The sequence below is a fragment of the Amblyomma mixtum genome, chromosome 10 (genome assembly GCF_055824585.1).
Source record: "Amblyomma mixtum isolate Tamu chromosome 10, ASM5582458v1, whole genome shotgun sequence".
Classification (NCBI taxonomy): Eukaryota; Metazoa; Arthropoda; class Arachnida; order Ixodida; family Ixodidae; genus Amblyomma; species Amblyomma mixtum.
Window position 1 is genome coordinate 70,150,951 of NC_143021.1, and position 72,089 is coordinate 70,223,039.

At 49.2% G+C, this 72,089-nt stretch overlaps 1 long non-coding RNA gene and 1 pseudogene across 1 annotated transcript; both read right to left on the reverse strand.

Annotated features, from left to right (window-relative positions):
• Positions 1 to 5,914: 5,914 nt before the first annotated feature.
• Positions 5,915 to 8,104, reverse strand: LOC149326071 (uncharacterized). The gene is made up of 5 exons (XR_016286148.1): positions 7,943 to 8,104; positions 7,185 to 7,241; positions 6,922 to 7,072; positions 6,642 to 6,807; positions 5,915 to 6,267 (listed from the first exon to the last, which is right to left on the reverse strand). It is a non-coding gene; the product is annotated as an uncharacterized LOC149326071 (long non-coding RNA).
• A 5,977-nt stretch (positions 8,105 to 14,081) lies between these two features.
• Positions 14,082 to 40,447, reverse strand: LOC149326072 (uncharacterized; annotated as a pseudogene).
• Between the last annotated feature and the right edge of the window lie 31,642 nt (positions 40,448 to 72,089).

Below are 72,089 nucleotides of genomic sequence, written 5' to 3' on the forward strand. Positions count from 1 at the left end.
CCCTACTCCCCGTCTCCGGCCCACGTTCCTTCCTCCTTCTGCACTGCGGCGGTGCTCCTGGACCCGATGCCTGGTGGGACACGCTACTAGAACGGCAAAACATATCAACTGGTTGGCAGCGGTGGGATCGTCCACGCTTGGTCCTGGCTTCAGCAGTGGTGAGCGCTTGACTTTCTTTGGGAATCTGCCAGGCTGATAACTCTGGAAATTTATCACTTCCTGTAGATTGTTTTTCTGCACGTGCTCGCTTAAGCATTTCACGTAGCAGCTTATTTTATGAAAGTCCTCGTTCGGAAGTTGCCATGGATTTGAGCAAGCTAAAGAAGCCAGAGTTGATGTTGCTGTGTGAAAAGCTGGGTATTGAGGCCAGGAAAAGTCACAGAAAGCCGCAGCTGATTGAGGCTATTAAGGAATGTGGTGCTAAGGAGGAGGGAGACAAAATTTTGGAGACCTGGGAGGTCATTCAGGAGGGAATCAGGAACGCTAAGAAGGAGGCTGACAGGATTGAAAAAGAACGCAAGGAGGAGGCCGTGAGGGTTGAAAAAGAACGCAAAGAGGAGGCCGTGAGGGTTGAAAAAGAACGCTTTTACCGCAAGGAAGCCGCTAAAAAGGAGGCCGACAGGGTTGAAAAAGAATGGCAGGAGCAATGCCGTAAGAGACTCGCTGAGCTCGAGGAACTACGAAAACGAGAACAGCAGGAGCTCATACGTACTACTCAGTTTCTCAGACAGCGAAGGGCCCGAGATCGGTTGCGGACTTTTCAGAGAGGCGAGAGCTTCAGAACGTTCCTCGCGAATTTTGAACAGGTATGTGCGGAGGAGGAACTAGATCAGGGCGAATGGTCAATGATGTTGCTGGCCATCCTTCCTTGCGATGTCAGCGCCGTATTAGCGCGACTGTCCGATGAGGATGCCAGAAACTACGACAAAGCCAAAAGTGCCCTCTTCCGATACTTCGGAATTCGCGTACAGACCGAGTCTAAAAGCCGAAGAGATAGCAGCGGGCCGCGCTCCCGTCAGTGCGTCAGTGACCAGCCAAAGAGCCTCGCTTGGTCAGCTACGCACAATGTAGTTGCTCAGAAGAACAGTGGCAGTCGGGAAGTTGACGCGATAATCTACGGCACAGAGCGTCGTTGTCAGTCACCTGACAGCGACTATGGCGCTCCAAGCCAAAGCGCAGCGTTGGCTGAAAAGCGGGATGCCGCAGAGATTGCCCTTGCAACTCAGAAAGATGTAGGCGAAGCGCCGAGATGTAGTCCTCCAGAAAGCAGTCGCGCGCTGAAAGCGACTGATGAAAGTTCTACTGTAAGCGAGGAATGCGCCTCATCGCTGCCTGGAAACAAAGATCAGTTCAGCGATAACGGAACGACAGCCGCTCGCGACCGAACACCCGAAAATGAGTTATGCTCCACTGAAACTAGTGTGTCTTTGCCTATTGCCCGCGTCACTATCGAGAGCCCGCTCGAGGTTCGTCTGACCGAGGCAGCCGTCTCCCAAAACCTGCCTAAGCAGCAACCCTCGATTTTCTCAAATCGCTTGGATATGCTGCCCAAAGAAAAGGGCCTTTGTTTTGGAGATAATGCTGCGCAGGTCCTTACCATTTCGAAGGCTCGTGAGGTCGCGGCGCCAGCAGAGCACGTGGTTGAAGAGGGCAAACCTCAACCTGAAAGCCCGAAGCCTGTAAATTCTCACGGTGATGAGCTAGAGCAGGCTTTGTCACAAACAGACGATGAGACGAACGCCGGCGACTTAAGCTGTGACGGCTCCGCGTTACCAAATGACGAGCCAGCCCAGGACTTACTCACTGGTAGCACAGGGGTAAAGAGTACCGACAGTAGTGCAGGCTATAGTGAGTCTTCCGAAGCAGGCGCAAGTGATGAGCTGGGGCTAGGTGAGGAACTGATTACGAATCTAGTGTTGCCCCACTCAGATGGCTTTCTCGAACTCCTTCGTGTGGACAGGGAAACGTTCACCGCTGAGCAAGAGAAAGACCAATCTCTACGCAACTTGAGTCACCAAAGTGACATAGGTGTGTTACGGTGGTGGTGGTGGTGAAAAACTTTAATCAAAGAGAGCTTGAGGGTTAAAAAAAATAAATAACCCTGCTGCATGGTCGGTATCCTTAGTCCGGGACACCGCATGACGAGGCCCCGTCTCGCGCCCGCTTGACCAGAGCCCTTTGGGACTCCAGTGTGGAGCAGTTGAGGAGGGCAGTCTCCCATGCCTCTCGGGTGGGGGTGGGGGAGGGGGGAAGGTGAGGATTCTGAGTACATGCCCACACCATGTGAAAGATATCGCAGATCTCTCCACAGTGCGGGCAGCGCCCATCTGTGTTCGGATCGAAGTGTTTTGCTATTGCAGGACAGAGAAGGGTTCCTGTCTGCAGGCGCCGCAGAGTTCGCTCCTCCGCCTTACTCAGCCCCTTGGCAGGTGCCGGGTAGAGACGGTGGCTGTCGGAATAATAAATTAGGATTTCGCGGAACCGCAGAAGCGGTTTATGAGCTTCTGAGCCATGAGAGCTAGGATGAGGAGCCCGGTGTGTGAGCGCTCGGGCGGCCGCATCAGCGGCCTCATTGCCTCGTAGACCCTGGTGGCCAGGAGCCCAGATCACCTTTGTGCGAGTTGGATCGGCGAGAGCGCGTCTTAGAATTTGCGAGGCCAGAGGTGATATTTCGCCTGCAAGATAATGTTCACAGGCCCGGCAAGAGTCTGTAATAACCGTTTTCGATTTTGGATCGGCGGCAGCGAGAGCTATTGCGACTTCCTCCGCTCGTGTTGAATTTGGGGCCCGAAAAGATAGCCCATCGACATTCATTCCCCGGTGGACTACGGCAGCCGTGAAGAATCCCGCGGGCGACGGCCCTGTGATGTCCACGTAATAGACGCCCTCTTTATACCCATATTGCCTCTCAAGCGTGCGAACCCGCGCTTGTCGTGTGTTACGGAAGAACATACCTTTCCAGCTCCGTTCTGGCCTGCTGTACCGCCAGTATAAGGATAGGAAAGGTATCCAACACGACCAACTTACTGCCTGCGTCGCGAACGAGAGCCCGCTCGAGCTGCGTCTGACCGAGGCAGCCGTCTCCCAAGACCTGCCTATGCAGCATCCCTCGATTTTCCCAAATCGCTTGGATATGCTGCCCAAAGAAAAGGGCCTTAGTCTTGGAGATAACGCTGCGCAGGTCCTCACCAGTTCGAAGGCTCCAGAATTCGCAGCGCCAGCAGAGCACGCGGGTGAAGAGGGCAAACTTGGCCCTGTAAGCCTTATAAATTCTCACGGTGGTGAGCTAGAACAGGCAATTTTACAAACTGATCATGAGGCGAACGCCAGCGACTTTACCTGTAATGGTTCAGCGATTGCTAGTGACGCGCCACGCAAACCACCTGCGAAGGTTTCCACGGAGCGGCAGCGCACAGAGGTGGCCAAACGGGAAGAGTTAATTAAGGGGAAAGTGCGGCTCTTGTTGACTGCTCGACTGAAATCCGAGCCGCGTGGCCGCCCCAATTTGGCACCTCGGTGCTCAAGAGTTCGCACCCGCCCCGTGGGAACACAAGCCAAGAGAACGCAACGCGCGAACCCAATCCGAGAGAGACGGATACGCTGGCACGGCATTCGCACTCGTTCGCTCCCTTCTCGCATTCTGCTTTCTGAGCGTCAGCCAAACTTCAGAACAGCGAGACTTGGACGAAGAACAGTTAAGGGTCCCAAGCTGAAATTCCTAGCCTTGTGTCCTGTTGCACCTGTTAGAGCAGCTATCGGACCGCGGCCGCGCAGGGGGCGGCTGAAAAATAGGAAGCAGTAAATTCCTCTGATCGCAACGCTGTTTGCAGACGGATTCGAGGAATAATCCCGTCTTGAGTTGAATGCTTGTTTCTTTTGTTCATTTAACTCTCCTGTACAGAAATGCAAGCTGGAATTCCTAGCATTATGCAATGTCTCATCTGCTAAAGCAGCTGTCGGACCGCGGCCGCGCAAGGGGCGGATATGACGCATAATCTCATATTGACTTTAATGCTTGTTTTTTGTCTTCTGTTCATTACACTCTCCTATGCGAAACGAGAGCGAAATTTTGGAGCTTGGCATTGCCGGACTCAGTTTACATGCGTTGCAGTAAAGTGCGAGGTAATGGAAACTCTGATGGCCTCAGCCGAAGCTTTCCCGTGTAATGCCCTTTCCTGACTCCACGGACGTTAATCCGCTATGCAAATTTGTATTTTGTTTTTTGCTTTAGCGGGAATCATTTTTTTTCTCTGTTTTGTATGTATGTTCAGCAGCTCCACCTTCCCTTTGTGCTCTCACGGGAGGTGGCTTTCTGTGACATAAACCGTGCTACGGCACCCCCGCAAAATTTTAGGAAATTTTCCCTTTTGGCTAAACAAGCTGTCTGTATTCTGGTTTCGTCAAACTTGGAAACTTTCGGAGGAGGAAGTAAATTTCACGCGACAGCTCATTTTCTCTAAACAGACTTTGTCGACCGAAAACAGCTTGGCCGTTCTTAAAGTCGGTTTGGCGCTTTCTGCTTGTTGGGCTGTGTACCTTGCTGGTTGAGACCGTTACAGTTGTCAACGAAGCAAGAAGAACCTTTGGGCCCAGCTGTGACCAAAAGCCGAACGGACACAACTCCAGGTCTCTGCGCGCAGCAGCGTTGGCTGCAACCACTACGAGACCTCTTCGGGCGGCGGACGTGCTGTTGTAACTGTACTTCGGACCACGTGGGCCCGATCAAGCAGCTACCGTGAACAATCACCAAGGCCGACAACCTCACGACGACCATGGGAAGTGGGATGCTTGGAATGCCCCTCCGAGCCTCAGCGGATTAGTGTAGCAGGAATGTCAAAGGCCATTGTCAGCAGTAACCCCAGTGAAATTCCTTGAGCGGAGTGCAGCGGCGACGAAGGCAGGCGAGGCCCAGGAGCTATTGTCCGAGCAACCACCGTGAATGCGGAGGCGACCTGGCGGCGCCGGTCACGCTGGCGGATAATTGAAGAATTCTGTGTCCCCGACTCGCGTTCTGGGCAATCGGCGGGGAGGCAAGTTCATTCCCCTGCTGGAGGACTGCGAGAAATTCCTTTCCAGCCGGGCTGGATGAGTCAGCATCTCCCCTCTCCCAGCGACCCAGCTGTGAGAGAGGGGAACATCCCGCACCTGCCGTGCCGTGGGAACATCCCCTTCGGTCCATCCGATTGGACAGTGCTCGTCGACCATTATTCCCCAGCCAGGGATCTGGGGAAACCGAACGATATTTAACTCGGCCGTGAGTGTGGCCGAAAGACGCCTGCTAGCTCCAGTCGACTACGGTTGACGAAGACGTTGCCCTTCCACTGAGAGCCATTCTCAGTCCCGCTCTATGTAAATAATGTAAATATGTGAATACAGTTTTCCTTCACTTCCCCTACTCCCCGTCTCCGGCCCACGTTCCTTCCTCCATCTGCACTGCGGCGGTGCTCCTGGACCCGATGCCTGGTGGGACACGCTACTAGAACGGCAAAACATATCACCACGAAACACAAAAAGCGCTAATAAACGTCTAATTAAAGTCTCGGAAAAAAATGCTTGACATCTAGAAGAAGTTTCATCTAAGCAGTGTTTTAGACTTAGACGTTTACTAGCCCTCTATTAGCTCTGCTAACGCTACGCTTGTATACGGCTAGAAAACTTCTGAGGTAGAACTTTTATAGAATTTTTTTAGACGTTTTTTTTCCGAAATGGGCGCCTGTAACATCTTACGCATTTCAAGACTGATTTTTAGTGCTGCCTTGTAACCCTCTAAAGCTTTAAAAATGTTATAGTTCATTTTTCTGGTATACACTCAAAAATGAACTCAAAGCTGATTTGCAATGACCCGAACAATAAGCCCACATTACAAGGGATGTATGGTTGTAGTAATGAGCCATAAATGCATGTGCTAGCACACTTTTCAGTCACTGCGTTACTCTTTATTGAATCCAGTGCATACAACCACACAATAAAAGAAAGGGACCAGGAAATTAATGTTAGAAGCCATGGAGGAGGTAGCTTCACTGGTTTGGCAGACATTACAACAGTAAGCACTTGGATGGCGGGAAAGTGTCGAGCAGCAACCAATTGTTAAATCAAAAATTGATTCGGCCCCAGGCCTTGTTCACAACGGATGCGTTGATGATCAAGTTGCTGTGATGTGGACGGCAATGAAGAGCTCGCTAGGTGTTCCAAACATCGCTTTTCTTGCAAGGAGGATGCCAACTAGACGGTAACAAGGGGAAGTCAAATCCAGCTCTGTTCAGCAGCCTGCAGAAGTGCAAAATATTAGAGTAACCAAAAGCACAGTCAGTCAGTCAGGTGCATGCGGAATGGCCAATGAGGAGTCGGAAGCAAATAAGACCATGAAATGGCAAGGAGTGACAGCACAGGCAATAAAATAAGCTAACCAAAAAGATATATGCATATGATGTCATTGCAAGCGGCATTTCAGCGGAGTGCTACGGCTCACCATAAACTCAAGAAGTCAATCACTATGGAGGCCTTTAACAGAAGCAAAATTCAAACAGCGTGCATGGACACTGAAAGCCAAGCAGTCAATAGCAAGTGCACTGCCTTACTGTGATGCACACTGTACTCACAGAACCTCCTAAGCTGCATCTTGCAAACAGGCTTTCTCTTACCTGCAAGATGTGGCTGAATCAAAAGTGGTTGATGGTTGACATCTTGCACCGTCGCACGAAAACATAGCAGAGATGCTGCTGTCCTGGTAATACCTGCATCACTTCAGTATACACCAGAGATGGGTTAAATCTTGGACCTTTCCTTGACAGCCACACAGGGGCACATCTGAAAGATAAGAAATAAAAGTGTGTGTGCATAAGGTTCCTAACACTGCATTGCCAAACAAGCCCTTTCTAATCTGTACGATGAAGCTCAAACAGCGGGCAAGAGATTACTTACACCACTGCACAAGAAGCATTTGTCCAGAGTCCCACCTCAGAACTGAAACAATCTCCAGGCCAAGTCTTCTGATCAACCAAGTACAAGGTGCTGCGATTAATTTGCTTGAAAATAGACCAGGTCCTTGCTCCTCTGGCCAACAGTTGGGGTTCTAAAGGACAAACAAATAATGGGGCTTGTGGAATGAACATTAGCAAACAGCCTAGACCTATACAAGAAATCATGAAGTGAAAGAAAAGGTGTCAGCTGCAAAGCGTGCTTACCAAAACTTGAGAAGTTGAGCAGGCAAGGAGGTCCTCTGAAAGCCACTGTTCAACAGCCTGTACCCAAAACGAAATGCACACAGTGAAGCAGGGACAACGCCAGCTCTGCACGGCGCAATGGTTTTCCAAAAAATAAAAGCTGCCATGCCTGGCAAAGAGCCGTAGTACTTCACTGCACTGTAAAACAGCCTACACACATACAGAGCAGCACCACTGAGTAAACTACCTTTGTGCCGGGGCTCGCAATCGTAATGAAATAAAAGCTTGACGCAGTGAAGATAACCAAAGCCTTTTTAACGCGAGTTTCACTGACGGCAATCACAGGAAGGAGAGTTGGAGCACACAGGTGGCAAGATGAGAGTCCTTGGCAAGAATAAAACCCTGCCAGAATGCAATAGAGCACAGACTTAAATCAAAGTGTAGGAAAAAATTCGCGCCTTATCAACGTACGCTTAAACAAAGCTGGTTGGTTTGAAGCTTTGTCACGTTCATCTTGTCACCACCTTGGTAAAGAAAGCAACTCGCATGCGAGAGCAGCCTAGCTGTATCCACTTAACAAAAGCTCAAATACATGCAAATGCTCTGTTTTAATACATTCAACGCTGCACTTTGGTATGTAAAACACTGGCTGATACTGTTTTGTGATTTGTAAACCTAAGGAGTGACACACTAGCCGACCGTTCAATCAGGCGCGTTAGTGGCTTAGCCAAAGCAAGGCCGACACTTTCACCACAGAAGAGAAATGGAAGGTTACTTACTTTCGCGGAAAACGAGGCTCACATCTCAGTGCAACACTGGTAGTAAACGATACCGCAGAAAAAGGTGAAAGTGCAAAATGCAGCGGCGTGAAGTGCCAACCAGCGCGGAAAAAAGTGCGCAGCGAAACGTACAAGGTGCGCAATATCCACTTCGCACTACGCTATCGCTAGCCTCTGCAACGCCAAATGGCCAAATGAAGTACTAAATTTCTAAACGTAAAAATAAACAAATCATCAAAGAGCCAAAAAACAAACTGAATCTAATAGTTTCATGTAAAACTAAGCACTTGCAGCTTGCAATAAGAATTATTTCTGCTTGAAACGGTTAAAACCACTTTGGCAAACTAGCCTGCATCGCCACCGTGCGGAGCGACACCAAGCAGCATGCTGCGGCGTGACTCAAGAAAGATTATTGCCTCCAAGATCTGCCGGCCGACACGATAGCGCGCGGGTGATAAGCGCGCGAGCGAGATCGGCGAAGGCGGCGGGAAGGCGGCGAAGGCAGCGTACGCTGCTGCGCCTGTCGATCCGCGTGCTGCCGCCAGCTAGCCGAGGCAACAGAGGCGTTCGAAACATGAAGCAAATTTTTTCGCTCGCGTAACTACCGTCGGCTTTCAGGGCCATTATATGTTACCTAAATCCAGCCTTACGAGTGGCGGGTTAGCTGCACTCGATGTGGAACGTGATTCGGGCTCCGTAGGAGAAAACGCGCTTTCAGTGTTCGAGTACAAAGAGCGGTCTTTGCACCGGCGCGCCTGCTCTTCGAAACGTCAAGCAGGAGAGCCATCTAATTTATGTGCCGTGATTTACAGCATTATTAATCCACGGCGGCAACTCTCTGCTGATTGCTAGGCGCGTCTCCTTGACGTGGTCTCAAGTTCCACGTGTTAGAAACAAGTCTAGAAAACATCTGGCTACAGATGTTTCACAGAAGTTTCACAGCAAACATCTGACTACAGATGTTTAAGAGACGTCGCAGAGGAAACTTCTTCTTGTCGACATCTATGAGACGTTTGAACGCAGCGCAAGACGTTTGTAGTCATTTGGAGCTGTTCCGAGACGTTTGTAAGACGTTTTGTGTTTCGTGGGTCGTTATGCCGCCGACTGCAATCTGTGCAATTTGTACCTTGTCATACCGTGTGCTTTGCTACACCTGCTAATATTATTCTCGGCTGTTCACAATGGCACGTTGTGGGGTTTGTAATGAGGCTCTACCTACAGATGGAAAACGAACTGTTTGCTGCGAATGTAGCATTGGGCACCATCTCGGTGACTGCTCCGGTCTTTCCGAGAATACATTTTCATCCATGGGACCAGGAAAACGTGAAAAATGGCGATGTCGCGTGTCGCGGGGAGTCCCTTCTCGTGAAATCCAATGATAAGCCAACTGAAGAACCATCGGACGTTTTTAAAAAAGTGGCTGCGTTGGAAGAATAATTGATGGTTGTTTCTGAACTGAAGATAAGCATAGATAGCCTCCTGGCTCTGCCGGCGCAACTCGAGAAGCTTGTCATGACAATTCAAGGCCTGCAAACGACAGTTACTGAGGTTCAAACATCAGTAGAATTCTTGGCATCCAAATAAGACACGCTCCTTGCGACTTGCAACGATGCCGTGCAGGCAACAAAGACGCTTGAGCAAAAGGTTGCATTTCTAGAAGGGACTATTGACGAACAGGCTTCGATGATTCACCGAATTCAGTGGGAACTCAATGAAAGTGAACAGTACAGCCGTCTGTCCAATCTAGAGATAAGCGGACTGCCAGTTCAGCCACAGGAAGACATGCGGGCTGAAGTTGCGCAGATGGCTGAAACACTTGAAGTACGTGACTTCAACCAATCTGAGATAGCCTCCTTGCACCGTCTATCATCGAGACAAGGGAAGATTCCGGTCGTATTGGTCAGGTTTTCGTCCCCGAGCTTACGGGAGAAATGGCTGCAGGTAAAAAGCAAACTTAGGACGCTAAATGAGTCCCACAAGCTCTCCTCCGTTTTCTTCAATGAAAACTTGACCCGTATGAACAGTGAGCTGTTCTGGAAAGCTCGAATCCGAGGAAAGGAAAAATCTTTCAAATTTGTCTGGGTCAAGAATGGCAAAGTTTTCGCCAGAAAAGAAGTGGGGGCTTCCGTTATCAAAATCGCGTCTCTTTCAGACATTGACAAAATGACGTAGGGAAATTCACTATTACTGCTATGGCTTCTTTTTCAAGTTTTGACGTCTGTTTCCAATCGTTCCATCCAGTTTCATTGAGTTCTCTTACAATTCTTCACATTAACATTCGAAGTATTCGAAAACATTGGAATCAATTTCTGGTAATCGCACAAGACCTTTACCAAGTAGTAGACGTATTTGCTTTCACAGAGGTAAATATTGCTGACCATATTACCTGCATGTTCAAGCTTCCTTGTTATACGGAGCATTTCCTTACCCGCCAAATGGGTAAGGGTGGAGGAATTGCTGTTTTCTTCAAGGATTCATTATCGGTTTCCAATATCAACATCTCCATCAACGCTGCAGAGGCAATGGGATTTGAAATTTCGTACAGCAACATTTCGAGTCATCTCCTTATCATATACCGACCACCGTCTGGAAACGTGGCTAATTTTATCACAGCATTGCATGACGTTTGTATGCAAAGGTTTAGCCAAGGTAACCTATGCATAATGGGTGACTTGAATATTGATCTGTTAAAGCCTGAGAGAGCATCTGCGCAAAACTACCTAAATGCCCTTGCGGATCATGGTATAGAAACACTACTTTCAGATCCTACTAGAGAAGAGATCGTAAATAACAGTTTGTGTAAAACTTGCATAGACCACGTTAACGTACGCGCGTCGGACTTGTCTTATGTTATGGCAGCTGTCATTCGAAAGAAATTAGCGGATCATTACTTTACACTATGCCACTTTGCTAAGGTCGTTTCTGCACAGAAACCTAATGATAGCAGGTGTGTTACGACTATACTAGATCGAAAACTATTTGACAGTAAGGTGTCATCCTTCGACTGGAACTCATTTATATCACGAAATAACAAAGATACCGCCTACGATAACTTTGTTTTGGTTCTTAAAAATTTAAAAGAATCCTGCAAAAAAAGTATCATTGTCAAAAAACGAAATAATAATTGCTTCTGGCTTACAGCTGACATTCTCGCGGCCATTAGATGCAAAGAAGCGCTGTGGTCAAAATGTCGCGCTTCACCAAAAAATGCAAACTTACGAAATGAATTTCGGGCTGCTAGGAACAAAGTAACCGCTCTTCTTCGGTCCTCTAAAAGGCGTTACTATGCTAGCCAGTTTCACAATTGCCACCATGACGTGGCCAAAACTTGGGCTATCGTGAACGAACTACGTGGGCGTCAGCGTAGACCGTTCAAGGACGCAATTAAGCCGCCGCGGTGGCCCAGTGGCTATGGTGCTCGGCTGCTGACCCAAAAGACGCGGGTTCGATCCCGGCCGCGGCGGCTAGAATTTCTTTGACGAGAAATTCTAGAGGCCCGTGTACTGTGCGATGTCAGTGCACGTTAAAGAACCCCAGGTGGTCGAAATTTCCGGAGCCCTTCACTACGGCGTCTCTCATAGCCTTAGTCGCTTTGGGACGTTAAACCCCAATAAACCAACCAAGGACGCAATAGAGCATAGTTTTGGCCACTTGACATCCTCTTTGGCAAATGATTTTAATAACTTTTTTCTAAAGAACAGCGCATTGCCCGTGCCACATCACGTTCGCCGTTACTTCCTTCTTCTGTGGCTGTCAGACTCAGCATTTCTTCCACACATAACAGAGGCAGATCTTTTCAGCATAATCTCCAGTCTACGGCATAACAAATCAGCTGGAATTGATGGAATATTTATCAGCGACCTTTCCAGAAACTTCCAAAGCTTGAAGTGTGTCCTTCTTTTTATGCTAAATGATATGATTGAAAGTGGCTTCTTACCATGCTCTCTTAAACAAGCGCGTGTTATACCACTTTACAAGGGTGGCAAAAGAAATGATATCTCGAATTACCGCCCAATATCTATCGTGTCGTGTATATCACAAATTTTAGAAAAACACGTCTTATGTACAATGTTAGCATTTTTGCTGAGGCATAACGTGCTTAGCCCACATCAATACGGATTTGTTGCTGGTTCTGGTACCCAAACGTTATTAGAAAAGATGTCGGATTCCGTTCATTCTAGTTTTGATCAAAATGAAGTGGCATTTGGTCTCTTTCTTGATGTCAGGAAGGCATTTAATACTGTTCACCATGATATTCTCTGTGAAAAGTTGTTTTGCTATGGTTTTCGTGGTCCTTTTCAAATGTACTAAGAAATTCTGTCTCACCGATCTCAAATGGTGGAACTTGGACCTGTGCAAAGCAGAATTATAGACTTATATAGTGGTGTTCCCCAGGGATCCATCTTATCGCCCCTCTTATTTAATCTCTATGTTAATGACCTCCCCAGCATTATAACTTCATCACAGATTTATCAATATGCAGATGACACCCTCCTCATCTCATCTAATACAGATTTTTCTTGCGCACTCCGTCAACTTCAACAGGACGCTACTAATCTATATGATTGATTTCAATGTAACCTGATTGATATAAACCCCCAAAAAACTCATCTAGTGTGCTTTAGAAATGCACACAAGCCAATCCCGAAAAACGCTGTTGTTTTTTTGCACAGCTCCAGTTGCACTGCATGTTCTTGCTACCCCATTACATGTGTTCCGTCCGTGAAATACCTTGGCATTTACTTTGACAGTGATTTATCCTGGAACACGCACATGGCACACCTCAGTAAGAAGCTTAGAGGCGTCGCATGCTTGCTCTATGCTCTAAGAGCCTACCTGCCATTTGCCATAAGACGTTTAATTGCACAGTCTTTGGGGTATTCTCTGCTGAGATATGGCATGTGCTGTTTCTTCAACTGTTCTGCAACATGGAAAAATAGGATAAACCGTATTCTCAAGAATATGGCTAAGAGTGTCATCTATTCAATACCCCATAAACAGCAAAGTGTATTCCTTTCTTCAGGTCTGCCTTCCTTTGACATTGTGTTCAAACAAATCACTGTACTCAGACATTTCTGGAACTCTGAATTTCGGCTGCACAACGTTAAACCAATCCCATTAAGAAAAGTTTCTCGATATATTGTCCCGGCAGTGCGAACTCATTTTGGTATGTCTATGAGGTCATATTATATCCCATGTATATTCAATGAGATGCCTGATAATGTTTTCAACTTGAACACTAGCAGACAGTTACGTGATGCTATTGCCGAGCTTGAACAGCTCTAGTGCATATGTTTTAATGTACACAAAACAAAGAATTGATTTGGTAACAGAGGTTGTTGCTGCTGCCGGACGGCGCCCTACAAGCCCAATTGAGGCTTTGGCGCGTCCGCGTCTTGTATTGTTTCTTTGGGTAACCGAGTGCATTTAACCTTGCTCTTTGTCTTTCTATAAAACCCTGTGTGTTAGCTTTTGCTTCTTTATTCGCATTTTTACTTGCTTTGTTTTGTCGCGATGTACGATGTACCCTTGTACCACTCCTGCCTTGGCCACCAAATGGAGGCTGGCAGTATTGAATAAAATAAATAAAATAAAGTATTTATTATTATTATTATTATTATTATTGATACGCAACTTACAAATGAGTGGCAATGAGGGGAACACTGAGGTGTCCCCGAGAAGTACCTTTAGTAAGGACGACATCCGTTTTGTGCCTCTTCACTAAGCAGCGGCGACACGGCGTGTGCAGTCCCCTTGGTTCTGCCCGAGCTGTCGAAGCAATCCTTGGATGCGACCACGACATTGATGTTTTTATTTAAAAAACACAAGGGAACAAAGTCGTGCTGTATGCAGTGCGATCGCCTCGTGGTTCCATCCACGGCGAACAATCATCTGGCAAGTCCGGCTTCTTGACGGACTCAGGAAACGACTGAAAAGAACGAAAGTAAGGAGCGAACAAAGGTGCAATGTACACAGGTTATAACACAAAGAAACAAAGCTAGGCGCTGCACTCAGTTAACCCATTCAACGAGGCGTAGCGTGAGCTTTAAAGCCGATTTCGACAAAGCGTGAGAAGTCGCTAAGGAAACAAAGGTAGTACACTGCACTGGGTGAATGATGTAGCTAGGCCAAGCGCAAGTCATAACTCCTCTAAAGCCGCACTGCACTCGGTGAACCCTGCGACGAGGCCTAGCGAGGGGTTCTAATGTCTGGCGCTGATTTCGACAAAGAGATGGAACACGGCCGCGAGACGAGATGCCCGCGGTCTGCCAGGAAGCAATGAGGTGGCCCTGAAAAGGGCCGTTTGGAGGAGCAGCTCAACGTCGACGTCTACCTACAGCGGCGTGGTGGCGCGGTGAGCAGTAGGCCCAGTAGTGCTCCGTCTTTTGCCCTTCTGCTCCACATAGACGACACCGGTGCACGATGTACAGCTCTCCTGGTCTTGCCCGTGAAGCCGAAGCGATCCCTGGTCCGTGGATCTTGACGAGGGCTGCGACGATAATCTTCTGATCGATGCCCCGATCTCTCGCTACGTGGTAGCGGTCCGCGGTGAACAATGACAACCTCAGCTTCCGAGAAGCATCCAGGAAACAATGCTGCAAAAAAAAGTTAAGGTTTAGCTTTGGTTAAACCTGGTAGGTTGCGTAAGCATCCATAGCGTTCCATTCGGGATCATCACCGGTTGTAGACGATTCGGTTTCGATAGAGGCGCGGTGCGCCCGTCTAGCAGCGTCTTGAGCGCGCCGCTTAGCAAGGCGCTGTTCGCGTTCTTCATCTGTCTCCGAAGCCCGTTGTCGTTTCCTGGCTTCGGCAAGCCGACGTAGCCTCCCTTTCTGTTTTTCAGGCGGCATAACGATGGAGCCGGCAAGCGAGCGAACGCATCTTATACCCCCCCCCCCTCGTTCTCTAGCCTCCTCTCCACACTTCGCAACTGGCGAGAGCGCGGCGAGGGCAGCAGCGCCTCGCGCCGCCCTTCAAGGTCAAACGTGCCTCGCGGCCGCCCCGACGCGAAGGGCTGAAACCGGTCGTAATATTGCTTTCGGAATAAAAAGTTTCGTTACCAGCGCCGCAATTTGGTTAATCCTCAATGCACGAGAAAACTTGCGACAATGTAGTTCAGCCCTTACCTCGGTGTTGAGAATGCGCACGCGCGACAAGCGCGTCAGCGTGGCTGTCAGACGGCGATCAGTGCCGCGGCAAAAACTTTAAATACGAGCACGGCACTAGCCACGTGCTCCTGGCGAAACGGCGAAAGCCGCAAGCACTGCACAGAACGCGTCTCGAAACACAAGCGTTTGCGGTGTTGGCTATGGGGGGAGTTCGGTGTCGTTGCTAGCTCGCTGCTGCTGCTGCTCGCTGCTTGACGGAACTGCGGTCAAGCTACGCCACCCGTTCCCACCACCACCAGGACAGGAGTGCCGCTGAGAGAAAGAGTTGGGTGATGGGAGGGAGATTACAAGAGGGGGTATTTACATTTTTACAGAACTGAGACTGAAGTGAAGCTGAAGTGAGGCTCAAGTGAGGCTCTTCTGCCGCATTCGTTGTCGACTTTTATAGCCTTCTCGTTCCCTAAAGTCCCTAGGTTGAGGACGCCCACGCCGGAGTGGGAGGGGCCTAGAGCATTCACTTGTGCGCACAAACACAACACCGCACTTAGGGTCACGCCCCCTCACGTGTTCGGTCCGAGGGAAAGAAGGTTGACATCGAGGCGTCGACTGCGGTTGGTGGTGGTTTCCGGCCAGCCGAAAGTCCCGCGGGTCACCGACATCTGTTGTTTATCAAATGACACCCGCCGCTCGAGGCCGGAAAGTGGTCGCTCGTCCTTGGAGATGTTCGAATGATGCCCGCCAGCCCGTCGCGGTGCTTGGCACGCCAAAGAGCCACAGGAAACGAAGCCCTTTGTTCCCCGGCACGGTCACAGCAATTGGGGAAGATAACGTCCGTCTCCCCGAGGCGGCGGCGGCGTTCGACACGTGCAGGCACTTCGGAAAGGGGGTCTGATTTTTCTTAAAGGGCCACTGCCCAGGGTCCGGACATTTTTGAAAAACAAGCCCACTGCATAGATGAGGCATCGAAGATAACCTCTGCAAAATACTAGAGCCATGCGCGCCCCGAAAAGCTGCGAAGATTCAAATCAAAGCCCGCTCGTTCTTTCCTTCAACAAAAACGGCCCGCCCCACTACTCTGAACCCCGTTGACGTCGTGGGGGGTTACTTTCGCTAAAGGCACTCCATTGGTGCATCGTTCTGACTGACGGGAGAAGGTTGGGAGTAGCGTTGGCGTCGCGTCGTCTGCACAACGCTTTCCGCAGCGCCTTCTGTTCTGGCTCATGGCTACAAACCCGCATGAAGGAACTCAAAATAAACTGCGGAGGGAGCGTGCGGCGACAGCCTTGAACCCTAGCCATAAAAAGTAAACAAATAGTAAAACTGAGGGAGTTGGCTTCCTGGAAGATTGCGGGCATCCAATCTCGCGGCCGTGTTCCCTCTCTTTGTCGAAATCGGCGCCAGACATCAGAACCCGCGCTAGGCCTCGTTCCAGGGTTAAACGAGTGCAGTGTGGCTTTAGAGAAGTTATGACTTGCGCTTATTCTAGCTATATCATTCACCCAGTGCAGTGTGCCTTTGCCTCTTTAGCGACTTCTCACGCCTTGTCGAAATCGGATTTAAAGCTCACGCCACGCCTTGTTGAATGGGTTAACCGAGTGCAGCGCCTAGTTTTGTTTTTTTGTGTTCTAACCTGTAAGCAGTGCACCTTTCTTCGCTCCTTACTTTTGTTCTTTTCAGTCGTTTCCTGAATCCGTCGAAAAAGCCGGGCTTGCCGGATGATTGTTCGCCGTGAATGGAACCACGAGGCGATCGCATCTGCATACACAGCACGACTTTGTTCCCTCGTGTTTTCTTTTAACAAGGATTGCTTCGACAACTCGGGCAAAACGAGGACTGCGCACGCAGTGTCGTCGCTGCTTAGTGAAGAGGCACAAAACGGATGTCGTCCTTACTAAAGGCCCTTCTCGGGGCCACCTCAGTGCTTCCTGGGAGACCACTCGCTTTCCGCCCTGTGCACATGTTCCCCTCATTTCCAATCATTTGTAAGTTGCATATCAATGAATTAATAAATCAGTCAATGCACTTTATTTACCAGAAAAATCTGGCTGGTCACCCTGGGCTAAAAGCTGTGCACACAGCTTGACAAGGCCCAGGGGACCATTAGATGACAGTTTTGAACGTAGGAAAAACAAGTTGGTACTTTAAAAGAACATGGAAAGTACACCAAACAATATAAGAGATAAACATTACAATCGCGCATTACAGTAAAGAAAAAGAAAACACTTTGACAGAAGACATACAGCATCGATTTACACTATAATACATACAAAAATTACGACATTCAGCACTATGGCACGAAATATAAAAACAGCACATAAAGCAAAAAAGAGAATGCAAGTTACAATAGTACAGATAGATTAGCTGTTTACATTTACATATGCATAAAATTAGTCCTCGGCTCCTTGGGACTCCTTCAAATCCTGCAGAAGGCTTGAATTTGCAACTGCTAATATCAAAGAAGATTTAGAAGAACTTCAGTTTGGGGTACATGGTGCATAGTACTTCAGAAAATAAACAATAGCGCCTACAATGACACACACAGAAGAACGATGCAGCACAAGCGCTATCCTGCGCTCTACAGTATGGAACTGTGACTGTGAAAAATGAACCTTCACGTCAGTGAAATATGAGTCTTTAGGCTGTCTACAAATCGTTATTACAGAAAGAAAGAAATCTTAGTGAATGTTGTGTAAGAGGCTTGCATATTACTCTGTTTGTTTATTTATTTATGTTACCCCTCAAGGCCAGTGGCATTACACAGGGGGAATCATATTACTCTGTTTGTTTATTTATTTATGTTACCCCTCAAGGCCAGTGGCATTACACAGGGGGAATGGTAAATATACGAAAACTGAGAGAAAAATACACTTGATTACATGAATATTAAACAGCGCCTGAATATACAATGTTAGCTAGTGCTACGCGGAACTGCTCATAATTTTCATTGCCGGCAACTTCTGCGGGAAGTGTGGTTCTAGTCGCATGAGGTTCGCGGCAGGAATGACTGCGAGCAGCATTTTCTGTTACATGACATACTTCCGACTTTGTGATCATGATCAATGCGGCGGGATACAGAAATTGTATGGGGGATGAGGTGATCACGAAGAGCGGGATGATGGTACAGCTTGTGGAACAGGGTGATACGAAACAATTTTCTACGCGATGTCAGTTATGGGAGGCAGATATTAGATTTCATAGTAGTTATACTCGCTGTGCGGTTGTAGTTAACAAGGATTAAACGCACAGAGTTATTTTGCACCAGCTCAAGATCATTAATGAAGTTGTCATGAGCAGGGTGACATACACGTGTTGCATGCTCGAGTTTTTATCGTATTAGTGTTTGATAAAGCAATAGTTTCAAATTGGAAGGAACGTTAAAGAAGTTGCGACGTAAGTAGCAAAGCATGCGATTAGCATTTTCAATTATGTTCTCGGTATGAAGAGACCAGTTAAGATAATAAGTAATGTGGACGCCGATGCACTTATATGATGAGGCTGATTTCAACGAAATGTTATCGATGTAGTAGTGAGGTGAAACGGAAGTTTTTCTAGATACACGCATGACTTTGCATTTGTTCATATATAGCTGCATTCACCATTCTTCGCACTGAAGTCAGTGGCGGTCTCGTCAAGTAGACCCCTGCTTTTGTACGTTCACCTTGTTAGCGGCTGTCTTATTTCACACAATTCCACATTCTACACGTTGATAGTTATACGAGCACAATTCGTTGTGATTGTCGAGGAATCGTGTTCCTGCCTTGCCGCCACCGTTGTCTTGCCATGCCGCTGGCGCGGCGGCGACGGCGGTGCCATTCACCTGCGGTTGCGGTGGCCAGCAACCTCGTCGGCGGGGGAGGGAGGGAAGGGAGCCACCCATTCATGTCTTTATCCCACCATGGGACACAGCGACGCCAGCGAGGGGACCACCCCTTTCTGGCTTGACAAGGAGCGCCGACCTGCCGCCTTGAAGGAGGGGACTGAGGGCGGAACAAAGCCACTTCCCAGAACTGAGAAATGAAGGCCGCTAACCCCACTGGTGAAACGTCCGGGCAGGTGCTTTCACCTTAGTGGACATGTCGTGGCGGGATATCTCAGACGTCGACTCGTTTCCCCTAGTATCGAAATGAATATTTCTCGCGTAAACGTTAACATTCAAAGTTTGAGTAATGGTATAATGTCGATACCTTTCGCCATTTATTTTTCAATAACAAAGCGCAAAAAAATTTTTGTGCAAATAAAATAAAAAATCGTTGTTTCTATTTTTTTCTTTTTTTATATACAGCAGTCTGTCCGCTCCCCCTAAATTCACTCTCTGTGACCGCCACTGACTGAAGTAATGTAAGGTTGTTAGTGTTGGTTATTTCTCTAAAAATGACGCAAACATCAGCGAATAGGTGAATATGAGAATCGATAAGAGAGCGGGGATCATTAATGTTAAATCAGGAACAGTAGCTAGGGTCCAAGAACTGAACCTTGTGGAACTCCGGAAGACACCTCTGTAAAACAGGTGTTATAACCGTTAGCAAAAACTAATTGTGAGCGATTAAGTAGACCTTCAATCCATTTCAATAAGTTACAGTCAATATTCCGATGTTTTAGTTTGTGAGCCAAAAGGTTGTGACATACATCGTCGAAAGCCTCCGAAAAATCCAGAAATATACAGTCAGTTAGTGATGGTAGGTCTAGAATACAGTGCAATGCATGTGTAAACTATATTAACTGTGTTTCGCAAGAGTAAGGTTTTCGAAAACCATGTTGCGCTGACATAAAAAAGTTGTTCAACGAAAGGAAGTTAACAAGGTTGGTGAATATTATATTTTTGAACATTTTGGGTCAAGTATTGGTAAGGGATATGGGACGATAATTAATAGGGGATGCTTTTCTGCCGGATTTGTAGACTGTAACCACCTTTCTGATCTTCCACTCAGTAGCTGCGTCGACTGGTCAATGCTGGAAAAGTTTGGTTAGTATAATGGGCGAATAAGCTGCAGTGCTTTTTAAGTAACGCAGTCATAACCCGGAGCGGAATGAACACTGAGTCCGTCAATAAGCTTATTCACACCAGTAGGAGCAACAGTTATAGGTGGCATGAAAACATAGTTGAAGTGGTGAGTTGTAGGCATATGTGTACATCAGATATGGGTGTAAAGTTGTCAGTGATTGCGCGGTTAAGAATCGTGGCGCAAACGTCGGAAGGGATGGGGTCGCCTAACGGGTCAGATAACGCAAAACTATCGTCGGTGGAAGGATTAATGACCCGCCAGAATTTTTGACATTGGTGGTTACATGTGAGTGGAAGTGCTTTTAGCGCTTTTGAGCGCCTGAACATACATGTTGGAAGCCGCTGAATACGACGTCCGATCGCTCACTAGTTGGCGAGAACTTTACGATGCGGTAGAGGCTTTCTTTTTGTTAGATAAACTTTTAATGTGATTATTACATCAGGGAGCTATTGAGTGGGTGGTGGCAGTGCGTTCAGGAGTGTATTGTTCTGTGAGTTGGGTGACTATAGCTGTGAACATGCTCCAGTTGGTTTGAATGCTGCGGACACCAAAGCTATGGGAAAGCATCGATAAAAAAAATAGTTCATTATTTATCGCCTGAAAATTTGCTCCATTGTAGTCTCGTATTATTATTATTTTTTCTTTTTGTTAGTGTTCGGAGTGGCTAGATTAATGTCAGAGTGCATTAGCAAGTGGTCGCTGATGCCTGGCAGGTATGTAATAGGTGAGACTACGTCAGATCGATTTGTCAGGATTAAATCTAGCGTATTCGCCGCGTTGGCTGTTATAGTCCCTTGTGAGCACAATTGTTCTGTGAGTTGGGTGACTATAGCTGTGAACATGCTCCAGTTGGTCTGAATGCTGCGGACACCAAAGCTATGGGAAAGCATCGATAAAAAAAATAGTTCATTATTTATCGCCTGAAAATTTGCTCCGTTGTAGTCTCGTATTATTATTTTTTTTTCTCTTTGTTAGTGTTCGGAGTGGCTAGATTAATGTCAGAGTGCATTAGCAAGTGGTCGCTATGCCTGGCAGGTATGTAATAGGTGAGACTATGTCAGATCGATTTGTCAGGATTAAATCTAGCGTATTAGCCGCGTTGGCTGTTATAGTCCCTTGTGAGCACAAATGCACTAACGAGAATACTGAGCGCACATCTAAAAATTCGCGACTTCGAGACGAGAACGGGGACATTAAAGGGGAGTTGGTATTCCATGTTATCTTCGAAAAATTAGATCGGCAAATAAAACAATACTGAAATATAGATCATGGTGCTTTGTTTTTATGTGTTTCCATAAAAAAGTATGGCAACAGATAAGGAAAGGCTTAGGTGATCGTGATCGAGGAGGTTAGACTGAATTATAGAGCAACAGCTTGAAACAGGTCTTCACATCATTCATATATACTAGAACATTGCAGGAGCGCGGACAAAGCAAAATTACACAAATTACGTTTGAATAGAGATCATGGCAGGAAGGTGGATGAAATATAGCTAAAAGAAGAATTGTGAACCGAAGCAAAGTATGTAATGAGCCAGAAATATGCATATCAAAGAAAACACTGCACTGAGAAAATGGACAGCATGAAATAAATGAGCAGCACAAGTGCAGCGTACAGGCCTTTATCAAAGAATTTATTTTTTGTTTATTTACCACGTCCTGGTAGTGTTAGCTCCATAAAGCATTATCAAAATTATCACAATTTTCAGTTTTATTTGCTTAGAAGAACGTTATAGCAATAAGAACTTGGTTCATAAATGCACTTCAAATATTGCCATAAATCATCGTACTCTTCGTCCTGGGCCACGAGAGCTGGGGCTTCATGAAATAATTATTACGGTGCATTAACGAAAATTTCAACATGCCGTCAGCATGCGAAGATTTTATACTGGCGCTGAAAAAACCGCATTTTTTAAATTTTCGCTGGCAGGAGGGAGTAACTTTCTTGACTGCGCTGCTTTCTTCCTAAGCAAATGAAAGACGTGTATGCCGAGCAAAAACAATTCGAAAATATGTAGCTTAAGATATAACACTAATGCACTGTGAAGCTTGATGCCTTATTGGTCCAGTAGAGTGGAGAGCTGGGCGAGTTAATTGGTTCACGATTGTTGAAAGAAAACCAGCGCAAAAGACGGGGACACAGAACTGGGAACACAGAACACAGCGTCGTCCGGTGTTCCTGTTGTGCGTCTCCGTCCTTTGCCCTTTTTTTTTTCCTTAATTGGCCATGCACTTGTGGAAATTTAGGTGCACTTCCTGTGAATTTTGCACATAAGTAGTGTATTTTTGCATTCACCTTTTTTACACGCTGAGTTGTTTTATCTTTTGGTCACTTCAGAAGGGAGGAGTTAGTATAGAAGTAATTTACTTGGAGAATACAAGGAAATATATCTTGCGATGAATTTTCTCATATTTTAATTCTGCCTGATGGGAATGCATTACGCGCCATACGGTGTTACTCACAACCAAACGCCCCGGGCTCTAAGTTGGGCAAAGCATGTATCATATATGTGAAGTGCGAATAAGGCTGTGGTGCGCTGGGCGTCTTGCATGCACAGCAGGAAGTGATTTGTGTCTAGACCATCCAGGAGGGAATGTACAAGGACGGGAGGATAGTGCAAACGCTAAAAAAATAAAGCTAACTGGGGCTGGAAACGCATTTTTCGTTCTAGCAAGTACCAACGTTGGGGCAAAGCAACCAGTTTTGGGCGCCTTGTAAGAAGAAAGGAAGGTTCTGGGAAGCGGAGGCAGGGCTGCGTACGGCGCACGCGAGGTCGCGGGGTCCCGGTGTCCAGGGAAGCTTTTCTAATGAATTACGGTATTGCTATAGAAGACTGGTCGTTTATCGAAGTCGACAAGGGGAACTTGTCACTGCCCGCGAGAGAAGACTATGTATTCTCGCAGCAGCACCTCGGGAAAGAGTTAAATTCTTCCACTCGCCACTCGCAGCGCACCGCAGAGCCGGCAGCCTTCTCTCTTGTCCGCCTACCCGGCAGGTTCCGGCCGGGGAGACGGACAATAGTCGCGGGCGAGAGCGAAGGAGGGGGGGGGGGGGCACCACATGAAAGGCATTAGAAGAATGTCACTGGCGCCTCCACTACGGCTCAGCTCGTACTATTCCGGCGCAGTGCTGCGTTTTGCCGTAATCGCTTGTCAGCAAAGTGAACACAGCACCGTGCCTTGCCGTGAATAGTAGAAGCAGGGACGTCGCGGCCACATCGGCATTCGCAGGATAGCGCCGCCCTGTCGCTTATTTGCTCGCTTATCCTCTAACAAGTCAAAAAGTCTTCCTGTCGTGGCACGCCATCCATGGCTTACGACACCACGTCTGTCATTCCCCTTCGTACTTCAAGCGTTTCTCTTCTTGCTATGAAAGTATTAGCCGTTGCGGCCACCAATTCAAGCAGCGAGAAAAATTTCAGCGCCGCAGGATTCGTAATGAAAAAGCGCCGCTCTTGTTTCGGTCAAGCCATCATCAATGAACAACTTGCATATTTAGAGTGATAAATCTATACCTTTATGCGTTGTGTCTTGTGTATAATCCCAAACTGTGATCTGGAATGCGAGGTCAAAATTTGAATGTCATTGAAATAAACTCATTTTCCTGAAATTCTCTTTTTGTGTCGTCGCCGCTTTGCAGGTCGGACCGAGCACCAGTGTCTGGCCGGTCTTCCTGTCGGTAGGTTAAGTCCCGGGCCGGGCGCGGGTTCGAAATTGCGGCCCGTGCACAGCTCTATTCAGAAACCTAATCACATTTCCTTTTGTGAAAAAAGAGCTATGTGCAGAGTTTAAATGGTGCAAGTATGAAGCTACAATGAAGTCAATTACAGATTTCTGTGCAACAGCTAGAGGAATTTCAAGAGCATGCTATACGTGATGCTAGTTGCCTCAGTCACAATTGATGCAGTCAAGTATTATTTCGTATATTTTTTTTACCCAACAGACATGAAATGTCTGAAGATGAATACGTACCAAACACATCGAAACATCAGTTGTGATGCCTGAAAAAAGTTGTACTGCAACCTATAAATGCTCAAGTCTCGATAAGCAGGAATACTGAAGGGGATTAAAAACAGTTTTCTTTTGTTCGGGCTCACGCACCTGCTACAAACATATTCTTTATACATAGCAATAAAACTTGAAATAACTGTTTAAGAAGCCTTTTGATCAATAGTATAGCTAAGTATGACTGAAAGGAGTCCGCAAGAAATGCACGGAAGCAAACATGCAGTGTGACAGCGCAGCGCGACAGGTGCGCTTTTTAATCTCGCGCGCGCACTGAAGAACATGGGTTTATGGTTTATTTGGGTTTTAACGTCGCAAAACGACTCAGGCTATGAGGGACGCCGTAGTGAAAGGGGTTCGGAAATTTCGACCACCTGGGGTTCTTTAACGTGCACTGACATCGCGCAGTACACGGGCCTCTAGAATTTAGCCTCCATCGAAATTCGACCACCCCGACCGGGATCGAACCCGCGTCTTTCGGATCAGCGGCCGAGCGCCATAGCCACTGAGCCACCGCGGCGGGTCGAAAGACATGACGGGGACACGCCGAAGAGGCAACGCTGCAGTGCACGCTGCCTCCTCGCCTCTCGGCTCCTCGCGAGCGGCCCCGTCCGCTGACGAGCGATGGCTGGGAAAAATCTAGGGAAAACATGCCTGTCCCCAACCGGACATGATGTCATTAAATATCACGTGACCTATGACGTCACGCGTATGACGTCATATTTTTTTGACCAATCAGCGTTTCCAGCCTACCTACCCGCAAACGCTTGTTTTCGAACAGAACCGACTTCCGCCCCTCCGCTCATGAAACGGTGGGGAGGCCTAAAAAAATGATAAGGTGGCTCGTTAACTGGGAATGACAAACAGATGTATGAAAGGATGCGCTCGCTAACAAGTCTAGGTGGTCGAGCCGATCGCGCCTCTCGATCGTTCAGTGTGCGGAGAAAACGCAAAAACCAAGAAAAGAGTTCTATTGAAGGCGGGGCCATGACGTCGCCCTGTGACGCACTCCACAGACACCACGCCTCCGGCTTACACCGGAGAACGAAGGGGTGATTTTGCCTTGCCGAGCCTACTCGACGAGGAGCGGGAGAGAAAAATTTCGAGGAGGGAATGGAAGGAGAGGAGGCTCGCTCAAAGTGAGGTAGAGAGTGTTTGGGACCATGGGGTGGGTAGGGGCCCTTTAAGGCGGCGGTACCACGCTAGCGGCGGTCAGCAGCCGTTTTTCGTCATGTTTGTGTGAGCGGTGTGGCTCATCCGTTTGCGCTAGAAAAATGATATTGAGCGCATTGTAAAGATAATTGTATCTTTTTTGCGATGGTATGTGTCGCTAAAAGCTATTCACGTTAGTATAATAGCAGTGAGCAAAAGAGCGAGGGGCATAAAACGATATTTTTGCTCGACTTGCCTGCGTTTGCTTTGCTGTTTACGAAAACTACTGCTCCGAAAAGAAAACTGCTTCTGCAGCTTTTAGATGAAGTGTGACTCGAGAACCTCACAGGCAAGTTATTGAGTTATATTGGGTAGTTATTTAGAACTGGTGCCATAAATAAGTGTGAAATTTAAAAGAATGACGCATTAATAACTCCTAGTCCAATTCATAAATCACAAACATATTTAGCAGGATTGTAGATAGTACCCATGTTGTTAATTCTTGAAAAGTTCATTGAGCTACATGTCATAATTTTTTAGTTTTCATTGTTCAAAGTTGGTCGTAACCTAGAAACTGCGCTTTTTTTATCTGAGTTTTAGAAGCAAGTAAACGTCGTATAAGGAACAAATTCGGCACACGAAATATTTATGAAATATTCCAAATCCTCTCAAGTCGGCATTTCGCTATGACAAACAGAACGGTAGTACTGCGCCATTCAATTGCGCCATTTTTTGTGCGCCGTAACCTCCGCAAAATACATCCAGCGAGAAAGATCGCTGCTATATTCCAGGCTTTTTGTACAGGAACTGAAGTCGCTGGTCTTAATACTACCAGTGATGTAAATTTGGTTATGATAAACGACTCATGTTAGCTCGCACTCGCCCGCTTTGTTGGTCGACGGGGCTGCTGCATTTGAATCTCGCGGGCGTTTTGAGTCAACAATGGAGTTCCGCCGGTCAACGACAGTGGCGCTGTCAAACATTTTGAAGCAAGGCGGTCGTTTCTTCGGCTGCTCAGCAGGCTGTCATCGGCGTATCGTGCTGTTTTGCTTGTTGGTGTTTTTTTACTGTGCTTTTGTATTTATGTACAGCGCCGTTTTTTATCACGTTATCTTGCCAGTTTTTTTGTGTGTAAAAGTGTCAAATGGGGAATCGGCGGCGATACCTTCAGCGCAAAAGGTCGACGATGACAAAGCTTCGTACGCGCATGGCTGATGTCAGGGCCAAACGCAGGTGAGTCATTCGGACCGCAATTTTGTTATTAGTATGTGCATTGAAGTCCCAACTGTACCTGTGTCGCGTGCGTGAGCTACTTCGTAGTGTGTGTTATCGAGTGCGGTTTTTCATGAACGCGTGTGCAAGATTACGAGTGTCACGGCACTGTGACATTTCGTAAGGCGAGAGCAGAAATCTGCTGCATAATTCTTTGTTCCTTAGCTGGGGTCCTGTAGAAGTGGCTCTAAATTGAAGAGTTGAGGGGCTTGTGCTTAGAAATAGGCGATGAGTTTTAAAAGTCACAAGGGCATTGAGGGATATTTTATGTACCTATATGACGACTCTCGTCCTGAGCATGCGCACGTCGCGGGTTGGATCCCAGATGTGGCAGATGGAAATTTTTCTTCACTCCGCTCTGAAGTAAGTCTATAAACTGTTGGAATTTCTAAAAAATATACCACAGCTTATACAGGGCGATAAAATCACCTGCTGATTCTGTATTGCGCAAAACATTTCGCGTTTGCGTCTTGCATTCCTCCTGAGCTCGTTAGGAGCTCACAGTGCGTGGAAGCGGCAGTTTACGTTGTGGGGGGATGGACACCTTTCTAGGCGAGTGGCATTTGGCAGCACGGGGAGCCTAATTTCACGGGGAGCCTAATTTTTATACGCACCACATCTAGCGCTGGAAAAAATGCTGGCACTGTATTTTCAAAATGGCATGCAACATGTCTGCACTCCCTGAAGACTTGCCGCTGCAGACCATCAGACCTCGCCTAGTCGTTTGCTCTTTTGCAACAATATAGTTTTTCTTTACGCCCTCCTGTTATGGCCTCGTAGGTGAGTATATGTTAGGTAAAATCATTATAGAGGGTATTTTTGCTATAAACTTATCACTTGTTTCATACAAATGCTTGAAAGCTACACAGCCCTCCTTGAGTTGGGTGTTTTCCTTAGCTGAAAAGGCGCTGAAGCACATTTGTGGATGAATGCACTCTAAATATGTTTCTAATTGACGTTCAAATATAACCGTTGAGATCGCTGCTATATGAAACATGAAACAGTGTGTTTTCATTTTTTTCCGCTTTATATTTTCAAAAATGTGGGGCTTTTATATGTGCGTTGCAACGGCACTGTTGAGTTGTTTCTTTTTCCCAAGTATAGCTTAGTTGGACATGCTGTACTTCCTGCCCATTACTTTTCTTTCTTCTGTTCTATAGCTGCGTCTTTTCTTTTGCTACTAGCCCGCTTGTGGCGTTCACTTTCCTTGGAAGCACAGTATCAATATACACTTTCAAGGGATATTCAACCTCAGCTCACATTTTTCTGCTTGTGTGTAATGGATACAGCCTTCTGCTGGTAAGCTTTTTCTTCGTGAACTGCTGGTGACATCAAAACAAGCAGTGTATCATTGTTCCAGCAGCTTTGTATCACCCTGTATGGCGTAAGCAGAATATGTTTCTGTCGTGCTCAGCAGGCTTTTATCCTAACATATTATCTGCTCTCATTGTTACAGTGGCAGCAAATTACTCAGATGTATGTAAGGACTTTTCAGTCCATTTGCTATGTTTAGGCACATATTTTCTTTCCTTTTGCATTACTGCCCTCACATTTTTGTATGACGGGAGGTAAGCATATGTCTTTGTGTGTTACTGAAACACTAAGTCAATGGAAAGTAACTGCAATGGTTGAGCAGTAAAGAACAAGCTAATACCCACTTTTGAGCACTGACATTTCCTGTCACTTCCTGGAAATAGACTCACATATGACATTGGTATGGACTTGTTTGCTTGCAGGCAGCCACCATGATGTGTGGGGGAGTTGTGCAAGGCATCTGAACGTGCTTAGTGCAATAAAATGGTCCTGTTTTTATAAGGAACATGCGTTTGTCTTTTGAAAATGCACATCAATGGAAGTGAATGAAGCCTTCTGCTTCTGCCTCTACCACTGGCGAAGTGCATGTGTGCACAGTGCGATTTCACTAGCATTGTAGTGAATGCAAAGCATGCCCCCAAAATTATATGTCAATCACACACTGCAAGAAAAAAAGAATGCACGGATAACATTCTTGAAAGGTATATGGGAGCGTAGCTGGTGATATGCATGCGCACAATGCAGCAAAAACAATGCCAGCATCTTTTGCCATTGTTTGCACTGCATAAAATACCAGTACTTTTCCTCAGCGGTGTGCAAACCACGGATACCGAAATCGCTAGAAATGCAATCAGTTGTCAGTCTCGGCTACAGGGTATTATGATTCAGAACTAGCTCTTGTAAATGGCGCGGTTTCCGGAAGAGCTGCTCCGCAATAGTACAGCGACATTTGCTGCGCATGGCGCTGCACGAATGCGCGTGTAGTGTCTAGATAGGAGTAGGTGAGTTGCATAAATATGGAAGTCTGCTATGGTGGGCTTGCTGCTCGCACCGCTGGCACTTCCTCTATCTGCACGTGCCAATCTGCTCGCGGGTGCTCAAAAGGGGTGGTGTCCCTCATTGTTAGTCATGGCTGGAATTCCGCTCCGGTCAAGAATGGAGAAAATTGTGCTGCGGGCGTGCGGGGCAGCTTGGTGCATGCGAGTGAGAGGGGAGCTTGCGGAGCGGGCGAGCGTAGTGTAAGTGTGTGTGAGAGAGAGAGAGAGCGCGGTCGCCCTCTCCCGAAGTGCGCGCCTCACGTGTCAGGTCGCCGGCAACGCGAGGCTGCTGAAACTTTTCGCGGTCCTTCCCACTGGCTGTATCGCCTCGCGTAATGGAAATACAAGCAGGTGGGAAGGTATTCCCTCTTTCCCTCTCTCTCTACCCTTTGTTTGCCCCTTCACTGTCATCTCGCTTTCCATTTCCATCCCCCAGCCCCAGCTCAGGTGCTTCTAGACATAATAGCAGATGCCGGGGCTGGCAAGAATCCTTTTACCTTCTTTTGCATTTGCAATAAAAGCCACTTACTACTACTACTCAGGATAGTTCCGTGAACACGAGGGGCCGAGAGCTTCCGGTGAAATTTCTTGGAAACCGGTATGAAGTCCTTTGGCTGCGTGGTCTGTGGATGACATTGGTGAAAACATTTCGTCTAAGAGCTATTTTTCAGCAGATTTTGAAGCCCTCTCACCAACACCATCAAGGACTTCAGGATAATTGAGCAAGGTTATGTGGGAAGCAGGTTTTACATCGCAAATTGTTTTTCGACCTGGTTTACAAAGCGGGGAACATAAAATGACGTTAGTGTCGATCCGTATTCACAAATTAGAAGAAAGACCATAAATATTTTCAAAATTGTGCTCGTCTAGCTGATAAACATTTACGACCAGATTTTCATTAGCGTGGTTATGAAAACCTAATTGGAAGGGGCCGGAACTCTACATTTTACCAGATCTGACGAACGCTTCAGCCTCTTGCTCAGGACGGTTCCTCATGCTTGTTTACAAAAAAGCATACAGCAGCAGCATGCTTGCATTGTCTTCGCATTCCGGCCTTGAAATAGCATTTGCCACAGCGGTTGCTTTTGTGTGCATGGTCATGAAACGTGAAAAAAATCTGCCATCATTTACACACACATCTATTTTCCTCAATATTTCATGAAATTCTAAGATATTACGGGAGTAGGCATTGCTCTGGCTGAATGTAACTTCTAAGTCAAAATGTTTGCTTGCACATGAATGAGCACATATAGCTATGGCTCTGCAAATAAAGTGTTCCCGCATGCGCGGTAATCTCTTCAGCTTCGCATATCTGTTTAGAGGCACTTTATTTTATGCTCGCATAAAGGTTGTGTTTATTATTATTAGCGCAAAACGTAACAAAATCCCATTGTATTGGCCTCGAATTTCAAGTTGATTCACTTAGGACACACACTTCCCCATTGAGGTAACAGCGTTTCATTGACAATCTGCTCCACTGAGTGCACGTGATCAATTAGCAATTTTCGCTCCTTCAAGTTGGCAGAAAAAAAAATGTTTTCAATAGGCTCTGCATTTTTCTCACCTGAAAAAGAAAAAAAAACGCGACTGCGCATACAGATTTGCAGGCAGGCCAACACGTGCAAAGAAAACTGACTTTCTTCAAGACACACGTCATCAACGCACGTGTTTCTGGTCCGATGGGCAAAACATGCGCCGTACCGAGAAGGCTCACACTGGGAGAAGAAAGGCTGCCAGGCGTTTCGAATCAGGGAACAAAGCTGGTGGGGGAATGCTCGGCACCTGAAAAACCGGTTCAAAACCGAAAGTCGACGATTTTGCCCATCGGGGCACAACTTTTTGACGTCACACTGTTTACATCAGGGAGAGGTCTATTATGAGGCACCGGCCGGATTCACTGGCGCCTGGAGCGCGCTCCTGCCACCCGCCCTAAGTCATTCAGCGCAAGCGTTTCCCCTCTTATATCCTGTGAGGGCAGGCGAGGCGTCTCGAATCGGGGTAGAAAGGCGGCGAAGGAGCCCTCGGGACCAACAACACCTGCTCAGAACCAAAAGTTGTCAGTTCTGCCAACCGGGCCACAACTTTTTGACGTCACGCTGTTTACAATAGGGAGGGGGTTTCACAGTTCTGCAAGGAGATTGACATGCGGCCGTTCCAATCCAAGGTTCTTCTGCAGCCAAGGCCAGGCTAGAAAGAGGAGACAGACCTGTGTGCCTCTGCTGCGGGGAGTGGGTACAAGTTGTCAGGGCGCACCCGCCCTGGGCGCAGTGGGGTTTGTAATAAAAATCTTTAGCGCGGCACCCAACCCTTGCTCTCACCGTCGTGGTGAAGCGTTGCGTTGTGCGTTTCTTTCCAGGAACGACGCTTGCTCCGTCAACAACTGCGGGGGGTTGACGCGGAGCACGGTACAGTGGAGCACGGCTGCTGAGACTACACACTCGCCTTGCCGGACCAAGTGTAGTGTCACGGCCGCTCAATGGAAGCCTCCATTGAGCGGCCGTGGTAGTGTGTTCGCCAAACTCACTGCTGGGCAAATGCGTTTTGGTACGAGGCTTTTGTCGCAAGCTTTCTGGCACGGGGTTTTTGACACACGAGGTTTATGTAGTACGGGAGATACACTGCAAGGGCGTTTGTCACGCAGGGCTAACAAGGCAGAGCTTTGGAAACGGGTGTTCTGCACTCGAATAAATCATGCTGTATCAGCAGGAGGCATGTTACAATTTCCAATTAGCGGCTTGGAAGACGTCCTTTTAGTGCGAGTGTAAAGCGTGTCATAAGCATGATGGAGATGCGCGATTGTTGTCAGTGCACCACCTAGTACCTGCTCCCAGTATAGGCCACGCCGCCACAGTGAAGGCGCTTTAGCTCTGCAGGGTACGTAACCGGCTTTTGGATTCTTGCAGATTCACTAAGAAGGTTTTTGTATGATGTTTTATCATCCTCCTTTATAAACAACGCAGCCATAGCCCTGCATGAAACAGGAAAGCAGAAGTACAGTCGTGATTAGCATTGGATTAGCACCAGTGACGTTTTTATCTCGCAACGACAAAAGCAGCGCACGTGTTCACACAATCGTAACAGGATGCAGAGAACCGTGTAGGTCATTTCGAAAAACCTGACATTTATTCTTTATCGTAAGCGTCGCTCACAACGTTTCCCCAACGGAATGTACAAGCTCGTCCCGTAACCTGTCTTGTGTGTGTGTGTTTCGCGCAACTGCCTTGTCTGAAGTATTCAACCAACTAGCCCGACAACACGTTCTACTTAATGTACAAGCTGTGCAGCGCTCGCGTCATGTGCAGCGAGGTAGCTTAGTTTGCGGCTTTTCCTCTACTACAGTTGTGGAATTGCATGAAAATTGGTTACTGTTCCTGAAAACGCTTCCGGCAACCTTCGCAACTGCAGGACAACCAGCTCTGTCAAAGCGTGCTGCATGCCCATGCACAGTGCGTGGACATCCAGCCTCCGGCATAATCGTCAGATATTCCAGGAGGCGAGGACCCGGTGCAGCTGTGCCGGCTTTACTGAGTCGGACAGGTAACGAATACTTGGGACGAATGATGGTTACCATGTTGAGTAGAGGAAGCGATACCCAGCAAACGTGTGAGGTCAGAAAAATGCTACGCGTTCACATAACGAATAGGATGGCAGAATGGACCATTGTGCGGAAAAAGAAAATGAAGTGAAAAGGACCGGGGACGCTGGAAGAATGAAGAGCAAGGAGTAGGAGGTTCAACGCCCTGTCTGATGCGTGGTATACTGAAACCTCCAAGTAAGGCAGCGAAGCACCTATGTACGTTTTTATTTTTTGCGGTGCGTGGCCAGAGGGCCGGGCTCAGCATGGTTGCAAATTTTTGTAAGCCTGCAGACCCAGTTATCAGTGCAGCGATTCGTTATGATTGTACAATACCCAACATGATAAGTATGAGCCAATGAAGTTAGCTTCTATACCCGGCGTCAAACGTTTTGTGAAGCCTATATTCGAGTAAACAAGCCACGTGTTGATACGAAAAGTTGAAGATGGCATCACGACTGCCTGCAGGCATGTGCTATTTGTTGATCTTGCATCTACGTTAGCGCACACAGCAACTTACCCACTTTCCCCGCTTTTCGGTTACTAAAGTTTTCCTTTACAAAAGCACTGGCTTCCCTGCGCGACGCCCATTGCAGTGCATGGTCACTTTAGATAATGGGACATTTTGCACCCTGCAAAACTGCAAGATGAATGGAACATTTGCGGAAATCTGTAAGTGAGCTTTCGGGAAGGCTTGTTTTCAATGAAAAGGTCTCGTTCCTGGAAGACACTCTCGCATTCTTTGTGGAAACGAACAGAGCCATGTTTCCGCTGATGAAAAACCCTTGAAATGTCGCCATGTGACTTCGCGAGTACTCCTAGGGAGCTGTCGAGAAAGTACAGGGTCGTCCACTCTTAGAAGGCCGCACTCTTCAGAGGGCCACCGCGTGCGACACAGTCGCTCACCACAGCAAAGTGGCGCAGGAGAAGGTTTACCTGGACATAATACTTCGCGTCATCTGCCACTTCGATTCGACGCGCAGCCGTTTCGGACGCAGCGACCCTCCAAAGAGGACGGCCACGCGCTAGCGCATTCTAGGTAAGAGTGGACGACCCTGTACAATAGTACAATTTAGGGGTTCGCAGGCGACCTTCTGTAGCAAGGCAGCAGAGGCTAGGCAGGAAATGAAAAGAAACTTGTCCGCTTTCGGGTCTGAAAAAAATTTGCGGGTGTCGAGCGATCCTCCGCGGCCTTTGTCCCCGAGTAGAGACGCCTCGCAGCCTTTCTTTTCCTGGTAAGAGCCTTCTTGGTACAGCGCCAGTTTTGTCCACGAGACGGGAAACACCTGCGCGGATGACGTAAGCTGAGAGGTCACCGGGTGCACCCATCAGTATAAATTACGGGCCAGCAGCGTAGCAACCGCATTGCGACCCGTCGTCCCGTCACAAGGATCCTCGATCATCAGCAGTAAGTATTGCTTTTTCATATACTCGCGGCATAACTGGGGATTCCCTAAGAGTAATTTTTTTCTTTTTGACTCAGATGTTTCAAAACCGACCCGCGAAAATTTACGAGCATCAGCTCATTGGGGACAGCATGCTCCGGTGAGACCGGTTCTGACCTTTGACCGAGTCGGACGTGTTTTTTGACGCTCCTTCGACTTCGGCCGGGCCTAGCTACGCCGTGCAGCAACCGGGTTGGGCCCGCATCGCCTGCACGTACGACCCGCAGGCAACGGACCTGGACCTAGGATAACCATCTCCCGTGGCCCCCCGGCCATGGAGCCCCACCAGGAGGCCCGCGGCCGCGGAATGCGCAAGCGTAGCACTGTGCCGGACGGACCTCGTTCGCAGAGCGCACGCCGCGACCGGTCTATCGATTCATCTCCGCTGCTAGAGAGATGGATAGAGTGCGTGCAACGCGCAACACAGCGCGCTGCCCTGACTCCGGAGACGGCGAAGGCAACGCTACGCACCTTGGCCCTTCCGCCACGTGCTGCTGCGATGGCGGCGCGCGCGGACCAACACGTGGGAGCCGCCATTGCCAGCCCGGTCCTGCAGCCACCACTCGGCGGCGGCTACATTCCAGCAGCGGTGGAAGCAGCTGTAGAAGAGCCAGAGGGGGACGACGCCATGGATCAAAGCACCCATCGCAAGCGGCGCCGTTCCACCCACTCTGAAGAGGGGGAGGGGAACAAAGGCAGCGGGGGCGAGGAATCTGCTGCTAAGCGCGAAGCGCTGCAGCTAACTGCACCTGTCTCACCTCCCCCTCCGCGTCCTGAGGGAGCGACCACAGGACAAAGAGCCAGGGAGGTGACAGCCGACAATGGCGTGTCTGCCAGTGCTGGCTGCTTTCCCCCTGCTCTCGCCGGAACGCAAGCCCCCACCCTAAGGGACCAGCTGCCGGTGACGACATCGGCTGACGCGGCGCAGCAGAAGCCTGCAAACCCGGCACGTGACCCAGAGGCCGCAGCTGCGGCTCTCAGACGGAGCGCGGCGCACGCTGCCAGCGTGCCTGACAGCAACGAACGCCACGCCCCCCTGGCATCCTCATGCACACTGGAGACCGCCAGCCTGATCCCCTGGCGCCAGGCTTCAACCCGAGCACAGCGAAGGCGTAAGGCTGCCCTGCAGAGAGCTGCTGCTGCTGTGGCGGTCCATGAGGAGCTCCACTGGACAGTCCTGTTCCGGCCAGCGGAACGCGGCGTGGCCATAAGCAGGGAACAAGGCTGGGAGATTGCTGAGGAGCTGGGCCCGCGCCCTGGCGTGCTGGCGGTTCGCGTTAACACGCGGCGGAACGTCGTGGCGGTGGATACCGGCTGCGCAGCTACCTTCGGCGCGCTTCTGGCCACGACTGTCATCCGTGGCCTGGCTGTGTGCGCCAGGGAGCCAGCTCCTCGCAACCAGTCCAGTGGGCTCGTGTTCGGCGTGGACGCGCGCCGCTCAGCGGACCAGCTGCTTGCCGCAGTGGAGTCGGCGGTGGCAGTGACGTCGGCGTCGCTGTCGGGAAGCACGCTGCTTCTCCGATTTGCGGCGCCGATCCCGCCGCCGCATGTGTTAATTTACAGGCGGCGCCTCGCTGTCCGGCCCTGCCGCCCGCGCCCACTGCAGTGTTCCCGCTGTTCCAGCCTGGGCCATGCTACCGAGGCCTGCAGAGCTGCTGCCCGCTGTGCCCGCTGCGGTGCGCCACACGACACTGGAGCGTGCACCAGCGGAAAATCGCGCTGCTCAAATTGCGGCGGTCGACACCCTGCCACGGACCCCTCATGCCCCCACTGGCAACGAGAGAGGCATGTCGCCACGATTTTGGCTTCGTCAGAGGTGCCTCTCTCACGACGGGCCGTGCGCGCGGTTGTACGCGAAGAAACGGCTCCGCAGGCTGCACAGCAGCAACCAAGCAAGCGCAGCTATGCGCAGGTTGCGGGCCACAGTAAGCAGCAGCAGCAGCCTTCTCAGCAGCTCCGGCCTCAGAAGCAGCGAGGGCAGCATCCCAAGCAGCAGGCCGGTTCCCGCACCGCACCTGTGAGGCCCGCACCGACTACCTCCGGTGGCTCCCCTCTGGACGCACGCGACGCCTTAATCGAGCGCCTGCAGGCCGCGCTGCGAGCACTAAGCGTGCTCCTGCCAGAGGGCTCCGAGGGTCGCCGCATCTGTGAGGAAGCGACAGGCCCTCCTGCACTAAACAGCCAACAACATGGCTAGTCGCCGGGCAGTACCCCGCATTCCCACAGTCCTGCAATGGAACGTCCGCTCCCTTGCAGCGCGATACGCTGAGCTCCGCTCACGCATAACATCCGAACAACCAGAGGTGATCGCGCTGCAGGAAACTTACGTCCGGCTGCGGGATGGGGAGCCCCAAAGGCGGCTGCCCGGCTACATCGGTTACCATTCACCAACGAAGTGTGAGGAGGAGTCATGTGCATCGATCCCCTGCGGCGACCCAGCCCATCGACCCGGGAAATCGCGGGCCTCCATTTATGTGCGACGCGACGTCCAGCACGCGCTCGTCGGCACGGCGGCGGCGACGAGTGACGTTCAGGAGTGCGTGGCAGTGACAGTGCGCGTCGGGGGTGTTGACACATCAGTGGCCAGTGTTTATGTGCGCCCAGCTGTGGCGTGGAACGCGCTGTGTTTTCGTGCTGTGTCGTCGTGTTGTGCCCCGCGCCAGCTCATAGTTGGTGACTTCAACGCCCATCATTGTGCGTGGGGCAGTGCGCGCAACGACCGGCGCGGCGACGACCTGCATGACACAGCAACGCAGCTGGGACTCACTCCTCTCAACACTGGCCAGCCCACCTTCCGACGGCGTGGATCGTCAGGCTCCTGCATCGACGTTGCGTTTGCGTCCAGCGGCATCGAGGCGACCTGGCGTCGTGCACCATCACTCTGGGGCTCGGATCACTTCTCCATCACCATAGAGCCCACTGCTAAAGAGGCGCGCCCCATGCGTACGTACGCAATCGTGAATTGGGGCCGCTTCCGCCAAGAGGTGGACGCCGACGCTGCGTCCGGCGCCGATTACTTCACCAGTCTTGTCCGGAGCGCCCTCGCAGCCACGCGTCGCGCAGAGGTGCGGGCAGGTCAGCCAACACCCGACAATAAGCTGCTCGATCTGCGCGACAAAAGGGACAAGGCGGAGCGCAGGGCGCGACGCACGGACAAGCCAGAAGACTGGACGGTCTACAATCGGCTGGACGCAGCGGCAAGGCGTCACTCCAACAAGCTTTATCGACGGCAGTGGGCTTCTCTCTGCAACACGATGGAGAAGGATCGCAGCTCGCGGCGGCTCTTCACCACCCTGCGGCGCATCACTACACCTCAGGCGAACCCTCAGCCCCTGGCCGCTCTCGCCATCTCGAGCGGCCAAACAAACCAACAGCTGGCTGAGCAGTTCGCTGACCGATTTGCGCCACAGCGTCCCGCGAGCAGTGCAGTGACGACATCGGGCCCCAGTTTTGACGCCAGGTACTCTTCCCCCGCCCCGGATGACGGCCCGTGCAACGCGCTCTTCACAGCGGCGGAACTGAACGACGCGCTGCACCACTGCACCCGCCGCTCATCGCCCGGGCCAGACGGGGTTACGTACCAGATGCTGCGCAACCTGGACGCGGACCAACGTCAAGTCCTCCTGCGGCAGCTCAACCTGGTGTGGGAACGCGGGGTGCTACCTGAGGAGTGGCGCACAGCGGTCGTCTGCCCGATACCGAAGCCAGGCCGCCCACCCACGGAGCCCAGCGGATACCGGCCAGTGGCGCTAACGTCGGCGGCATGCAAGCTGATGGAGCATATGGCGCTCCAACGCCTGCATGCGCGGGCCGCGGAGGCAGACTTGTTCGACGAGCGTCAGACAGGGTTTCGCGGGATGCGCTGCGCGGCAGATTCAATCGCGGACGTTGTCTCCGCACTCGAGCACGCCGTGGCGGCGCGGCAGGTAGCACTGCTCTTGCTGCTCGACGTGTCGAGTGCGTTTGACAACGTCCACCGTGCGGTAATTCTCGCGAGGCTGGAAGAGGCGGGCGTGGCCGGTCGTCTGTTGCGTTATGTGCAGGGGTTCCTCAACGCGCGCACTATTCGCGTGCGCGTGGGAGCGGCTCTCTCTCAGCCCCGCCCGGTAGATCTAGGCGTGCCGCAGGGGTCGGTGTTGTCCCCGTTCCTGTTCAATGTGGCGATGTCGGCGGTGCCGGGCTGTCTGCCCACAGGCAACCGGCACCGCGTGTACATCTCCATATACGCGGACGACATCGCTCTGTGGTGCTTGGGACCTCCGGGCGAGGCTTCCCGCGTGAGAGACTGTCTCCAGGGGTCCCTTGACGCTATCGGCGACCGGTTGCGGGGCCTCGGCCTGGCGCTTTGCGCGGAGAAGACTGCAGCCATGGCCTGCGCAGCTCGCAGATGCGCCCGCCTGGCGCCGCTGACGTTGGCTGGGACGCCGCTGCCGTGGAAGAGCTCCGTGCGGTACCTCGGCCTGGAAATCGACCAGCGCCTCTCCTTCCGCCCCGCGGCGACCAGGGCCTGCCAGCAGATGAAGAGGACTACAGCCGCTGTGCACAAGCTCACCGCCCGGGGCCAGGGGATTTCTCAGCAGGCTGCGCTGCGCCTCTACAACGCCGCAGCCTTAGGGGCGATACTCTACGCGCTGCCCCTCGTCACGGTGCGCAAACCATCATGGAAGGCACTGGAGGTGCAGCATCGCAAAGCGCTGCGGACCTGCCTCGGTCTACCCGGAAACTCGCAATGCGAGGCGACACTGGCCGAGGCGGGCGCGTGGCCGCTGCAGCTACAGGCCACGCAGCGCTCGCTGCACCACATTGACCGCCTTCACCGCGCACCAGACGGCGCGGAACTCCTGCAGCGCCTTCGTCACTACCCGCGCTCAAGAATGGGCGCGGCACTGCAAGAATATGACCAGCTGACGCGCGCCACGCCCCCCTACGGCCTCTGCTCCCCCTGGCCCCTCACGACGGAGGTACAGCGAGAGATCGTCGGCATCGCGGGAAAACGCAGCACACCACTATGTGCAGTGCAGCAGCTAGCCGGAGCCGTCATCTACGAGCAACTGCGCGACCATCTGCTTGTGTTCACTGACGGCTCCGTGGTGAGCGAAAACTGCTCGCTCGCCGCAGCGGCCACCATCCCCGCCCTGCAGCTGCACCGCCAGCAAAGAGTGGCTTACCTGGGCTCTTCGACCACGGCGGAGCTACTGGGTCTTCGCCTGGGCTTGGACCTGGTGCTCACCCTTACTCCGCCGCCACCCAGGTGTGCTCTGCTGTGTGATTCCCGTGCCGCCCTTAGCCGCCTGCAGACTCACGGCCGTGGCACCCCGTTGCTGTGCGCGTTACGCGAGCGCATTGAGCGCCTTGCGGAGCGCAGATGCAGTATTCGCGTGCAGTGGGTGCCCGGTCACTGCGGCATCCGCGGCAACGAGCAAGCCGACGAGCTCGCCACCGCCGCACATCAGCTTCCTCCCAGCGACGAACCGCTCGCCCTGGAAGACGTGCGTGCGGTGATCTATGACCACCTCCGTCAGCAACACCCGGACCCTCGCATCGCGCGAGGAGAGCGCATTTCTCTCGTCGGCGCGCGCTCACTGTCGCGCCTCCAGCGGGCGATGATCATCCGAGTGCGCGTCGGCTGCGTGTGGCCCGGGGAAAGACGGGTGCGCCACGGACTTTCGTCGAGCGACGCGTGCGCTGACTGCGGCGCAGTGGAGACATTGGAGCACATGCTCCTTCGCTGTACCGCTTCTGCAGTGCCGCGTCGCGAGATGCTCGCGGCCTACAGGGCGCTGGGAATCATCCCGGACAGTCTCGAAGCGCTCCTGTGGCCGCGCGGCAGTGCGCGCACCCGTGACAGAACAATGGTGAGCCTCTGTGCGTTCATCGAGCAGGCGGATTTGACTTCCCGCCTGCTCTACGCCAGGTAGTGCACGCGTGACACGAACGCTCCGTGGGTGCTACCTCGGACGGTATACGCGGTCGGGCGCCCCACCCCGGCCGCTGGTGCAGTGTGCCGCGCGCGCGATTAGTCCGAGACAGGACGCTACGTGCGCGCGGCTATGTACATACAGTTTACTTCTTGTGTAAGTAATTGTGCGCAGTGGCCGCTCGCGCGCACTTATTTTCGGACAATGCTTGGACATTAGCGCGCGAGCGGCGCGAACTTGATTACTTTTGTATTTTGTAAATAGTGTACAAAGCTCTCCCCTGTCCTTTCTTGCTGTCGCTCCCCTCTATACTTCTCCTCACTATCCTCTCCCTTTCCCTTTCATTTCCGCCGGCTGCAGCTCGGGTGCTTAAGATATTAGATAGCAATTGCCGCGGCCGGCAACACTCTTTTGCTTCACTTTTTTATTTATTTATTTATTTTAAATAAACCACTACCACCACCAGCATGCTCCTGCGGTTGGCGGAGCGTGCTTCTGGACTTCCGCGAAGCCAGATCGGTAAGTTTGGCCGTAGAAGCAAATATGGTTCATTTTCTGAAACTGCAGTGCCTAACTGCTGGTAAATTTCGCCGCGCAGAAAGTCCTACCCTAATGCCGGGAGGGACTGCGGCAACTCTGCTCGGGCGACTACGCAGGGTGGCTCACGTGGAGCCCATGGTCGCCGTCCTGGTTGGCACGAACGACCTTACCAGGGTACGTTTGTTTACGGCATCGGCATTATGCGTGCAAACTCATTTCCCTGTTTTTTTTTTTTTCTTGCAGGCGCGTACCATGGTCGACGCAAGGCAGCTCGTGGCCACCCTGCGGGAGATTTTGGAGTGGCTGCGCGGGCGCTTTGCCGCGGTTGTTCTGCTCACGCTACCACCCGTCGCCCGTGCAGCCCACAACAGCACCCACTGGCGCATTTTGAAAGTAGTGAACACGTGGATTACTCAATAGAACCTCGGTAAGTTAGTTCGTAACGTAGTCTATAAAATATAATGATTGCTTTCATTTCTACGCAGACAATGTGGTGCCAGTGCAGATACACCGCCTCTTCACACTGCGCAAAAATCGCGTGAAATACTGTTTTTACGAAAGGTAAGTAAAGATGTCAGCATTTTCCGCTCAAAATAACGACTGTTATTTCTTTCAGGAGGATAGGAGTGGCCAGGCGGCTGGATTGCGTCCACTGGAGCGCGTCGGGCATGGACGCAGTCCTGGAGCTTCTGGCGGAAGTAATCGCCTAACGCGAACCGCACAGAATGGCCTTCTCCCAAAGGACGGTAGGCAGCAAGTAGTGAGCTACTTCGAAGACGACGACCTATGGCTTCTTCATGGTGGTAAAAAAGACGGATTTGTGGTGATGACCACCCAAACCTACAACAAAGGGCCGCCTTTTTGTTTTAGGTTGGGGCTGTCATCTCCACGAATCGTCTTGTTTATCAGCATAAAAAAGTCATAGGTCGTCGTCTTCGAAGTAGCTTACAACTACTCCCTGCCTACCGTCCTTTTGGGAGAAAGCCAGTCTATGACAGCCCCAAACTATACAACGAAAAGGAGCTAGTGCGCTCCATATCCTTACACAGGCCTATCGTTATGGTGTTCACTCTGCAGGCTTGTCTGCTCACCTGAACGAAGTTTTTCGTTGTGATGACAGCCCCAACCTCCAACAAAAAGGGGTCCCTATAGGCCTCCTATAGGGAGGCCTTTTTGTTGGCGGTTGGGGCTGTCATCACAACGAATCCGCGCTATAGACCAGATTCTTTTACCCTCACACGCAGGCTGCTGGCGCGCCCCTACTCTCGACACCAGTCGCCATCTATCGGCGCGCGCGGTCCGGTGGACTGCGGGTCGCGCCGGCGCCGCGCGTAGAATGCATGTTTACGTGTTCGCTTCTGTCGTTGTAGTGCTTCATCATAACGTATGAGGGTGTGTGCTGTGCGTCACTACTCACATTTTCCCTCTGCCAGACAGTACTGCGGTTATCTTGCGCCTAGTTAGTCGTTAACGTGACATCTCCGAGTTTTTTTCCGTTCATTTGGATGTGAGTAAGTGCGGCGAGGCAGTGCGCGTCCGTCTCGTTGTCTGTGCCCACCGTGATGATATTGATATTGATGATTTGTGCTCGTGTCCTGTCTTCACCTTTTCTGTGTCGCGTTTTTCACGCTACGTTTTTCAATGATGATATTCTGCTGGCTCAGGATTCTAAACGCTGGCACCGCAGCGGCGACGTTGCTCCACCGAGCCGCTGGTGCGGCGGCGCTGCTCAGGGAAATTCTGGGATAGTATTGTAAACAGCAAGGATTTTTCCCGCGGAGTAGTCGGCCAGGTAGCGTACGGACTGGAAATTGGCACTTCTAAGCAGATTTCTGCGCTGGCGTGTCGTTTGTTGCCGTCTTTTACGGACGCTATCATCTATGATAATTTTAGGCACAGGAATGTGGATTTATTAGACTGAAGGTTGTCCCGACGAAGCTCGTGTTTTCGATCACCTCCTTGCGCTGAGCTTGCTCTAGTTCCCATTAAACACATTTCATGCACAGGACTGTAAGCACGACCGCTACCGATTTCAGTTGCTCTTTCCGCACGCATGTCACAGGGATCAAGAGGGGGGGGGGGGGGGTAAAGGGTTTACCGTAGTGTCTTTCTGCTTTTGCTATCTACCTTAATCATAGGAAAGTATGCGGGATTTTAATACTATCATTCACACTTAGCCAAACGCCTACGCAACGCTGTCACACGCGGCGAGAGCTACCGAGTAAAATGAACGCGACTTCGGACCTCAGAATTCGTGAAAGCTGGATTCGCTGCCAATGTCTATGCAAGCTTTGATAATTTGAGCAAAAGTACGTTTTTATCCACCAGGTTGCATAAACCGTGACAAATTTTGTTTTCTGTTGGCGCTGCGACTCAGCTAAGCTCACAGCGGTAATTTGTTGATAAACTGGCGCACCACGCATGCGGCAAGAAAGCCCGATTTGTGGGTGGTACTTTATGACCGAAGGATTAAGAGTGCATGGGAATTGGAACTGCATGCTAGCCGCACACCTAATACTTAATATTGAACAAACAGTTTTTTTTTGGAGTGGAGCACCAAGACGGTAGCGATATAAGCACGAGCGCGTTCTAAACGTGAGCACAATTCACGTGAATGTCTAACTAAATGTCATTAAAACGCATCAATGTGCTGCCTTCGATAACGTGAATACTTCCTGCAACACAGCCACGCTGCGGAAGTATGCTCGGCAATGTTTTTTTAGCGCCCGAAGCGCGGCTATATGCAGGCGCGGCCGCGGAGCTGCCGCAGCCCCGCAGTCCCCAAAGAAACGCCCGCACCGCGGCGCGCCAGTCGGCGGAAAATGGCCGCGCCCAGGAGCGGCTCTGGATTCTGGTCTATAGAAAAACTTCGTTCAGGTGAGGAGACAAGCCTGCACAGTGAACACCATGAATTGAACACCAGTGAACACCACTATTGAATAAATAAATAAATAACACCATAATGATAGGCCTGTGTAAGGATATGGAGCCCAAGCAAGTGCAAGAAGGGTCATTTAGAGGTAACGCATATGCCCGATGTGCTTTTCAGATGTATTGTTAGCGAGAGCAATTCATGTCAACCGCAAATTAGCCGTGTTCTTCCCTTCGCCACCAAGGATGTGACAGACTTGACACCTTTTTTGAGAAAGCAGACGGACGTTGGGTTTTTATCTTCAATTGATGTTGAAGGTTTATTATAGTCTGTGCCACGCGCAGAACTGCCTGAGGCAGTATACGCGAGTGTACTGATTTGAATGGGGCTACATCGTTTCAAATTTTAGCAGGTATTAGTGTTCAAAGATTCTTGTTGTGCGTAGCTCCACTGTTGTTTCTTTTGGAACAAACATGTTTGTTCCTGGTGTTGCACCGGTGCTATGCAATATATTTTTATCTTCCATTGACCGTGCCTTAGCACCTTCTGCTGACGACGGCTCTGTCCTGCGAATATGTAGATGTGTTGACGAGGTAACCGCACCTTGACGCATGCTAGCACTTTATAAGGATTATTATCCCTGCTTAGACAACTAGGGAAAAGCCTTGCTTTCACACAGCCTGAAAAATATTGCGGCCAAGTATGGCGTGCCTGTTGTTTTCTCGGCCACGAGACAGCTCAGCGGTTTGTGCACACGTAATGGGCGAAGAAAAAAGCAGTGCGAAAAGAGGCATGGTGAATGCTTTGCGGATTGTGAAGTTGGTGTGGTATATGAAATTCGCAGCATGAGAGCACTCAAAATCGCTAGAAAAGGGAACTGGATCTAATTTACCTCTTCACTGCGCAGAGTGGAAATGGGAGCCGGTGCTTGACAGTATCAAGGTTCTTGGCAGGAGTCGCGAATAAGACAGCGCGCGAGGTTCTTTGGGGCTTTTCTCATTGCAAAGAAAGGAGCCGCATGTTGCAGTGATTGTTCTGCTGCATTATATGTTTTTTCATAATCACCAGGCCTTGATAGTAAATGACTTCTAATAAAGAAGTCCTTTCTGCGTGTTGTGGATTTATTGCTATGCGCTGAAAGCGTTCTGTCGCTTTTGTTGTTTCTTGTTTGTTGTTCTTTGTGCCGATTTATTGCATATCACTGTATTTTGCAATGATTTTCTGACGCTGCTTCTGCAAAGATACTTTTGTACAATAAGCAGGAAACCGGAACTTGGAGATCGACGGTCAGATTGAAGATGCTGAAGTCGTTGCAAACTGTGATTCCACGAAGGAGGGTTGATGTGATAGCAGTTGTGCGCGGATCGTGTGACTGAGTGCCCTTTATATATTTGAGCCCCAGACTTGCGAATAAACAATTGGTAGTCCAGCCACTTTATTGTCTGTTTCTCTTTTCCGGTTTTTATATTTTTGGATGGTTATTTATTTCTCATAATAAAGAGTTTTAGTTGTTGCAGTTTTTGTGTTACGCAGGAGTGCTGAAGCGGGCACAGCACTCATCATGAGAAATTGGTTGCTAAGTTGAGCTTTGCGTTTCGAGTAGACATGTAGTATGCAGTCTTCCTCGACTAGCCTGGCTTCCAGGACTATTGAGGATTTGAGGGCTCTAGGAGGATCGTTTGTGGCGACCCTGTATCCCGGTAGCCGATCATCGTGCACATCGTACAAAAAATGAGGGTGCCAACAGGGGTGCCCTAACAGTGCTCATTTCTTCAGAAGGCATCAACTGGAGGGTACTGACAAACTATGCCCCTCGTGTGCCTCTGGAGTGGATGCCATTATCAAATTTTCTGGGCAAGTGGCTTATCACGCTTTTGTCACGTGAATAACCTTTATAACAACTATACAGTCAGGTGTGGCTGAAGAAGCAGGTTCGACATCCGTGCGCGTGGTTGGTAGATGATATTTTTTCGAAATGTTGATATGATTTGTTTAGACTTATGCCTTCGTTCCACTGTTGTTTCTTTTGGAACAGACATGTTTCTTCAGAAAAATAGTTGTCGCTACGGATATCGAGTATGCTGTTGTGCCGGGCCAAGATGGCTCGCACTTGACATTAGAGACTCCGGCGTACCGCGTGTCGCTGCCAAGGTGCAGGGGTTAGCGCATCAGGTGACTGCAACACTTCGCGAAAAAGTAAAAAAAGAAAACCGTACTGCCAGTTGGCGTATTTATTTCTCGCTTCCTGGGTATTTTTTCGCGCAGTTTTTTGAACACGACCGACGAAATAAGTGTTACTGCAAAATTTGCAGTTGGACCCTTGAGGCCTCTTACTCAAGCGCTTTTTTGAACGTACTATCACGATCAAAAGAAATGCGGTTAGGGTGCAGGTCGAGCTCAGTATTCGAAAGAGCAACTTTTGAGAAGGAAAACCGAGACTCCTCTACTCTCTTCCTCGATTTTTTTTTCGCATTCCCTCAAAATGCGGACTGAACTCGACTTCTGTCGGGCTTATGTATCCACGGGACGAATTCCCTGTGTTGGCTGACGCTCTGACAACCGGTGCCGTTGCGCAGTTTCCACAGCTATTCTAAAAGATTTTTTTTTTCAGCGAGAGAGCTACCGGGCGCTCCGTGTTAGAAGGAGCACAGGGAACGCTGTGAGTAGCGAGACAAGAGGCGGCCAGAGATGATTATCCTAGGGCGAAGACACGATCTTGCATCCCTGCCTCGCGCTATGGCTCATCGGTTGAGAAGCGCTGTCTTGAAACGCCGCCATATATTTCGCATCGGCTCCTGGACAATGCAGACCACTGGGAGGCCAGATCTGCGAATTTCCGCTACCTATCGCTGAAATTCACTAATTGTGCAAGGATCGATTCGCCCCAGACCTCAGGGTGAGCACAAAATGTTTTCTTATGCTAGAGCAAACACGAAACAGAGCAAACGAAACAGCAGCAGAAGCGATTTCAGTTGAAAAGTGACGTGAAAGCAAAAGTCCACTGATTTTGCGGACATCAGCTAGAGGACTACCACGGTGCGTATAGTTTTGACTTCCCGCATTCCCCGGAATGGAGAAAAAATGAGCCTTTTACTATACAAATTTACTGCACAAACAGTGCCAGTACAAAAAGATGGGAGGGGGGGGGGGATAGTGCAATATCCACATTCGATCGCTTATTTTCTAGACAGATGCTGCCGCACGCTCACATCCGTGTTCACAAGACAGCAGGGAATTAGAACTGTTGGAATATCACAATTTCGTGCTGATCACTAACGATATCACAAAAGCAGGAACGTTGCCTCGTGTGGCTACAAAATGCAGTTCCAATGAATGGATGGAAATGCTATGCTAAGGCCACAGTAGGGAGAAACTCGACGCGATTGTAATGAGTACTTATTAGCTCTTTCCAGCTATGTCCCGCAGTCTCCAGTCGAAGTTTCACAGCCAGTGTTTCCTTTTCGTTTTTCGAACCTTGGTGGTGGTAGCAGTTTATTTGACAATAAAAAGTGAACGAAAAGAATGTTGCCGGCTGCGGCCGTAAGCGCTTTCGGGATTTTTGTTATCATGCATGGATGCGCGGACGGAAAAAAAGAAAATCAGCATTACTTGCAACGTATCTCAACGTCACAGACTACCTCTCCCAAGCTATTATCGGGAACGGGTGGGAGATGAAGGGGGCTAACACACTGTGATATTGCTTTCTTTTCCTCTCCGCAGCTACTGACCCAACGACTTGAACGCAATATGTTTGTACCATTCTGATATGCCTTATTCTGCCCATTTTCTCTTATTTACTGTTACCATATCAGCTGTCTCTTAGAATTCTACATAGCACTGGCAGTGTGTGAGTAAACAATAAAAACACTCGCCATGCTTCGAAATCTCGGATTGATGTTTCACTGCAGGTGTTTTTCCTGGAATTGCGAAATAAACGTTTGCATGGTGAACGGGAATCAATAGCACACAAGCTACGCGCCACGCGCCTTTGACCTCAGAAAAGGCTGTGACAACACACATGGCAACCGCCCTTTGAAACCAAGAGGTCATCTACTGTTCCGCTGCATCCATTTCGACATCATCCATAGTTTTACGAAGGCCATAGCCCATAGATGTCTTGTGGCCCTTTGTTATGGATGCCAGTGGAACCTACGAAGCTTTATTTTGTAATATTGCTTGCCGTGGCTGCCGCTGCTAGTCATCAAAATATTTGTCAGGGTCGCGAGAAAAGAATAACTATAAAACAACGTGTACAACTCTGGAAAAAAATGGAAACAAAATATAATTTCTATAAATGTCAAAGATATAGAGACTTCGTGTTCAGGAAAGTAAAAACAGCGCTAAATTCTACACAAAACACACAGAAAGACGGACAGGACGGGCGCTGACTCCAACTGAACACAATGTCACATCAACTAGCCCCTCAAAAGGTCACATTCGAAATAGTGCCTCCTAAAAAAGAATCGCCAGGCACCATGGCAGGGCCGCCAAGGGGTGCGTAGGGGCGAAAGAAGCAGTACGGGTGTGCCAAACACGTTCGAGAGCGGTCGTCATTGTCGTGGCGTTTATCCCCCCTCCGTGACTAACCGCCTCCTTCTGCCACAACGCGAGGGAGAGGAGGTCAAGGTAGCGCAGAGAGGAGGACCAGACCGTCTCGGAGGAGCGCTTTTTCGCTTCCACGGACAAGTGGAGCCGCCCTGGTGGTTGAACTAACGTCTTGTCCAAGATGGCCGCCTTGGTACCCCCGCCTTAAACTTTAACCCCTTCGTTTTGGTCTTGCACTCCGACCGGGAAACTCCGTAATTGAAGTCAGCTGTCACCCGGGTCCTCTCCGTGCGTGCGGTCCATGGCGGCAGGCCCGAAAGTAATCACGCTCAAGTTGCTCGCAGCCATACACAGTAGAAACATGTCTGCCGGCTGCTTCGATCGGTAGCGGCTAAAAACCGCCCGCAATAACCTCGAGTAACCCCCAGAGAGCACAGTGTTGCTTGGATTTTTGCACTTCAGCCGAGCTGAATCCCTAGACTTCCCTAGTTCGGATCGTCCCCATGTGTCGGTGGCGCGGGGGCCGGGGCGGCCGCGGCAGAACGGTGGACCATGGGTGGACGGCGGCTAAAAATCGCCCGCAATAACCTCGAGTAACCCCCAGAGAGCACAGTGTTGCTTGGATTTTTGCACTTCAGCCGAGCTGAATCCCTAGACTTCCCTAGTTCGGATCGTCCCCATGTGTCGGTGGCGCGGGGGCCGGGGCGGCCGCGGCAGAACGGTGGAGCATGGGTGGACGGCGGCTGCATTTCGCATTCACGGTGCTCCGCTTATCTGTGCGACCACGAGCGTCATGGAACAGCTTCACCGCATACAGGTACGCATAATTGTCCGCTCTGTCCAATGCGGTATGCTTCTAATACTGCTAAGAATTTTCATTTGAAAGGAAAGCATCCTAACGTGTGTGGACCCTTTGTGAAAAATGCTGCAACGCCGTTTTCGTGTCACGTTTGTGGAAATGCAACTTTTACTAATCGGTCCCATTTGATGCAGGACTACCAGTGCCTGCACGGTTTTGTGCCGACGTACAGCACGCACCAGTTCAACACGACTGAAGGTGAGCACTACACGACGCATGTCAGCGCAGTCTGTGTCCCCTCTCGTTCTCCCTCCGCCCTGAAGCGCTGTTGGGAAATTATAAATACCAGCTCGCCCAGTCTGCAGTTGTTCAGCATAATTAGCTGTGCATGAAAGATTTTTGTCCTCTTTTGCGGCGCGTATTGTGTTAATTGCATCCAGTCCTTTGTGCCTTTTTCCCCATGCTTGCAGGATGTTGTGAAATCCCGCATGCTGGCTTTGAACGCATATAACAATGCCCCACTTCAGCCGCGTGGCATGTTTGCATTCTTACTTCTCACTCAACCTCTCATTATCTTGAATTGCCGACTATACCTGTGACCCCACGCACCTGTCAAACAGTAGCGTGCATGTTAAGCACTTAGTACTCGTTTTACTGATTGCTAGTTATGTGTTTACTAGAGCAAAGTGGAATAAGCGGTAACAAACGAAACGAATTATGGAAACAGTACACTGCATTGTGTGTGACAAATAGGTACAGGATGCATGCACGCTTGTGCTTCCCACCTTTGAACTGCTCATCCACTGTCCCCTTGACTGTTTTGAACAGGAATCTGTTCAGTGCTTAAATGTGATAAAAAGAAACTATTTCCTGGTCTGCGCCCTTCAATGCACAAAAAAAAGCCATAAAGTATTCATTATGTAGCTAAAGCATGCAAATGTGCAGTCCATTAGCTAGCTGACAATTGACACTTAAGGAATGAACATTCTGAGTAAGAAATATCTTGCCGGGTGCATTTTTCATTTCTTCTGTCACATTAGTCATTTTTCAGACAGGCAGACAGATTGAGGTTGTAGTGCGATCCAGGTCATATATAGGGTTGCCGAAAAGGTTTCGATGACCATCGCATCCCCCAAGTAGAATATACAGAAGCTTTTCTTCCATGTCGTGCGTTTCTGCTGCAGCTGTCATCCTTAGTTTTCTAAGAACTGAAGTATGTGAGCAGGTGTAACACAGAAATGAATGTGACAAAAATATAACATTGTGTGTACATTTGTTACAGCTGGCAAAATGAAATAATAAATCAAACTAATAGTGCCTTGCCTGCAAGAAGTGTGTTTGGTATGCTAAGTGTCAGTAAACAAAATATTAAAAACGGTGAAATAGTGAAGTGTAGAAGCATACCTTGGCATTCCTTTAAACGGCGTAGCAGATTGGGTTACTGCTGCTATGGGCTGCTTACAGAGATTTCAGTGCCCACTGAACATCACGCTCATTGAAATTTCAGGCGTGCATTTGTTGTATCCTTGTTCTTTTTTTGTGTGCATGCGTGTGTGCAAATATTTTTGTGGTAAGGTGCCTCCTGTGCTTTAAGTTTCAGAAGAATATGACTGAATGTTATAACATGCCACTTGCTTGTTCTATGCATGTACCGTATACACTTGACTAAGGGCCCTGCACTCGTCTATGGGCCACTATGCCCGGCTTGGGAGCCACTAATTAGGGGGGGGGGGGAGAGGGGGAATTTGCAGAAAGCAACTGCACTTCACGCATGTGTAGCCTTCCTTGTGTGGCACGCTACCCAAGGAGCTACCAGTAATGACAGCTGTCTGCTGCTATCATTGTTGTCATCTTCAAGCATGCATGTGCTCAGAGCCAATGGAAACGGCCGACCATGAAATGATGCCGACTGGACAGCTAAGTTGTCTGCTTGTAGATTTTAAATTCTTAGTGTGTGGCGTCTCCAGACATTATGTTTTAAAATTACAGGAATTTGAAATGCAATGAATACAACTGAAATGACTTCATCTACTATGGTAGCAAGGATTTGGGCCCAAGCCTCAGTGACAGCAGTACCGACGAAGCATAAAGGTGCCTGCGACTGGACAGCAGATATAGCATCAGGCTGTATAGACCTTTTTCAGTTTTAGCCTCGCTCCCAACACGCCAAACACCGCCATATTGCTTTCCTCCTCTCCAAGGGCGTCCGCAGAATTTTTTGCAGGGGGGGGGCCCGTTGGTGCCCCGGGGGGGGGGGGGGGTATGTTCGTAGCAGAAAGGCGCTATTTGCGGAGTAAATTTATTTATTTATATATACATAAAAATTAAACAAAATGCACACATGAAAGAAAAATTACAAACAGCAAATTAAAGCGCGGCTAGGAGAGGTACATTGGAGTTTATCAACGAAGAAACAACTAAAATTAATAAAAATGCAAAAAGATGCTATATCACTTCGTGGAGAAGAGTGCTCAGTCTTGCTGCATACGGGTTCTCGACTCACCCGGATTGATGACCAGCACACAGCACAATATGTTCACAAACACGCAACTACAGTCACTCAGTCAGTCTTCCTTGAACAGCAACTGTAGGCGCCTCGGATTTTTCTGGGCGAATTGCGTAATTACACGTGTGATAAATTCACTTCTGTGCTTCATTACACGCTCTCGGTGCACACTCATCATACACATTGATTGGAAAAACTGTTGAACGCGTACGTTGAAAACAAAAGATGACTATATATACAACGAAAACTTATTTACAAGATAAATGCACGCTCGCAGCTTCATACACCTCGCTCCATCTTGCTTGCGCATCCGCACAGTCGAGCAACCGCACACACACTGCTCTCCGCTCGTCGTTTTCTCGTCCGCTGTCTTGGTTGTTCTCAGCTTCGCTGACAACCGGCCACTAAAAACACCCAAGCACAAACACAGAGGCGCGCACACGTGCAAGGGCTTACTTGCCGCAGTATCCCCGAATGCGCACTTTGGGGGTGAAAGGAACGCCGCGCAACTTCCGAGGGGAAGGGACACTCGCCACTCCAGTCGGAAAATTTGTTTTTGTGTTTTTATGGGGTTCAGAGCCCCAAAACGACTCAGGCTATGAGGGATGGAGTAGTACAGAGTTCCGGGTAATGTCGACCACCTGGGTCTCTTTACCATGCACTGACACGCACAGTACATGGGCGCTGTTGTGATTTGAGGCCCAGCCAGAGGTGACAGGCGAGTCAGGCAGGCGCCATCGGGCTGCGTTGACCAAAGGCGCTGGTTTTCGCAGAAGACGCAAAGAACGCTGGTGTGGGGGCGCCTCGGGAGACTGCGTCGCCGTGAACAAAAGCAGCTAATCCCCTTTGCCGGAGATTCTGAAAGCGGCGCTTCTACCGAACTGCGCTACCCGTGGATCGGAGGAGACAGCGAGCGGCGGCGGCGGCGCCAACTCATCGCCCGCTTGCCCCTGAGCAGCCCGACAAAGCGGGGGTGGACACGGCTGATTTTACCTTCCCTCCTTAAGAATTCATCGGTGACCGGCGTAACGATAGGCGAAAACAAGATGCCCCGTGCACTGTCTGCCTCCGTGTCGCTATCTCTCTAGAGATCAAAGAAACAGACACCCATCTCAAGGCGGCTCGAAACACATGCTCGCCGGTGCCGCTGTATGTCTGGAACAGGTCGCCCTTCAGTAGAGCTAACGATGGCGTGGTTTGAAAACGGCGGAACGACGCACGCCCGGACGCGGCATTTCGCAGATGTGACCATGCGGGGCTGCTTTTACCCTTTTGACTGAGCGCACCACCGCCCCTGGCGTGCGGCCATCACTCACGGTTCGAGTGAGTGATTTTCCAGGGGGGTGCAGCCGCCCCCCCTTGCCCCCCCCCTCCGGACGCCCATGCTCCTCTCTCACTGGTTCGGAAAGGTGGTGTCCGTGCGTCCCGTGCGTTCTCTGCGGTTCTCCGTGTTTACTCTATGCGGTTGCTTAGCTGTAGTAGCTCGATTTGGGTGTATGTGCGATTAAAGCTGAAACTAGGTCTTCGGGAAGCCACTGCGCAGTCGTCTGCTGTTCAAACAACTACAGGAAGCGAAGGCAGCTTGAATCGGAGCAGTATGAAGAACACAGAGAGCCTCAGCGGCAGTGCAGTTGCGGGCTGTTTCAGCTACACATACCTTACACGCGAGCACCTACTGCTGATGTCGCTAAGATATGTGTCGTCTGTGACCCTTGCAAAATCAAAACATAAGCAATAATTTGGGTAAACGATGCAGCAGCAATTGCGGGTTACGTGAAACATTTCTGTTATAACTGCCGACACTGGTGACTGATTATTAACGGCACTGTAAACATAGCTACTTGACAGTACCTGAAAGCCGTGATGCATTGCACAAATGCCACAGCTATTTGCTTGCAGTAAATATCCGATAAACCAGCAGGACTTAAAAAACTGAAGGCCGCAGCTTTGACGTGTCTATCTTGCATCGTGACACCTCATCGACCAAATACTATTTTCAACTGATGCCATAATGCAAAGTGCCGATTGTTTAAAAAAAATGTGCCTATTAGGGACGTGTAATCAGCAGGCACGCAGTGCCCACCCGACCACACGCACGCACTTTCTCGCTCTATCGGCATTAATCAGCAGCCGCACCCGAGACGGACCAAGCAGATGTGCCCCACAGAAACTGTCACAGCAGGTGCACCAGCTTCGAGTGTATAAATTACATCGCGTTTGAAGGCCAGATGCCTCTCTACTACATCTTTTTCCGAGTTTAGCGAAATATCACACGACGCGAAGCTCCAAATCCAATTTCCTCTGTTCCTCCAACACTTTGCTTCGACGCGCGACGCCGACGGATGCACTGGCACTCTGAAGAGCGCTGCCACACACTCGCATGTTCACGCTAAGAGTGGACCACCCTACAGCTGCACACTTCACCAGTTATTTTACCGTTAGTACGAAGTAATCAAGAAATTTATGCAAAGCCAAAAGCTGCAACAGAACTCTGCGCTTATGCACTCCAGCGGTGCCTTCTCCATGTAGCACTGCAGAAAGTACCGTTTTTTAGGACAGTGCGGAGGGAAAATGTAGTGAAAGACGCGGTCGAGCGCAGTTGCAACCTGTTCGTGTCACCGGCGCAACGCAGAGCAGACCGCTTGAGCGCTTGACAGCAACACTGCTGTTAGCTCGGAACGCAGCAGTTTTTCTTTTATAACTACTACATAGAAGCGCTCAGCAAGTTTCATGCTCACATTAATAAATGTCTCGATTATTGATACCAGAAAGCTGTTAAATGAATTGCGCACACTTGCGTAGAAGTGCACCTCCAATGTCTATTTTCAGCACAACTTGCAGGGAAACATCCGCGTCGCCGCTCGCCGAAGCATGGGCCATTTTGTTCACAGTTGCTCAGTGCATACAGTGCAATACTTTGCAGGTCAAAAATCGTGCAAAAATCAACACTGGGATAAGGCTGAACAGCGCGGCGAGTACTCGCTGCGTGTATTGCAGTGGCGGCCACCCAAGCCAACATGGCGAAGAAATCGGCCAGACGCAAGACGGCGCTGCTGTCGAAAGATGGCCACGTGCACCTGAAAAAGGTCTATAGTACAGTAAAGTAGTTTTCCCGTAATATGGTTGGGAGATTGAACAATAAGTGCCGCTTTCGTGTAAGGGCCGCACCTTGCCAAAATTGCGAAATAAAAGTGCAGACTTTACTATAGTAGAGTTTATGCGGCATTTCTTTATTCGTTGTTTCTGAGGTTTTATTTTTTAATGCAAGAGTATTAAAAGCCTGACTGGGGAAAAAAAAAGTCAGTCGTAAGATTCGCCACTTGGCTAGATGGAAGCAAGGTCACTTGTGGTAAAGGCACCAGCGGCGTCAATTGCTAACACACGTGGTAATCGGGTGTCCCTGCAATTTTTTTTTTTGTATGCATCTGTGGTTTGCCTTTCTTAGTGCAGTTTCTGTGGTTGCCTGAAGCAAACCACATCTTGAAATGTTGGCATGCCAAAACCTTAAATGGGGCACATGCATTCTGAGGCATGTATCCTTGGCAGAGTTTGTTTCGGTATGCATTCTCACGTATTATATTCTCTGTTTACAGGCTTCATCATCGCGCTTCTGGTCCACCTACATTTTGCCTGCCCGCAGTTTTATCACAATGCTTGGATATTGCACCGTTGCTCTTGAGGAAACCTGCAAACTGCCTGCATTTTAGCACTAGAATTCTTTGCTCATGTTTATGCTAGTGTTCCATCCTGAAGTACTGCCAGTAGTTAAAGTGTGTGCAGCAGCGCATATTTACTTTTTAAAATTGTGCATGATCCTGAACTGCCTTGTGATGGCATGTGCACCGCTTGGGGTGCAGCGTTTTTTCTTTCCCCATCCAGCATGCTCCTTCCTTTGATATCAGTTTTGCAGACATGCCATGATCTACAATGTGAACTTCTGCTTGTTTTTTGTGATTTTTTTTCTCTTGTTCCTATCTCTAGATTCCTTATGCATACTCTGAGAAGGTTGCTGGTTAGCACCGGTCAGTGATGCTAACTAAAATACAGTTAAAGGGCCCGCCGTAATGGCTCTGGCTGCTGACTGCAAGGTGGTGCAGTCAAATCCTGGCCACAGTTCGATAAAGGTGTAAAAACTCCCGTGTTTTGTGAGATGTCAGTGCATGTCAAGGAACACGTACATTCAGTCTAAATTAATCCACAGCCCTCCACTAGGGCGTTCCTTGTTGCCACTGTGCAACTTTCGGGCATGAAACCCTGCGTGCCATACCACAGCAGTATGGCTGAGGGTCCAGTTATGTCAGAACGTTGATGTTTGTTTTGAAAATATTTAAAATTCGTTACTAGCTCTACGAGTGCAGCTGTGCACAATGCCAGTGATGGCCAGTGTGCCATGCCTCTTGTTACCATGGCACTGGGCTGAGGCTACTAATATAAAAACATTTCAGCGCAGACACATCCAGCTGACAGTTTAGGACTATGGTTCTTGCATGCGATGCCTTGAAGGTGCACTAAACAGGATTTCTTGTTGTCTCAGTGTACATGCTGCGAAAATTCTAACAAATGCCCTACATCCCACATTTTTTTTGTCACTATGGAGAGTAGGAGGAGACAGCCAACATGGCTGGTATGGTAAAAAGCGTGTGGAGTGGCTTTCAGCCAATTGTGTTTCAGCTCCGCTGTGCCGTTGGCTCAGTAATATGCATGCAGAGTAATCTTGGAAAATGTGTGGGCTGCTGTTTGGACTATGTACAGCTGTAACAGACGGCCGGGCACATCACTACTGTAGCTGCATATGAGGAAACATTGTCAAATTGCTTCGGATTTACTTCAGTGATATATTCTCTGAACAACAAATATGTACCAGTTTTATCAGATTACTACTCACACAACGTCCAAAAACAGTAGTGAAAATTACTTTGGGTATCTTAACAGATGATAGTATTTTCATTGGCCATCGCAGATTGACGAGGTCGAGTCTCTCAAAACCAAATATAGTCCATGCGTATTTTACTTCCGCGGGCTTAATTTGTGGCTATGTTCTCTGCATTTGAAAATACTCATTCAAAGAAAACATAATACCCCACCCCCAGTGCACCTTTATGCTCGTGTTGGTTTTTTAAAATCAATGCAGGCCTTGCTCGTCTGCCGGAAGCTGCTCGCGACTTTGCTGTAGCTCATTTGAGCATGTGCACATGCTGTTGAATAAAGAATTCTCAGATATTTTGTGTTTTGATGAATGAGCTTCAACATGAGATTCCTCACATGCACAGCACTGTTTGCGAGCACCTTGAACACAGAATGTTTCCAAAGAAGGGGCCATGCAGAGCACACACTAGAGGGTTTGATGTTGGTCTCGTATCGAGGTCGTTATTGCTTTTGTGGGTGCAGAGAGGAAGTTACGTGATATAGAGCTCGGCACCTCATCATGTTCGAACAAGACGAGAAATTCTTTGTCACAAACTTTATTTCAATGAAGGCATAGTCGACACATTGCTCGGAGATGCTGGCTGTTTGCTTTCACAAGGAAAGAAAAGGAAGTGAACACTAGCGTAGGCAATTTCAATGGAGCTGCAGTGCAAAAGTGCCCGTGTGTTGTGGAAGTGAATCGGATATCTGCAGGGCGTCCAATCTAACCACAGTTCCACAATGCAGGTTCTTTTAGCTTGTGTGCAGTTTTGGGATCAAGCAGGCTTCCAGTGAAACTTGGTCAGGCGAAGTACATGTGGCCAAAGCCCAGCCCTCCCGCAGCCTGTGCTGCCTCTAGGGCACACTCTAGGGTGTAGTGAAAAGTGCCTCTTTGCAACAAACTTATGTTAGCTGCATGTACCGGGTGTTTCAGTGAACATTTTCAAAATTTTATTTTTGAGGGAAAACTATGGCTTTTGTGGCATAGTATTATCAGTATTGATGGACATCAGAAAATGGGTGAATCATCTTAACTAGTAGAGCTATGTACCTAGTAGCAATTAGCGATTTGTAGTTGGTCGTTAGTGATAGCCATATATTTTTAGAATTTTGAAAACAATTACCCTCGGCACTGTGGCTCGACAAAATTTGGCCTTTTTTCGACTAGTTACGTACACTAGAGGGGTTGCTTTGCCTGCATGTTTTTGAAAGCACATGTATTAGGTTTTTCGCGATGCAGCCAAATTTTGTCAAGCCACAGCGGCGAGGGTAATCGCATTTTCGAAATTCTTAAAACTTGTGTGGCGATTACAGAGCAGGCTTCAATAACTGCAACTAACTGTCTAACTCTACTAGTAATTATTAAATATTAGTTAATGAGCTTGCTAATTAAGACATTTCAGAGGTTTCCTGGCGTCCATCAACACTAGTCGCCGTGGTGGCTCAGCGGTTATGGTGCTCGGCTGCTGCCCCGAAAGATGCGGGTTTGATCCCGGCCGCGGCGGTAGAATTTCGATGGAGGCGAAATTCTACAGGCCCGTGTACTGTGCGATGTCAGTGCATGTTAAAGAACCCCAGGTGGTTGAAATTTACGGAGCCCTTCACTACGGCATCTCTCATAGCCTGAGTCGCTTTGGGACGTTAAACCCCATAAATCAAACCAAACCACGAACACTAGTAATACTATGCCAAAAAAGCTATATTTTCACCCCAAAAAGCCTATTTTTAAAATTCTTGACAGTGTTCGCTGAAACACCCAGTATATTTGTATGCACACAGCTGGAAAAACCATCAGGCTAAGCAAAATATCACCTTGACAAAATTACTTCGCCTTGCCGTTGCATGCAGAGAAGCCACAAAGCCCGAATTCATGTATATTGCCGAAACTAAAGTTTAGCCTGCTCACAAAGCTGCGTGTGCAAAGAAACTGTCGTGCCTCTGCGCACAACCTTGAGGCTTTGTTTGCCTGCAGAACTTGAAAAGCACACCTTAAAGGGACACTGAGGAGAAATTGAAGTTGACTTGCATCGACAGAATACCAGCTCCTGATTACAAAAACGCCATTCATACTGACAACAAAGCTCCTGTAACATAGAAAAGAGCAAGAACCAAAATACAGGTATCGCCGCCACAGGCCAAACTCGCAAGTACAAGCTTCATGGCGTCATAGGACAAAACAGTGTTGCTAGAACCAATAGTTCTAGCAACACTAGGACACGAGAAGCTACGAATCACTGAGGCGCAGCAAATGCATGCGCAAATTTCCCTGACGTCGCCAGATGGCGCCACGTACCCGATAGCTACGCGCGCTCCTGCAGCGCCGGGACCAATCAGCGCTTGCTCTCAGCGGTATGGGGGCTCCCGGTATTCCACTAACGGTAACAAGGTACACGGTATGCTAAAGGCGTCTATTTGCGAGAACTTCGTTGACGACTTCGAGAACGGGATCCATTGTAACGCTGGCAAAACACCGGTGCAAACGTAAACGAAGCGACGGCCGCAATAGCCGATAGATGCCTTCAACGTGCGGCCGGCGGTAGCTTTCTTTTCGGCTGCTGCTGGGCCGCACTGCTGGCCGCCAGAAATCACGGAGTCTGCTTTACGTCATGTGAATGTCATGTTTCACGTCACTTAGTTCTGTGTCGTCATAGCAGAATCCCAAGTTTGAATCAGAGCGGCGGGAAAAACTATTTCAACTTCGAATCCAAATTTCTTAGAAATAAATGCATCTTTCGCTGCTGGCCAAGTGGCAACAAAGCCATGAAATGCCGAACTATCGGATTTTGCTATAAAAAAATATTAATAGAGCTCTCCTCAGTGTCCCTTTAAGTCCGGCTTGCCCACAAAACTCTGCACAAAGACGCAATTCTAGCCCAGCCCAAAATCCAGATAGCTTGCACAGCCTTCATGAGCAAGCTGTCCTGTTGAAAGCAAGATTCAGGTTTTTTGGCTCGCCTCCTGGTGAGGAATTGTAATAATGCTTGCAACCTGTTCAATCAGCTGGGTGCCTAATCCCTAATGACTGCAGGAAACAAGACGACCTTTTTCACACTGACACTTGACAGCATCTCTGCAAACTATTTACAATGTTCATTTGAGCCAGCAGGCCAGTGTGAAGTGTGCAGCACAAAACCAATGTGTTTTACCCCGAGATTACACCTTGGCACACGCATAGAATGACACTGATGATAAAGCAAATTTGGCCTGTATGGACGGGCCAATCCCTGATTGTCGTCCTGCTCCTCCATGAACATCCGAGAGAGTGCGGCCAAGACAGCTGTGACAGGAAATCATCTTTTTAAGTGAACACAAGAAGCAACTACAACACGAGAGTCATAGAAGCTTGTAATAATGCCAATGATGATGGTAACTTCTTTGTCTGTCCCAAAGTTCTCAATATGAGTATTTGATTATTCAAGTTAAGTTAGGCATTGACCTAAGCGCACACATTGTGTTGGATGCTAAATGTCCAATGCATCTTATTACACCTGTCCTTGCAGAGATGCTTTCTGCATTAGGAAAAGTAACTGTTGGTCAAATGTGCAGGGAAACCCCAAGGTGGAGTAGATTTGTAATAAGGGAGGAGTTACTCATTGGCATCCACCCAAGTGCAGGCATACGGCTACAAAGGAAGGCTATACAGCTTTCTCAGAAACTTCGTAGTTAAAGAAAAATTCGTCTTGGTCCGGTGTTCGAACCCAGGACCACCGCTTCACCGGAGCAGTCACTCTACCAGTTGAGCTAACCGAGAAGGTTAGCATATGCCAAGGCTCTTAACTGGGCTAGTTGGTTGCTATAATTCGACATAATGGCTAGCACACACGGAAGGAATCCTGTCACTAACGTCACTAGAGAGGACACTAGCGTTTGTCCTGTCTGGATTCCTTCTGTGTGCATCTCCCTTGTGCGCTAGCCATTATGTCGAAGTGAGCATATGGTAGCGCAAGAGCGAATTGATCAATAACTTGAAATGGGAACATTGTTGGTCAAACACTTGACCAGCGATGACCCCTAAACATTTCACCAACACGAGTTATTGATCAATTTGCTCTCGTCTTGGTTAGCTCGGTTAATAGAGTAACTGCTCTGATGAAGCAGTGGCCCCGGGTTCGAACCCCGGACCAGGATGAATTTTTCTTTACCTACGAAGTTTCTGAGGAAGCTGTACAGCTTTCCTCTGTAGCCGTATGCCTGCACTTGGGCGGATGCGAATGAGTAATTACTCTTTTTTTAGGAAAATAACTCCTTTCTAGGAAAGTAACTGTGATTCATACTGAAAAAATTGCGCAGAAAGAACGAGGTCAAAGCAAAGACACGACAAGGACGAGCGTTATCATAGGATAGCGCTCGTCCTTGTCATGTCTTTGCTTTGTCCTCGTTTTTTCTGCGCAATTTTTTCAGTATGCATATCAACCAACTTTGCAACTGGAAGTTTACTTCTAAAAACTGGGTTGTGATGCTGCTGTTGGGCTGTTGCACTGGGCTGAGTGAAAGGGCGAGACACCGCATGGTGTGTGTGCTGATCGCAGCCATATGGAAACGCCACTTAACTGTAACAGCAGCCAGAACATGACACTCTTTGGTGACATTTATTCATAGTTTCATGTCAGTGTCCTCATATGCAGTTCAAAAATCTGCTCCACTAAGTATCTGCCCTAAGCAGGCAATGACACTCGGCAAACAGCGCTACACTAGCAGACGACATATGGCGATATGATGAAACCGACCAGTTTGCTTGGGGGCAGCGGGACAATGCTGCAAAAAGCACCACTGCACTACCTAATTCAAAGGTACAAGGGTACAACCGTCTCGCCACGCTCCCCGCTTTCAGTATTTTCATTTTCTCCTTCCACCGAGTATGAGTCCTACTCAATAGCCAGCTAGCTGTGGCACGGATTTGGTTAAAACTGAATTTAGTACAAATTTATTAGTATTTTTTTTTACACAGAAAAATCTAAACCTCAGTCAGAGTCCGTGCGTCAATTCAGGATGCCGAACTCATATACCGTACAGCAGCATACCATACCAAGTATGCTGCCACCTAGAACTCAAAGAAACTGTAAATTTTGAAAATTAATGTCCCAAAGTGACACATGGGCTATCAAAAAACAAGCTATATCAATGTGGATCTGCGTGGCCTTAAAGACATTTCCAGTGCCCGCATGGGCTGAGGCCATTGCAATGACCTCGTTATCTTGGAAAGAAACTATAGCAACTGTTATGTTCATCTACGGTGGGTTTAATGTGAACTGAAACCAAACGCTATAATAGCAATGCTTCTTTACGTAGGAAGCCTCGGCGTAGCTACCACAGCCTACCTTTCTCACTTTTGTTTCTATTTTCACTGCTCAACCTACCATGCGGTTTCCACAAATAGTGCCACCAGCCAAACTCTCAAACCTTTTTCTGCTAAGGAAAAAATTTCATCAAATGAAGTAACCATACATGTGGCATCCGACGTGTTCGCTTCAACACAGTTTCTGTGTGCTGCACTACGACTGATCTGCCAAGTCCCCAGTGGAGACATACACTATTTATGCTTGCTTCCTTCCAATGATTTCAACAGCAAGGCCATCACAGTTGGAGCAGACAATGATAACTGTTTTCCTTTGGCTTTCCTTTCGAAAATTGCTATCAAGCAATGCACTTTGTCAGCTGTATTATTCAGTTATTAATGCTTCGTTCCAAATGCACAAGCAGCAAGCACTGGTGTCTGCCAGCAAATGTTTGACTTTCGAGGAACTAGTTCCTGTTCTTTGGGCCCCTTTCTGCATTTGAATCTGTACATTGAAAAGCTCCAATTTTGAAGAAACAACTCATGCCTAAACAGGTATGGCAGGGATTCTGGCAGCACTTTACACATTTCCGTGCACAGATATTAAAGAAACAAAACAAAAACCAACAATAGGAAAAAACACTTCGTAGCGCAATCTTTGCGCTTTTGAAAAGCGCAAGCTCTGCTCCCTGAAAGTAAGGCGACAAAAGTGCACAAGTCGCCGACGCAGGACACTCCTTCCAGCTCACAGTGGCAATCAATGTCACAGGGAGCAAAGTACAAGTGCCGACACAAGTTTTCGGGACACGCAAATTACAACAAAATTTATTTTCTGAACAGTTTCAGCATGCATTCACGAACTGACGGATGAACTACGTGCTTTCCTTCGCGAACCACACGATGCACTTCTTAATGCCAGGCTGGGCCTCTACGTAGAGGGAAAATTGAGGCTTTTTGTGATTTCGGCATTCCGAAAACTTTCGTGGGCACATACACGTACTTTTCTTTCCACTTGGGTGCAACTTAAGCCCCATCGAAGTCGCCTACGGCACTGGGACCGTGGCATGTGACGAGCATTGACCACTGACGCACTCGCCTTACCATGATTTACTGAGAAAGAAAACAGCTACAAGCATTTCAGGAGACCATGCTATGCTGTGAAAGAAAAGTGGCAGTCAAATTCCGATTCAACGTCAGGAGTCTCCATGCAGACAGAACCGCCAGCAATTTTCGGCAGAAGCTGGCGCTGCCCTTGTAAACTGCATCGCTATCCTCCTCCTGTCACTCTTGCTCTGGAGGTAGCGAAAAGATAATCTAACGTTTTCACTGCGAAAAAAGAAACTGACTGCCGCTGCTGCTGCAAAAAAAAAAGCAATAGTGAGGCGAGATCGCTGTTCCGACCCAAACGTACTTATCTTTCCGGTCGCAAAAAAATGCGTTCACAGGCGTGCAGGGAACCTTATCTTGCAGTAACTACAGTCGATACTCGTCTCAGGTAAGAAGCCAGTTCGAATAAATTAAGAATGCAGACAGCCACTTACGCTCCAAAGAGTGAGACGTCCATCTTGGTAACGTTGTTTATGGAAGCGTTTTCTTATAGACAAGCGTCATGTTTGTAAACAAAGGTGGCGCTGCGGTCGGCAGCGACGCGGGGTGTAGGCAAAAACGTAGCATGCCTACACCGCGCCAAGCTATGCGGCCTTCGAAACCAACTAGCGTGCGCGCATATTTCAAAGCGTGCGCGCATATTTCAAAGCGTGCGCGTCGCTTGTGGTTAGAAACATTTCTGTTGGTGACCGGAGAGCAGTTCAGCACTTTTTCGACCTGTTCGCCAGACGGAATTATCTGGCGAAGCGCTGCATAGGCTTCCTTCTGCGCTCCTATGTTTGGCAGCAACGGCGCGGCTACGGCGGTCGACTAGGTGGACTTATTAAATGAAACCGAGAAAGCACGAGGTATACAGTTCTGCAGTCTCAACATTTGGGGCGATGCAGCATACCCGATCGCTAAGTGCAAGAAGAAGGACGACGGGAAGCACGACGCGAGGCAGCTGTTTCCCATGACGAACCTTTGTGATGTGCATGCTTTCGTCCAGCCACTTCAGTGCGGGGAACGCCGAACACTACTGGACACTGAAGCCATGCAGTTACTATAAACGAGTCATGCAAATGCGATTTTCACTGGTAATGTCTGAAAAAAATGTTTTTTTTTTATTCGCTTGGCTTTAAGAGAGGTGCACAGGCGAATGGATAGTTTACCGAGCTACAACGAAGTTACGTTTGCTTTGCAGAGCTAAATATTTTAAGTCATTCTGATTGCAGGCCTTATTCTGCTTGATAACTGCATGGTCTTTGGTACGGTATTTACTGTTTTCGCCAGGTTCTGATTGACCAGTAATTGTAAAATTCAGGTAAAATGGGAAATAACACTGCATGATTTTGCCGATACCTTAGCGTCGTTTAATCGTTTCCTAAGATAGGTGGTGAAAAAACGTACAAGTTGAAGCTCGTTGAAGCGAAAATAGAGAAAAAACTACGCGCCGTATATTCCTACTGCCGGACTACAGTGCTGCTTCAAACTCGCGCTTAGTGGCCGATGAAGGCTGAAGGCGACTGGCAGCAGCTGTTTTTTTTTTAGCGCGAAGAGATGCCCGGGACGTAGTTCGGGTGATTGTCGCCTGAAAACGGTCCCGTGTTCAATTTACGGTCACACCCACATGGAATGTCGAGTCCAGACTTCTCATAATGAGAGCCCGACAGAACGCGAACAAGCTGCAGACGGTGATTCTTGCACTGTTCGCCGCGCGACTGAAAGCAAATATGCGGATTAAGGGACGCAAACTATCATAGTTCGATGCAGAAATGCAATACTAGCCGCGCAGCCGATTCGTCGCCGAACTTTCCCCGCTCCACGGCCGCTGCGCATCGCTTTGGCCCATATCTAAATGCGATAAACTTGCGGAAACATGTGCCGCTGCCTTTCTTCAGCATTGCGGTTCAACCACCCGCACCACAACTCGCCGGAATATTGCAAAATACGTTCAAAAACGCTCAAGCGTGGCATACCCAAGGCACACGGTACCGGCTTTTGCCTACACAACGAAAGTGGATGGATGGATGGATGGATGGATGGATGGATGGATGGATGGATGGATGGATGGATGGATGGATGGATGGATGGATGGATGGATGGATGGATGGATGGATGGATGGATGGATGGATGGATGGATGGATGGATGGATGGATGGATGGATGGATGGATGGATGGATGGATGGATGGATGGATGGATGGATGGATGGATGGATGGATGGATGGATGGATGGATGGATGGATGGATGGATGGATGGATGGATGGATGGATGGATGGATGGATGGATGGATGGATGGATGGATGGATGGATGGATGGATGGATGGATGGATGGATGGATGGATGGATGGATGGATGGATGGATGGATGGATGGATGGATGGATGGATGGATGGATGGATGGATGGATGGATGGATGGATGGATGGATGGATGGATGGATGGATGGATGGATGGATGGATGGATGGATGGATGGATGGATGGATGGATGGATGGATGGATGGATGGATGGATGGATGGATGGATGGATGGATGGATGGATGGATGGATGGATGGATGGATGGATGGATGGATGGATGGATGGATGGATGGATGGATGGATGGATGGATGGATGGATGGATGGATGGATGGATGGATGGATGGATGGATGGATGGATGGATGGATGGATGGATGGATGGATGGATGGATGGATGGATGGATGGATGGATGGATGGATGGATGGATGGATGGATGGATGGATGGATGGATGGATGGATGGATGGATGGATGGATGGATGGATGGATGGATGGATGGATGGATGGATGGATGGATGGATGGATGGATGGATGGATGGATGGATGGATGGATGGATGGATGGATGGATGGATGGATGGATGGATGGATGGATGGATGGATGGATGGATGGATGGATGGATGGATGGATGGATGGATGGATGGATGGATGGATGGATGGATGGATGGATGGATGGATGGATGGATGGATGGATGGATGGATGGATGGATGGATGGATGGATGGATGGATGGATGGATGGATGGATGGATGGATGGATGGATGGATGGATGGATGGATGGATGGATGGATGGATGGATGGATGGATGGATGGATGGATGGATGGATGGATGGATGGATGGATGGATGGATGGATGGATGGATGGATGGATGGATGGATGGATGGATGGATGGATGGATGGATGGATGGATGGATGGATGGATGGATGGATGGATGGATGGATGGATGGATGGATGGATGGATGGATGGATGGATGGATGGATGGATGGATGGATGGATGGATGGATGGATGGATGGATGGATGGATGGATGGATGGATGGATGGATGGATGGATGGATGGATGGATGGATGGATGGATGGATGGATGGATGGATGGATGGATGGATGGATGGATGGATGGATGGATGGATGGATGGATGGATGGATGGATGGATGGATGGATGGATGGATGGATGGATGGATGGATGGATGGATGGATGGATGGATGGATGGATGGATGGATGGATGGATGGATGGATGGATGGATGGATGGATGGATGGATGGATGGATGGATGGATGGATGGATGGATGGATGGATGGATGGATGGATGGATGGATGGATGGATGGATGGATGGATGGATGGATGGATGGATGGATGGATGGATGGATGGATGGATGGATGGATGGATGGATGGATGGATGGATGGATGGATGGATGGATGGATGGATGGATGGATGGATGGATGGATGGATGGATGGATGGATGGATGGATGGATGGATGGATGGATGGATGGATGGATGGATGGATGGATGGATGGATGGATGGATGGATGGATGGATGGATGGATGGATGGATGGATGGATGGATGGATGGATGGATGGATGGATGGATGGATGGATGGATGGATGGATGGATGGATGGATGGATGGATGGATGGATGGATGGATGGATGGATGGATGGATGGATGGATGGATGGATGGATGGATGGATGGATGGATGGATGGATGGATGGATGGATGGATGGATGGATGGATGGATGGATGGATGGATGGATGGATGGATGGATGGATGGATGGATGGATGGATGGATGGATGGATGGATGGATGGATGGATGGATGGATGGATGGATGGATGGATGGATGGATGGATGGATGGATGGATGGATGGATGGATGGATGGATGGATGGATGGATGGATGGATGGATGGATGGATGGATGGATGGATGGATGGATGGATGGATGGATGGATGGATGGATGGATGGATGGATGGATGGATGGATGGATGGATGGATGGATGGATGGATGGATGGATGGATGGATGGATGGATGGATGGATGGATGGATGGATGGATGGATGGATGGATGGATGGATGGATGGATGGATGGATGGATGGATGGATGGATGGATGGATGGATGGATGGATGGATGGATGGATGGATGGATGGATGGATGGATGGATGGATGGATGGATGGATGGATGGATGGATGGATGGATGGATGGATGGATGGATGGATGGATGGATGGATGGATGGATGGATGGATGGATGGATGGATGGATGGATGGATGGATGGATGGATGGATGGATGGATGGATGGATGGATGGATGGATGGATGGATGGATGGATGGATGGATGGATGGATGGATGGATGGATGGATGGATGGATGGATGGATGGATGGATGGATGGATGGATGGATGGATGGATGGATGGATGGATGGATGGATGGATGGATGGATGGATGGATGGATGGATGGATGGATGGATGGATGGATGGATGGATGGATGGATGGATGGATGGATGGATGGATGGATGGATGGATGGATGGATGGATGGATGGATGGATGGATGGATGGATGGATGGATGGATGGATGGATGGATGGATGGATGGATGGATGGATGGATGGATGGATGGATGGATGGATGGATGGATGGATGGATGGATGGATGGATGGATGGATGGATGGATGGATGGATGGATGGATGGATGGATGGATGGATGGATGGATGGATGGATGGATGGATGGATGGATGGATGGATGGATGGATGGATGGATGGATGGATGGATGGATGGATGGATGGATGGATGGATGGATGGATGGATGGATGGATGGATGGATGGATGGATGGATGGATGGATGGATGGATGGATGGATGGATGGATGGATGGATGGATGGATGGATGGATGGATGGATGGATGGATGGATGGATGGATGGATGGATGGATGGATGGATGGATGGATGGATGGATGGATGGATGGATGGATGGATGGATGGATGGATGGATGGATGGATGGATGGATGGATGGATGGATGGATGGATGGATGGATGGATGGATGGATGGATGGATGGATGGATGGATGGATGGATGGATGGATGGATGGATGGATGGATGGATGGATGGATGGATGGATGGATGGATGGATGGATGGATGGATGGATGGATGGATGGATGGATGGATGGATGGATGGATGGATGGATGGATGGATGGATGGATGGATGGATGGATGGATGGATGGATGGATGGATGGATGGATGGATGGATGGATGGATGGATGGATGGATGGGAGCGCCCCCTTTGAAACGGGGTGGTGGCAATTGCCACCATGCTCAGCTTTTCTTTATTTATTATTTTTTTGTTTACTGTGTTGGCAATTCTCATTAAGATTCTCCATCACCTTTGCCTACGGTTTCCTACTATTCTAACCTTATTCCACATCTCTGCTTTTCAGCCACCAATCCTCCAATCGCTTTTTGCTGACTTCCACTGCAGATTTATTTACATGACCATTGTTATCTTTAAACCCTAGGGCCTCAGGAAGACTGACTGTGCCTGCATCGACATCCGGATGGATACCATCACATTTGATTATGAGGTGTTCAATTGTTTCCACAGATCTACCACACACTGCACATGAGTCACTGCTGACTCCGGCGCCGCCGCATCTCCGTGACGTCACGGCCTGACGCTTGTCACGCAGGCTGCGGGCGCACTCCTACTCTCGACACCAGTCGCCATCTGTCGGCGCGCGCGGCCCGAGGGACTGCGGGTCGCGCCGGCGCCGCGCGTAGAACGCATGTTTCCGTGTTCGCTTCTGCCGTTGTTGTGCTTCATCAGCTAACGTATGAGGGTGTGTGCTGTGCGTCACTACTCACATTTTCCCTCTTCCAGACAGTACTGCGGTTATCTTGCGCGCAGTTACTCGTTAACGTGACATCCGAGGGTAGTCGACCAGGTAGTGTACGGACTGGAAACCGGCACTTCTAAGCAGATTTCTGCGCTGTCGTGTCGTATGTTGTCGCCTTTTACGTGCGATATCATCTATGATAATTTTATGCATCAGAATGTAGATCTACTGATTTGAATCAGTGGAGTATAGTAACTGGATAGGCGAGCTGCAGATTGAAGGTTGTCCCGACGGAGCGCGTGTTTTCGATCACCAGTACGTGTTCGGCATCCTTGCGCTGAGCTTGCTCTTGTTCCCATTAAACACATTTCATGACACGATTGTAAGCACGACCGCTACCGATTTCAGCTGCTTTTTGCGCACGCATGTCAGAGGGATCTGGGGGGTAAAGGTTTATCTATAGTATCTTTCTGCTGTTGGTATCTACACTAGTTTGGTTTGGTTTATTAAGGTTTTACGTCCCAAAGCGACTCAGGCTATGAGGGACGCCGTAGTGAAGGGCTCCGGAAATTTCGACCACCTGGGGTTCTTTAACGTGCACTGACATCGCACAGTACACGGGCCTCTAGAATTTCGCCTCCATCGAAATTCGGCCGCCGCGGCCGTGATCAAGCCCGCGTCTTTTGGGCCAGAGCCGAGAGCCGTAACCACTGAGCCACCGCAGCGGTGCGGTATCTACCTTATTCATAGGAAAATACTATGCGCGATTTCATTACATTTTCTACACTTAGCCAAACGGCTACGCAACGCTCTCACACGCGGCGAGAGCTCCTGAATAAAATAACGCGACTTCGAACCTCAGAATTAGTGAAAGCTGGATTAGCTGCTCATATCTATTCAACCTTTGATAAATTAAGCGAAAGTACGTTTTTATGCACCAGGTTGCATAAACCATGACAAAATGTGTTTTCTGTTGGCACTGCGACTCAGTTGAGCTCACAGGGGTAATTTGTTGACAATTGGCGCGGCGACAAGAAGGCCCTGTTTGTGGAGGGGGGCTTTATGGCCGGCCAGCAGGAAGGAATAAGAGTGCATGGGAATTGGAACTGCATGTTAGCCGCACATCTAATGCTTGATATTGAACAAAAATTTTCTTTGCGGTGGAGCACCAAGACGGAATTCGATATAAGCACGAGCGCGTTCTAAGCGCCGGCACAATTAATCTGAATGTCAAACTAAATGTCATTAAAATACGTCAATGTTATCGCTTTGATAACGTAAATACTTCCTGCAACACAGCCACGCAGCGGAAGTATGCTCGACAATGTTTCTTTAGCGCCCGAAGCGCGGCTATATGCAGGCGCGGCCGCGGAACTGCCGCAGCCCCGCAGTCCCCAAAGAAACGCCCGCACCGCGGCGCGCCAGTCGGCGCAAAATGGCCGCGCCCGGGAGAGAAGCGTTTGCGGGACGGCAGGCTGGAAACGCTGATTGGTCGATGGGATGCGCTTCTCCGTGACGTTTTTTGACTTCGCCCTCGTTCTCAACCGGACGTGGCGTCAGCGCGCCTTTCTCGACCTCTCCCTAGAGCGCCTGGGGAATCGCTAGGTGCACCCGCCGCGCCGCGCGTGCGTGGTGAGCGGGCATGCCGCATTCGTTTCGTGATCCTCGGCGCGCTCGTTTCGAGGCGTGTGCAGCTATGGCGTTCGTGCGTGGTGCGCTCGGCGGCGACAGCCAGCTGAAATTTCTGTGCAGTTTTTGCTTGCGGCTTTCGCCGTTTCCCCAGGAGCACGTGGCTAGTGTCGTGCTCGTATTTAAAGTTTTTGCCGCGGCACTACAAGGATCCGCATCAGGCGCGCTTTGAGGACCGCCGTTTGACAGCTACGCTGACGCGCTTGTCGGGGGTGCGCATTCTCAACCCTGAGGTAAGGACTGAACTACATTGTCGCAAGTTTTCTCGTGCATTGAGGACTCACCAAATTGCGGTGCTTGTAACGAAACTTTTTTTTTTTTTTGCAGCGTCGTTCCCTGGATATGCTTCTCGGAAGCCGATGTCATTGTTCGCCGCGGACGCTGGGCCTACTGCTCGCCGCCACGCCGCTGTAGGTTGACGTTGAAGAGCTGCTCCAAACGGCCCTTTTCAGGGCCGCTTCATTGCTTCCTGGAAGATTGCGGGCATCAATCTCGCGGCCGTGTTCACTATCTTTGTCGAAATCGGCGCCAGACATCAGAACCCGCGCTAGGCCTCGTTGCAGGGTTAAACGAATGCAGTGTGGCTTTAGAGAAGTTATGACTTGCGCTTAGTCTATCTATGTCATTCATTCAGTGCAGTGTGCCTTTGCTTCTTTAGCGACTTCTCACGCCTTGTCGAAATCGGATTTAAAGCTCACGCCACGCCTCGTTGAATGGGTTAACCGAGTGCAGCGCCTAGCTTTGTTTTTGTGTTCTAACCTGTAAGCAGTGCACCTTTCTTCGCTCCTTACTTTTGTTCTTTTCAGTCGTTTCCTGAATCCGTCGAAAGAGCCAGGCTTGCCGGATGGTTGTTCGCCGTGAATGGAACCACGAGGCGATCGCATCTGCATACACAGCACGACTTTGTTCCCTCGTGTTTTTTTTTTTTTACCAAGGATTGCTTCGACAGCTCGTGCAAAACGAGGACTGCGCACGCCGTGTCGTCGCTGCTTAGTGAAGAGGCACAAAACGGATGTCGTCCTTACTAAAGGCCCTTCTCGGGGCCACCTCAGTGTTTCCTGGCAGACCACGCGCTTTCCGCCCTGTGCACATGTTCCCCTCATTTCCAATCATTTGTAAGTTGCATATCAATGAATTAATAAATCAGTCAATGCACTTTATTTACCAGAAAAATCTGGCTGGTCACCCTGGGCTAAAAGCTGTGCACACAGCTTGACAAGGCCCAGGGGACCATTAGATGACAGTTTTGAACGTAGGAAAAACAAGTTGGTACTTTAAAAGAACATGGAAAGTACACCAAACAATATAAGAGATAAACATTACAATCGCGCATTACAGTAAAGAAAAAAAAACACTGACAGCAGACATACAGTATCAATTTACACTATAATACATACAAAAATTACGACATTCAGCATTATGGCACGAAATATAAGAACAGCACATAAAGCAAAAAAGAGAATGCAAGTTACAATAGTACAGATAGATTAGCTGTTTACATTTGCATATGCATAAAATTAGTCCTCGTCTCCTTGGGCCTCCTTCAAATCCTGCAGAAGGCTTGAATTTGCAACTGCTAATATCAAAGAAGATTTAGAAGAACTTCAGTTTGGGATACACGGTGTATAGTACTTGAGAAAACAAACAATAGCGCCTACAATGACACACACAGAACTATGCAGCACAAGCGCTATCCTGCGCTCTACAGTATGGAACTGTGACTGAAAAATGAACCTTCACGTCAGTGAAATATGAGCCTTTAGGCTGTGTTATTACAGAAAGAAAGAAATATTAGTGAATGTTGTGTGAGAGGCTTGCATATTACTCTGTTTGTTTATTTATTTATTTACCCCTCAAGGCCAGTGGCATTAAACAGATGTTAGGGTGGGCTTGTCTAAAAGGAAAGTAAAATAATAGAGCCCGGCCCGCACCGCTTAGAGCACAACGGGCTAGTGGCATTACA